This window comes from Ranitomeya imitator, chromosome 1 (assembly GCF_032444005.1).
Source record: "Ranitomeya imitator isolate aRanImi1 chromosome 1, aRanImi1.pri, whole genome shotgun sequence".
Lineage (NCBI taxonomy): Eukaryota > Metazoa > Chordata > Amphibia > Anura > Dendrobatidae > Ranitomeya > Ranitomeya imitator.
Genome location: NC_091282.1, coordinates 513,421,485 through 513,493,573, shown reverse-complemented (window position 1 = coordinate 513,493,573; position 72,089 = coordinate 513,421,485).

Sequence of the window (72,089 nt, the reverse complement as noted above, 5' to 3'; positions counted from 1 at the left end):
GAGGAGGTGATAGATGACCCAGTTGTTGACCCAGATTGGCAGCCATTGGGGAAAGAGGGTGCCGCAGCCTGGAGCTCAGAAGCGGAGGAGGATAATCTGCAGCAGCCATCTACATTGCAAAAGTTGTCATCTGGCAGGCCCGCATCAGGCCCAAAACGTGTGTCAAAAATCACAACAGGTGTAGGACAGCGTTGCAATCCGGTGACAGTAGCACGGCGTGCAAAGCCTGAAAAGGTATTCCATAGTAGGATGAGTGCAGTGTTTAACCAAGATCCGAATGATCAGTCCAAAGATATATGTAAGAAATGCTCCAAGACCTTTAGCAGAGGGAAGAATGTTCAAAATTTAAATACAACGTGCATGCGTATACATCTAACCAGCAAGCACTTGGAAGCATTGACTAACTATCAAACGTCCCGTACCGTTGGTGCACCTGCTCATATTGAAGCTAGTCAGCAACGCAACATTGCTTCCCTAACTGGAAGCCCACCGGTTATGACACCACCAGTAGCAAATGTGGAGGTATTGTCGCAAGGCCAAAGCAGTCAGGGAATCGCAAGGTTCTTGGTTGGAAACACTGTAGGTAGGCCCACATCAAGAATACCATCACCAAGCCTCTCTAAATCTGCCATGTCCATAACCACCCCCGCTAGTTCCACTATATGCAGCTCTCCAGTCCAGCTCAGCCTAAAAGAGACTCTCGATAGGAAAAGACAGTACTCTTCCTCTCATCCGCGTACACAGGGTTTGAACGGCTACATTGCTCGACTAATCTTGTTAGAGATGATGCCCTACCGTTTGGTTGAAAGCGAGGCTTTCAAAGCCATGATGGCCTATGCAGTACCACGCTATGACCTACCCAGTCGACACTTCTTTGTGAGAAAAGTCATCCCAGCACTCCACCAACATGTCAAAGAACGCATTGTCCATGCATTCAGGCAATAAGTCAGTAGAAAGTCGCACCTCACAACAGAGGCATGGACCAGTAGGCATTGCCAGGGACGTTATGTGTCCATTACCACACACTGGGTTGATGTGGTGGATGCAGGGTCCACAGGGGACAGCCATAGTGGCACAGTTCTGCCTAGCCCACGGTCTAGGGAACAGTTGGCTGTAGGCGTTTGCTCCTCCTCCTCCAGAAGCGATAGCTCGTCCACAGAGTGCAGTCGCACGACCACTCCATCCACAGCTGTCATTGTTGCACCCGTGGTGTCCCATTATGGAACAGCTAGTAGGAAGAGTCAGCAGGCTGTGCTGCAAATGAAGTGTTTGGGCGACAACCGACACACCGCGGAAGTACTACCCGAGTACTTGCAGCAAGAAACTCAGTCATGACTAGGCAGTGTACATCTTGAGGCAGGCAAGGTAGTCAGTGATAACGGAAGGAATTTTATGGCTGCCATAGCCCTTTCAGAACTGAAACACATACCTTGTCTGGCTCACACATTGAACCTGGTGGTGCAGTGCTTCCTCAAGAATTACCCTGATTTACCAGCGCTGCTCCTGAAGGTGCGCAGACTTTGCTCGCACATCCGCCGGTCGCCCGTACACTCCAGCCGTATGCTTAACCATCAGCGATCGCTGAATCTTCCCCAGCACCGCCTAATAATCGACGTGGCAACAAGGTGGAACTCCACACTGCACATGCTTCAGAGGCTGTGGGAACAGAGGCATGCTGTCATGTATTTGTGGGAGGATACACATATACAGGCAGGCAGTTGGATGGCAGACGTGGAGTTGTCTGGTGTCCAGTGGTCGAAGCTCCAAGACCTCTGTCAAGTCCTTCAGTGTTTTGAGGAATGCACACGGCTGGTCAGTGCGGACAATGCCATCATAAGCATGAGCATCCCACTAATGTGTCTGCTGATGCAAAGTTTGACGCACATCAAGGAGCAGGCGTCTGCGGCCGAGGAGGAGGGAAGCCTTGATGACAGTCAGCCATTGTCTGCTCAGGGAACTTTCCTGGACGAGGTGGCAGATGAAGAGGAGAAGGATGATGGGGCTGAATATTTAAGGAGGAGGATGCTTCACAAGGATCAATAGAAACTGGTGGCATTGCAAGGTCAGGCACAGGGTTTTTGCGGGCCACAAGTGATGTAGATTTTCAAGAAAGTGCTCCTCAACCCAGCACAATCAGTGAATTGACACCTGGAACTTTGGCCCACATGGCAGAATATGCCTTGCGTATCCTAAAATGGGACCCCGGCATTATCAAAATGATGACTGATGATGATTACTGGTTAGCAAGCCTCCTGGATCCATGATACAAAGGCAAGTTACAAAGTATCATGCCACATGAGTACCTTGAGCAAATATTGGCTACCAAACAAGCAACTCTTGTAGACCGTTTGGTTCTGGCATTCCCAGCACACAGCGGCGCTGATGGTTCTCACACGAGCTGTGGGGGGCAACATGGCAGAGGTGTTAGAGGTGCACAAAGCCGAAGTGGCATTAGACAGAGGGGATTTATGACCAGGTTGTGGAGTGATTTCGCAATGACCGCAGACACGACAGGTACTGCTGCATCGATTCAAAGTGACAGGAGACAGCATTTGTCCAGTATGGTTACCAACTATTTTTCCGCCATTATCGATGTTCTCCCTCACAGGTCATTCCCCTTTGATTACTGGCTGGGCATCTAAACTAGACACCTGGCCTAAATTGGCAGAATATGCATTACAGGAGCTCACTTGCCCAGCTGCTAGTGTGCTCTCAGAAAGAGACTTCAGTGCTGCTGGTTCAATACTGACCGAAAAAAGGACACGTCTGGCTCACCCATGAGAAATTGTCCCCCCCCCCAGCTCGAACAGTGCTCTACCACTTGCAATACTTACCTCTCCCTGCTCCACCACTGTGTAGTCTGTGCTGTTAAATACTTAAATGGCACTGCCATTTCAAATTTGTTGCAATGATAGATGATAGTAAAAATATACAGGGGCCCTGGCCTCCATTTAGACCCCTTAATACTTTTTGCCAAATACCACTGTCTGCAACTCTGCAAAGGAGCCCACCCCTGTACCTTGCTATGCCACCATTTTTTTTATGAACAATTGCTTGGCAGACTTTTAGCCCAATTTAGTTTTTTGGCCTACTAACTGTGTCAGCCACTTAAAACAGTTGTCCTCTGCTGAACAAAGCTATGCCACCTGAGTAATCCTGTTACCAATTGTGAACTGCATGTAGCCTACTTACTTAATTTTGCCTAGTTAAAGTGTCAGCCTCTCATAACAGTTGTCCTCCCACGCAGAACCAAGCTAGGCCGCCTGGTTATTCCTGGTAGCAGTTTTGAACTGCATTTAGCCACCTTTTTTTATTTTAGGCCTCTGTCTGTCTGTCTGTCTTTGCCACACATTACAACTCTCCCCCCCTGAAACAAGCTAGGCCGCCTGGTTAGTCCTGGCAGCAGTTTTGAACTGCATTTAGCCACCTTTTTTATTTTAGGCCTCTGTCTGTCTGTCTGCACCACACATTACAACGGTCCCCCTCTGAAACAAGCTAGGCCGCCTGGTTAGTCCTGGTAGCAGTTTTGAACTGCATTTTGCCACCTTTTTTATTTTAGGTCTCTGTCTGTCTGTCTGCACCACACATTACAACTCTCCCCCCCTGAAACAAGCTAGGCCGCCTGGTTAGTCCGGGTAGCAGTTTTGAACTGCATTTAGCCACCTTTTTTTATTTTAGGCCTCTGTCTGTCTGTCTGTGCCACACATTAAAACTGTCCTCCGCTTAACAAAGCTATGCCGCCTGTGTACTACTGAAACTAATTTTGAACAGACATTAGCCTACGTTTTTTTATTTTAGGCCTACTCTGTCTGTCTGAGCCACTTACTACAGTTGTCCTCCGCTGAACCAAGCTATGCCACCTGTATACTCCTCTGACCAATTTAGAACAGTATTTAGCCTACTTACTTATTTGGGTCTAGTAACTGAGTCAGACTCTCACAACAGTTGTCCTCCACTGCTGAACCCAGCAATGCCGCCTCTGTAGTCCTTTAGCAATTGTGAACAGAATATAGCCTTATTTTTTATTTTAGGCCTACTCAGTGTGTCAAAGCCACTAATTACACTTGTCCTCCTCTTAACCACGCTATGCCGCCTGTGTACTCCTCATACCAACTCTGAACTGCAATTAGCCACCTTTTTTAATTGTGGGCCTACTCTGTCTCTCTGAGCCACTTATTACAGTTGTCCTCCGCTGAACAAAGCTAAGCCGCCTGTGTACTCCACTTACCAATTTTGAACTGCATTTTGCCTACTTACTTATTAAGGCCTACTAACTGTGTCTGCCTCCCATTACTGTTGTCCTCCACTGAACAAAGCTGAGCCTCAATTTTCATCTAGTGTCAGATATTAAACTGCATTTGGCCTACTTCTTTGGTTGGGCCTACAAATGGTGTGTGCCGCAGCTTGGTGTTCTCCACTGAATAAATCTGAGCTTAAATTTACAGGCTTTCAGCCTATATCAAATATTAAACTGCATTTGGCCTAATTGTTTGGTTGGGCCTACTAACGGTGTCTGCCGTTGCTTGGTGTTCTCCTCCACTTTACAAAGCAGAGCTTCAATCTTCAGGCTTTCGGCTTATATCAGATATTACACTGCATTTGGGCTACTGATTTGGTTGGACGAACTAATGGTGTCTGTGGCTGCTTGGTATTCTCAACTGTACAAAGCTGAGCTTCAATCTTCAGGATTTCGGCCTACATCAGATATTACACTGCATTTGGGCTACTGGTTTGGTTGGGCGTACTAACGGTGTCTGCTGCTGCTTGGTGTTCTCCTCCACTTTACAAAACTGAGCTTCAATCTTCAGGCTTTCGGCCTACATCACATATTACACTGCATTTGGGCTACTGGATTGGTTGGGCGTACTAATGGTGTCTGCGGCTGCTTGCTTTTCTTAACTGTACAAAGCTGAGCTTCAATCTTCAGGCTTTCGGCCTACAACAGATATTACACTGCATTATGGCTACTGGTTTGGTTGGGCGTACTAATGGTGTCTGCGGCTGCTTGGTGTTCTCCTCCACTTTACAAAGCTGAGCTTCAATCTTCAGGCTTTCGGCCTATATCAGATATTACACTGCATTTGGGCTACTAGTTTGGTCGGGCGTACTAATTGTGTCTGCGGCTGCTTGGTGTTCTCCACTTTACAAAGCTGAGCTTCAATCTTCAGTCTTTCGGCCTACATCACATATTACACTGCATTTGGGCTACTGGTTTGGTTGGGTGTACTAACGGTGTCTGCCGCTGCTTGTTGTTTTCCTCCAGTTTACAAAGCTGAGCTTCAATCCTCAGGCTATCGGCCTACATCACATATTACACTGCATTTGGGCTACTGGTTTGGTTGGGCGCACTAACGGTGTCTGCCGCTGCTTGGTGTTCTCCTCCACTTTACAAAGCTGAGCTTCAGTCTTCAGGCTTTCGGCCTATATCAGATATTACACTGCATTTGGGCTACTGGTTTGGTTGGACGTACAAATGGTGTCTGCGGCTGCTTTGTGTTCTCCTCCACTTTACAAAGCTGAGCTTAAATCTTCAGGCTTTCGGCCTACATCACATATTACACTGCATTTGGGCTACTGGTTTGGTTAGGCGTACTAAAGGTGTCTGCCGCTGCTTGGTGTTCTCCTCCACTTTGCAAAGCTGAGCTTCAATCTTCAGGCTTTCGGCCTATATCAGATATTACACTGCATTTGTGCAACTGGTTTGGTTGGGCGTACTAATGTTGCCTGCGGCTGCTTGCTTTTCTCAACTGTACAAAGATGAGCTTCCATCTTCAGGCTTTCGGCCTACATCAGATATTACACTACATTTGGGCTGCTGGTTTGGTTGGGCGTACTTATGGTGTCTGCGGCTGCTCGGTGTTCTCCTCCACTTTACAAAGCTGAGCTTCAATCTTCAGGCTTTCTGCCTATATCAGATATTACACTGCATTTGGGCTACTGGTTTGGTTGGGCGTACTAACGTTGTCTGCCGCTGCTTGGTGTTCTCCATTTTACAAAGCTGAGCTTCAATCTTCAGGCTTTCGGCCTACATCACATATTACACTGCATTTGGGCTACTGGTTTGGTTGGGCGTACTAACGGTGTCTGCCGCTGCTTGGTGTTCTCCTCCACTTTACAAAGCTGAACTTCAATCTTCAGGCTTTCGGCCTATATCAGATATTACACTGCATTTGGGCTGCTGGTTTGGTTGGGCGTACTAATGGTGTCTGCGGCTGCTCGGTGTTCTCCTCCACTTTACAAAGCTGAGCTTCAATCTTCAGGCTTTCTGCCTATATCAGATATTACTCTGCATTTGGGCTACTGGTTTGGTTGGGCGTACTAACGTTGTCTGCCGCTGCTTGGTGTTCTCCTCCATTTTACAAAGCTGAGCTTCAATCTTCAGGCTTTCGGCCTACATCACATATTACACTGCATTTGGGCTACTGGTTTGGTTGGGCGTACTAACGGTGTCTGCCGCTGCTTGGTGTTCTCCTCCACTTTACAAAGCTGAACTTCAATCTTCAGGCTTTCGGCCTATATCAGATATTACACTGCATTTGGGCTACTGGTTTGGTTGGGGCGTACTAATGGTGTCTGCGGCTGCTTGGTGTTCTCCTCCACTTTACAAAGCTGAACTTCATTCTTCAGGCTTTCGGCCTACATCACATATTACACTGCATTTGGGAAACTGGTTTGGTTGGGCATACTAATGTTGTCTGAGGCTGGTTGCTTTTCTCAACTGTACAAAGCTGAGCTTCAATCTTCAGGCTTTCGGCATACATCAGATATTACACTACATTTGGGCTGCTGGTTTGGTTGGGCGTACTTATGGTGTCTGCGGCTGCTCGGTGTTCTCCTCCACTTTACAAAGCTGAGCTTCAATCTTCAGGCTTTCTGCCTATATCAGATATTACACTGCATTTGGGCTACTGGTTTGGTTGGGCGTACTAACGTTGTCTGCCGCTGCTTGTTGCTCTCCTCCACTGAACAAAGCTGTGCCGCCTGTTTACTCCTGTTACCAATTTTGAACTTCATTTGGCCCACTTTATTACTTGGGCCTACTAACTGTGTCTGCCACTCATTACAGTTTTTCGCCACTGAACAAAGCTATGCCGCCTGTTTAGTCCTGTTACCAATTTTTAACTGCATTTAGTCTACTTTATTCTTTGGGACTATATCTGTGTTTCCTCTTCATCCTGCCCATTGGCCAGCCACTGCTACATGAGTCAGTTGGTACATTGACCCAGACCACCCTACACAGCCAGAATCTGACCCTGCTGAAAGTCAGGTTCCCTTTCCCGCATACTATACCACCTTACACGGGGACAAAGAGGAAAGTGCAGGTGAAAGTGCAGGTTCCTTCATCAGGTGGGGGGGCATACTCGTTGGTGGCGTCACTGGCACAGGGCCCCTCATAGTACGCAAAAGTGTCTCTGCCAGTGGGAGGTGCCTCCACCGTCAAACACATCGCTGTATTTTGAGGGGCCCTGTGCCAGTGCCAATGAAAATGAGTGGGCCCCCGCTTGCTCGGGATCACAGCACTTGCAAAGTTTAAATACTTACCTCTCCCTGCTCCACCGCCGTGACGTAGTCTGCGTTTCCTGGGCCCACGAAAATCTTGAGCCAGCCCTACCTCCCACAACTTTAGCGAAATGACCCCCGGTTTTCAATGCCTAACTATTATTATAAAGTAAATTAAGATTGACAAGCATAAGAAATAAGAAGTGATGTATTTGGCATAAAAATGGGCAATGTAGGTGTTTTCCTGTCCTCCACTCACTGCCAACTTTGATTCCCCATTGACTTGCATTGGGTTTCGTGTTGCGGTCGGCCCCCTGACTTTTTGCAATAATCGGCCGATTTCACCTGACCCGACTTATGACAAAGTCGGGTTTCGCGAAACCTGACTCGATCCTAAAAAAGTAAAAGTCGCTCAACGCTAGTCTCCACAATATGACTACTAAATTGATAAAGAGGGGTTATCCTCCTACCGTCCTTGAGAAATCTAAGGACCCTCCACCTAATACCCGGAAAAGGGACACTAATAAACGTATTCCCTTTGTCCATCTCTGTCACCCCTTTATTTTACATAAAACAATAAGGAAACATTGGCATTTACTGTCCACTGCACACCCTAATGTACCGGAATTCAGGGAACCCTTTTTACCCTGCTTTAAAAGACCACCCAATCTGAGGGATAGTCTAGGTAGAGCTGATATAGGTTCTATGAGCTCACACAAACAACGCTTCCTATCCAGACCTAAAACCGACACATTCCCATGCCTACATTGTGCCCAATGTAATAATGTACAGAAAGGAAGTACCTTTCAACACCCAAGGTCAGGCAAAACTTTTCACATTAAAGATTTTTTTACTTGCGAATCCTCTGATTCAATGCCTGTGTGTGTTACTTTATATTGGCGTAACCACTTAGTCAGTTAGAGATAAAATCTCTAAACATAAGTCCACTATTCACTGTAAAAATCTGCTCTTGCCCATCTCTAACCATTTTCATTCCCAGGGTCATTCAGTGTCTCAATTCAGATTCCAGGTGACTGATTTCGTGCCGCTACACAAACGGTGTTTTCACAGAATTACTCTATTGAAAAAAAAAAGAGTCATTCTGGATCCATACATTGGAGACACTTTCTCCTAAAGGACTTAATACAGATTATGATTATATGGCATTTACATGAATTTACATGTATATTGGCATCTACTGTTACAAGTATCATCTTCTCTATTTCTCTAGAGTCGCCTCTATTGACCAACGGATACTGCTGAGCACAAGCACCTATAGATCCTCACGTTAAGTACACCTTCACCCTGCCTTGGATAGTTCTGCTTGCCGATGCATACTATTTTTGCACCACTATCATATTTGCTATACCTACCGCCTTCTCCTATATACAATGTGCCTTAGAACTAGCTTGCATATAGTCTATTCCATAAGCATTATTTTTTAGTCATTATCATCTTTATCATCACAGTAAACCAACATATATAGGTTGTTAGCAAGCCATATCATCTAAGTCACCCCTTATTCTTAGCGGTGGGGCATATAGGTTACTTAGAATCTCGGGTAGCATATATGCCTCCATCCAATAGTGACTCCCGCACTCCATCTAAGAGGTGGAGCGCATAAATGCTGGATGGAACGCACATCCATGCTTCCTGCATCACTTCCGCTTTAGCGGTGGAACGCATAAACTACAAGTGGAACGCACATCCATATTTACTGCGTCACTTCTGCTCCAGCGGTGGAACGCTATGCACAGCCTTTCACGCAGGTGACCGGATTCACCTGCTGGCTTGATTATCCAGCATCCACCCATATTAGCAATATATACAGAAACTCCCACACACTGTCCCAGTACAGAGGTGGACGCCATGGTAGCAGCAACAACTCAGGTAATATCCCTTCTCTCCTGCCCGTGCATGTACAGCTGCTCACACAATATTTGGCCTATTACCCACTATATATTTTCCATCTAGGCTAAATCCACCCCACAAAGATGATATCTATCTGACTGCAATACTTACTATTGGTAGGTTTTTACTTATTTGATCCAGCCAGCTCATTTGCTATGTTCACTCAGTAACCTCCAGCACACTATTCTTCCTGTAGGCAATTTCTGCCACCCAATCCTACATTCTTGATATAACCTTAATGATACCACATCCCTCTGTTCAGTATGTCATCTCTATTTATTCTTTTTCACTGTGCCTTGATAAGTAAATTAATTTCTTCCACACAGTACCATTTCAATATAAATATATATATCCACGACTTTGAAAATGTGAGAATATTTTGTATATTTTCTGGTATATACTTTGTTTTCTTTTTGTCTTAATTTTAGTATTTGTTTTCTCCAGCCTACATGCTTGATATGTTTTTTATCTATATATATCTTTACAGTAACTGATGAAGGTCTCATGTTGGGACCGAAACGTTTTGATATACATTGGGATTGAATAAAATCACTTTCACCTTACCGCAAAGTTGAGTGCCAGTTCTGCTTTATAGATGGCACTACAAGCACAACTGTTATACCGTCTGTTCAGCATGGATGGCTTGAGGACAGGGAGGAGGACAACATCATGGTCAGTCATCCTGTGGGTGAAAACACGATAGACTTGCCCATTAGCAGTCTGGCACGCGTGGCTGACTTTATGTTGCCTTTCCCATGACGCTTGCATTATTAAAATTTTTTGTGATACTCATTACAGGTTGGTGACACTTCTAAAACCACACTACCTGGAGAACTTTAATCTCTTATTTCAGAGGCAGACAGGTGTGCTAAAATGGTGCAGTACCAGAGGGCCTTTTTTGTGGAATTATTAAAAAAATTCCTATCTGAGAACGTTGGCAGCAGACGTCATAGTTTGTTGGACAACCAAGAAGTTCAGGCAAGAGAGACACAACTCCCATCCTGCAGAGGCAGGTGAACACTGACAAAGTTATGGGACAGTTTGTTAGGAGTCGAGTTTCCTCTGCTGCACAGGGGGAATCTCGATCCGTGTCTGCTGCGGTCTCCCATTCGGTATCGGCCGCAGTGGGCTCTGCTCAGCGGAGACGTCGCTCCCAGCGTCTCGCTGGGGCTGATTCGGTGCATAGGGTCACTACTGCCTTTTCTGGCTTTCCTATGGTACCCTGCACTGATCTGCGGCGAGCGAGCCTCTCTGGGACTAAGTCCTTGTTTATTCACACTGAGCATGCCCAGGGCAGGTTCTCCCATTGGAGGTCGAGGGCCACATGTTCGGTCACATGCTCAGGTGCTGCAGTACATTCCATTGGTCCTTCTGGAAGGTCCTGAAAGGGCAAAACATGCTCAGGTACTGCAGAACTTTCCATTGGTCCTTCTGGAAGGTCCTGAAAGGGTAAAAACTTCAGTAGCAGCTTCCTGTGCTGCAACTATATAAACTGCGCATGACCGCACGGCCATGCGCTAGTATTGTCTTATGTTATGTGCTTTGCGCCAGTGTGGTCACATGTATGTGTGTTCAGGGACCCGGCTGAAATAAGCCCCTAGAATGCTGGCTCCTCCGGTGAGGAGTTTTGTGTGTTTGTGTGACCACTGACTGCTCTCTGTTTGGGCAGTTAGCCTGTGCCTCTGTGGAGTCTAACAGGGCACAGTGCTTTCCTTTCACGGCTACTCAGTGAATTAACTGAGTTAGTCTATACCACCATATAGCTCCGCCGTTTTCTAGCAGCAGGTACTCCTGCACGCTGGACCCCGGGCTGCGAACGCACCAATATCAATAAACATCTCTATTTACTCAGTGCGTTCCGCTAGCCCTAACACAGTTTTCTCAGACTCTCCCATCACCCTGGCCCAGAGGCATGGGGCACTGTCACAAGGAGTGCTATGTTTGGGAAGATGCTGAGGGAGTACTTGGCTGACAGTACCAACGTCCTCTGTGATTCCTCTGTGCCTTTTAGTTATTGGGTATCCAAGCTGGACACATGGCATGAACTGGCTCTCTACACTTTGGAGGTCCTGGCCTGCCCTGCTGCTAGCCTTTCGTCAGAGCTGGTTTTTATTACCGCTGGTGGAATTATAATTGATAAGCGCATCCGCCTGTCAACTGAAAATGCTGACTCTTATAAAAATGAACGAGGGCTGGATTGGGCCAGACTTCTGTACACCATCAACTGACAGCAAAACATAACCTCCAATACAGCGTCTTTTTATGAGGTGTATTCCCAGGCACCTCCTCACATCCATACCTGGGTATACGCTTCCTGATTTTTGCTATTTGGTGTTATCCTCCTCCTTCTCCTCATCCTCATCCTCATCATCCACCACCACTAGAACACCAGGGTGAACGTGTTCCGTGATGCAACAGCACTCAATATTTTTTGCAAGGGTGTTTATGATGCCCGTAACTTTTTTTTTTTAATAAACATTTCCCCCTGGGGGTACACATTTATCAGCCCTTACACTTAGTGTCTGGGCATTCCAAATATAGGAGACCTGTTCTTTTATATTTGGAATAGATTCTTAGGAAGACATCCTCATCGTCTCTTCAGACACCACCTCTAGAACACGAAGGTGAAAGTATTCCATGATGCAACAGCCACTCTAATTTTTAGCAAATGTGTTTATGATGCCTGTAAAAAAATGTTTATTGGGGTGCATGTAACTTGGCGGCAGGGCATCCTTGCATTCAATGCCTAAGCAAACAGTATGGTAGAACCCAATGAATAATGTGAACTAGGTTTTCCTGTGGCCATCCAGTACATGGGCTCAAAGGCTTACTGGGGTGCGTGTAACTTTGGGGCAGGGCAAGCCTTGCATTCAATTCCTAAGCAAACAGTGTGTCAGTACCAAATGAATAATGTGAACTAGGTTTTCCTCTGGCCATCCAGTACATGGGATCAAAGGCTTATTGGGGTGCGTGTAACTTTGGGGCAGGGCAGGCCTTCCAGTCAATGCCTAAGCAAACAATATGGCAGTACCAAATGAATAATGTGAACTAGGTTTTCCTCTGGCATTCCAGTACGTGGGCTCAAAGGCTTATTGGGGTGCATGTGACTTTAGGGCAGGACAGGCCTTGCATTCAATGCACATGCAAACACTATGGGAGACCCACTTTCTTATAATGGGAACATTTTTTTCAGGAGGCCCTCCTGTACATCTGGTGAAAGGGGTATTGTGGTGCATCCTAATTCTTGGCAGGCCAGCCACTTACTGCATAGGCAATAACAGTATAGGAGACCCACTGTTTAATAATGCCGCCTGATGCCACTATAAAAATAGGCTTTGTGACATACAAATTATTACCCGGGAAAGGATGTTCCTTAACATATTTCCCAAGAAAATCCATTTTGGTTTTGTTTTTGTATGTTTTAGTGTGCGCCTGTAAAAGTGGCATCACACTCTGACAACATTGGTCACAGCTGTGACATAGGAGTCAGAAATGCTTCCAGGGGTCTTCCCCATGATGTTTCCGTGGCATTTGAGCACTGTTCCTATCGATTTCCGACATTTTTAGACCCTAAAAGAACTCCCGGGGTAGATTGAGGCAAAAATGTTTGGGTTTCCCATAGACTTACATTGGGCTTGTTGCTCGGGTTGAGTACCCGAGCATTCCAATTTGCTCGACCCGAGCAACGAGGACCTGAGCATTTTAGTACTCACCCTACATCTAGATAAGTTCCTTAAGGAGTCTAGATTACAAAAGGGTGTCACTTGTGGGGTGTTTCCACTGTTTAGGCACATCAGGGGCTCTCCAAACATGACATGACATCGGATTTTAATTCCAGCCAATTTTGCGTTGAAAAAGTCAAACGGCACTCCTTCTCTTCCAAGCTCTGCCATGCAAACAAACAGTGGTTTAGCCCCTCATATTGGCTATCAGCATACTCAGGACAAATTGCACAGCAACTTTCGGAATCCAGTTTCTCCAGATACCCTTGTAAAAATGAAAAATTGGGGTGAAAAGGTCATTTTTCTGAGAAAAAAATATTTTTTTTTTACCGCTCTACTTTATTAACTTCTGTGAAGCACTTGGGGATCCAAAGTGCTCACCACACATCTTGATAAGTTTCTTGTGGTCTAGTTTCTAAAATGGTGTCACTTGTGGGAGGGTTTCCACAGTTTAGGCACATCAGGGGCACTCCAAACGCGACATAATGTCCAATCTTAATTCCAGCCAATTTTATATTGAAAAGGCAAATGGCGTGCTTCTTCCTTTCAGAGCTCAGCCATGTGCCCAAACAGTTGTTTACCTCTATGTATGGGGTATCAGCGTACTCAAGAAAAATTGCACAATAACATTTGGGGTTCAATTTCTCCTGTTAACCTTGGTAAAATAAAAAACTTGGGGGCAAAATATCACTTTTGTGGAAAAACTATGATTTTTTATTTTTACTGCTTTACATTATAAACTTCTGTGAATCACTTGGAAGTTCAACGTGCTCACCACACATCTAGGTAAGTTCCTTGGGTGGTCTAGTTTCCAAAATGATTTCAATTGTGGGGGTTTCCACTGTTTAGGCACATTAGCGGCTCTCCAAATGCGACATGGCGTCCGATCTCAATTCTAGCCAATTTTGCATTGAAAAGTCAAACGGTGCTCATTCTCTTCCGAGCTCTGCAATGCACACAAACAGTAGTTTACCTGCACATATTGGGTATCAGCGTACTCAGGACAAATTGATAACAACTTTTTGGGTCCAATTTTTCCTGTTACCCTTGGCAAAATAAAAAAAAAATTGGTCTGAATTAAAAGTTTTTGTGACGAGGCCAAATTGGAGCCAGTTTATTATCTGTTGAAGTGTCAGTGTGGCGGTCGCAGGACACGTTGCCGGATACACAACAGGGGAGAAGCTGGCATTACTGAACCAAACTGACGCAGGAGCGAGTGTTTTTCTCTGTGCAGCCTGCACTTCCGGGCACCAACTGGCGGTATTGGTGCCCAGGAAATCCAGGAGGAGCAGAGTGCAGGCCAAGGTCTGCACTGGAGGCAGTTTAATGTCTATTGTTCTGCCAGTGTGGCAGTCGCAGGACACGTTGCCAGAAACACAGCAGGGGAACAGCTGGCGTTACTGAACCCCACTGACACAGGAGCGAGTATTTTTCTCTGTGCAGCCAGCACTTCCATGCACCAACTGGCGGTGTTTGTGCCCAGGGAATCCTGGAGGAGCAGAGTGTAGGCCGAGGCCTGCATGGGAGGCAGTTTAATGTCTGTTGTTGTGCCTGTGTGGCAGTCGCAGGACACGTTGCCGGATACACAGCAGGGGAGCAGCTGACGTTACTGAACCCCAATAACATAGGAGCGACTGTTGACTGTGCAGACAGCACCTCCGAGCAACAACTGGCGGTGTTGAAGCCCAGGTAAAGCAGAAGGAGCAGACTTTAGTTATTCCTGCACACACAGCACAGGAGCAGCTGACATTACTGAACCCCAATAACAGAGGAGCGACTGTTGACTGTGCAGACAGCACTTTCGGGCAACAACTGGCGGTGTTGAAGCCCAGGGAAAGCAGGAGGAGCAGACTTTAGTTATTGCAGCACACACTGCAGGGAGCAGCTGACACTACTGAACCCCAATAACAGAGGAGCGACTGATGACTGTGCAGACAGCACTTCCGGGCAACAACTGGCAGTGTTAAAGCCCAGCGAAAGCAGGAGGAGCAGACTTTAGTTATTGCTGCACACACAGCAGGGGAGCAGCTGACGTTACTGAACTGCAATAACAGAGGAGCAACTGTTGACTCTGCAGACAGCACTTCCGGGCAACAACTGGCGGTGTTGAAGCCCTGGGAAAGCAGGAGGAGCAGACTTTAGTTATTGCTGCACACACAGCAGGGTTACAGCTGATGTTTCTGAACCCCAATAACAGAGGAGCGACTGTTGACTGTGCAGACAGCACTTCCGGGCAACAACTGGCGGTGTTGAAGTCCAGGGAAAGCAGGAGGAGCAGACTTTAGTTATTGCTGCACACACAGCAGGGGAACAGCTGACGTTACTGAAACCCAATAACACTGGGTCATGTGTTGACTGTGCAGACGGCACTTCTGAGCAGCAACTGGCGGTGTTGGAGCCCAGGGATTACAGTTCAGGTGGTAGAAACATCAACAGGAGACCAATTATTTAATATGGAAGAGGAGTGGCAAATTCCTGAGAGATCCAGGCCTTGCTCTTTTTCAGAAAAGTAAGCCGGTCAACATTATCGGAGGATATAAATCACAAAGGGGAGGGCACCACCTTTAATATGACCAATAACCCAAATGTCCTGAATCTACCTCAACATGAAAGATTATCGCTGAACCATATAGAAAAAAGACAAGTTGAATTGGAGATCAATGGGACTGAAGAGAATTACAAAAGATGTATGTTTATTACAAAGAAGAAAAAGCAAACAACAATGTTTAAAACCAATTAAAACAGCACAAGAAAATGCCCACAATGATGATAGTAAAGAACATATTCCACAGACTAAAGTAAGTTTTGGCACCTGAGAGAGTTAAGACATATGGTAACAAACCTCCAAAAAACGGCAATAGGTACATGAACAATAATTCAATAACTACACAAAGGAGGGAAGATGTACATATGTCAGTGGAGGGTAACCATACCTACTAATGCCTACAGGACATGGTAAACAAGGTGGATAGGGTAGACTGATTTGTAGATAAATACACAAAGCTATATATATATACATACCTATGATATAAATGACAACACCATATCCCTAAATTGCCATGTTATCGCATAAGCTATGATAAGCTGCGTGTGGAGCCAAGTCAGACTTGGATATTAGTCAATGTCAGTCAGATAGGCATTCATATAAGGGAAAATGTCATACTTATGTCTGTCCATAGGATGTGTAATGCCCAAGGCTAGATAAAGGAATAGGCAGAAAGGCAAGAAGTCCAGTCCAGTCGAGTCCGTCCTTTCCGTCCAGGTGCCAGAGAGTTCGTGGGGCTATGTTGCCCTACGCGTGTCGCCGCATAAAAGCAGCTTCATCAGGGGCAGGCAATCCGTTATCAGAGGATAGTCGCATGCGAAGGTCTGTTAGTACACCACCTGCGGCACTAAAGACGCGTTCTGATAATACACTTGCAGCAGGGCAAGCCAGCACCTCCAATGCATACTGGCTAAGCTCTGGCCATGTATCCAGCTTAGAGACCCAAAACTTGAAGGGGGAAAAGCCATCTGGGAGTAAACTGAAAGGGCAAGCCATGTAGTCTGTCACCATCTGACGGAAACGCTGCCTCCTGCTGACTGGAGCCATCTGTGATGGTGTAGACATTTGTGGCGGGCACACAAAACTTTGCCACTGTTGGGCCATACTGGTCTTGCCTTGTGCTGAGGCACTGCTTCTGCTCACTCTTTGTGCAGAGCTTCCTCCACTGCCTCGATGCACAGAGCTGCTTCGTAAAGCACTAGAAGCACTGCTCTCGCTTGGACTGGAGAAGACGATGGACTGCACCAGTGTGTCTTGGTACTCCCACATTTTATGCTACCAGTTCAACGGTGTTATGAGGCTTTGAAAGTTGTCCCGGTAGCGAGGATCTAGGAGGGTGTACACCCAATAATCAGCCGTGTTGAGAATGTGGGTTATGCGGCAGTCGTTTCTCAGGCACTGCAGCATGAAATCAACCATGTGCTGCAGACTGCCAACTGGCCAAGAAACGCTGTCCCCTGCTTGAGGCGTGACCTCTGCCTGCTCAGCATCACACCACCCTCACTCTACACACTGACTATTGGAGAATTGTGTAACTCCCTCCTCTGTAAAGAAGTCTTCCTCCTCCATTGACTCCTCCTCATCCCCCTCACAAAGTGTATCCTGCCTAGGCCTTTGTGAGGAACCACATCGCGCAGACTGTCCAGAAGCAGATGGCATTTGTGACTCTCATCCTCCACCTTTTCCACAACATCATCCCTTGGAGCTTGCAGTGTTCTTTCAAGCAGGTAGATAAGGGGGACAGTCATGCTGACTAGTGCATAATCTGCACTCGCCATCTGCGTGGAATCATCAAAGGCACGAACAACCTGGCAGATGTCCTTCATAGTGGCTCACTCATTGGTTGTGAAGTCTGAACGGCGCGCAGTGTGACTTCTTTGCACCTGATGCAGCTGGTACTCCATTACTGCTGGCTGCTGCTCACACAACCGCTCCAACATATGTAATGTTGAATTCCACCTGGTGGGTAGGTCACATATGATGCGATGTTCCGGAAGGCGGAATCGGCACTGCAGAGCTGCAATGCGCGATCTTGCCATGCTGGAAAGCCGCAAGTGAGCACACTCTAGGGGGATCTTGTGCAGAAGTGCATCAAGATCTGGATAGTCCCTCAAAAAACTTTGCATGACCACGTTGAGCACATGTGCCAGACATGGGATGTGAGTGAGGTTGCCTAGGGCTAGAGCTGCCACCTGATGTTGGCCATTGTCACACACTATCATGCCTGGCTGGAGATTCGCTGGCACAAACCACACGTCGTTCTCCTGCTTGATGGCATTCCAGAGCTCCTGAGCTGTGTGGCTTCGATTCCCCAAAGAAATTAATGTCAGTACGGCCTGTTGACGTTTGGCCACGTCTGTGCTCATATCGGTCGTAACAGGTAAGCGTTCACGGGTCAAGGTGGAAGTAGACCGTGACGGCTCCTGCAGCGATGATTCTGAGGAACTGGAGTATGAGGAGGAGGCAGACTGGATTCCTGCAATCCTTGGAGTTGGCAGAACACGTACAGCGCCACTCGTAAGATCTGTACCCGGCTCCACAACATTGACCCAATGGGCAGTGAGGGAAAGGTATCGTCCCTGACCATGGTGACTGGTCCACGCATCGGTGGTGAGGTGGACCTTGCTACTGATGGCATTTATTAGCGCATGTTTAATGTTTGCCTCCACATGCTTTTGCAGGGCAGGGATGGCTTGCCTGCTGAAATAAAAGCGGCCAGGCACGTTTTATTGTGGGACTGCCAATGCCATTGAGTTACGGAAGGTGTCAGTCTCCACCAGCCTGAATGACAGCATTTCAAGGGACAGTAGTTTTGCAATGCCCGCATTCAGAGCCTGTGCTTGAGGGTGGTTTGCCAAGAATGGCTGCCTTTTCTCCCATGCCTGTGCTACCGATGGCTGTAGAGTGGGCTGGGAGTGTGAGGATGACTGGGAACATGGTGCTGTGGGAGGAATTACACTGGGTCTCTGGACAACAGTGCCAGAGGTTCTTCCATGGCGATCCTGGGAGGAAACCGAACCAGCTGTGTGTGAGCTGGGGGAGGAGGCAACAGCAGGAGCTGAAGAGGTGGTAGGTGCCACTGTAGGTTGGCCTAGGTCTTCAGTGTGTTTTTGTAACTCCACCACGTGCTTGGTCCGCACATGTTTCCACATATTTGTGGAATTGAGGTTGCTGACACTTTTCCCTCTTTTGACTTTCTGATGACACACCTTGCATTTGACTAAGCAAACGTCATCTGCAACTGAGTCAAAAAAGTACCAGGCATTGTAAGTCTTGGAAGTGCCCGTTTTGGCTTTTGGAAGAGGCATGCTCCTAATGGGTGCCGAAGTGGAGGCTACAGGCACCGCAATCTTTTCCCCCCCACTCCCTCTTTGGGCCATTCAGGGAATCTCTTCCTCAGAGCTGCTCCCACCACCTTCCTGTACCTCACGCCATGATGGGTCAAGGACCTCATCATCTACACTACTCTCTTCCACCAACTGCTTCTCCTGGGTAGTCTTGGTAGCACAGTACGCACCTGAATGTGGCACCTGAGTCTCATCATCAGATGCGTACTGAGGTGTGCTGACCGGAGGCACTGGCCCACCCGCCTCTTCAGAATCAGAGAGACAAAGCTGTCCACCACGTCTAATTCCTGTCATCACTGCATACTGCCTCTTCTTCCATTTCTCCAATGCTGCTTGACTGGTTGACTGGCCCCCTCTTTCCAAGCCAAGAGATTCCAAGAACAAAAGTAGAGATGGCTCCTGTCCTGGGCTCTCTGATTGCCTGGGCAATTTGGCAGGTGGTGAAGAGGCAGATGGGTGCTCTCCAGTGCTCTGTGCCTGAGAGGATGTGGCACTAATTGAAGTCGATGCATTAGCTGCCATCCATCCTGCAACGGCTTCAATTTGTTCTTCCCGCAGCCGCGGGGTACGGCGATCTCCTACAAAGCTGCGCATGAAGGACTGTTCACTGCTGAATCTGGGGGATGATGAGTCACCGGTGCCTGCAGCACTCACAGAATCCCCATGTCCTCGCCCTGCTCCATGCCCATGCCCACGTCCACGTGCCTTACTCCCTGCCTTCTTCATCTTGGTAGACTGATAAAGATAGGCAGAAAAGTACTAAGGGCTTAGTGTGCTTATTCCTGAACAGCTCCTAACAGGTATAAGAAACACTAATTTTCAAAAGTGTGGAATAGAATTTATATGAGCTAATGTGGCGTACACAACTGTAAAGTGGTGTGTTTGGTGAACTGTATTATTTTTTTTTTTTTGCAGAACAGACTACAGAGTGAGCTGCACTCACACACAGACCATGCAGACAGCCGTGAACGGCACTGCAAGGCCAAGGAAAGCTCCTCTATGTACTCCTATATAGTGAATTTCCACAATCTAGCAGGATACGGATGGAAAGCCACTAATAGGATAAATTTGAACAAATGTGCAGCAGGCTGCATTAATTGAGAAATGGACAATGGAACGGTATGAGGCAGTGATGCACCCTGAGATGACTACAACCAGCTGTGTTGGTAGAACAGACTACAGAGTGAGCTGCACTCACACAGAGACTGCTCAGACCGCTGTGAACGGCGCTGCAAGGCCAAAAAAAGCTCCACTATGAAATCCTATAGTGTTTTCCCACAATCTAGCTGTATACGGTTGGGAAGCCACTAATAAGATAAATTTGAACAAATGTGCAGCAGGCTGCACTAATTGAAAAACGGACAATGGAACGGTATGAGGCAGTGATGCACCCTGAGCTGACTACAACCAGCGGTGGCTGCAGACCAGACTACAGAGTGAGATGCACTCACACAAACACCTTGCAGACACCTATGAACAGCGCTGCAAGGCAAAAACAAGGTTCTCACACAGCGGTTGCTAAATTAGCCTGGGTAAAGCACAATGAAGCAAATCGCTATCTCTAAACTGGCCCTCAGTGAGAACACAGCGTCCTGTCCCTAACTGAATTCACAGCAGAGTGAACCCAAAATGGCAGCAGCAACTTTTATAGTGCATCATGACATCATTTCAGCAGCCAATCACAGCCATGCCAGTAGTTACATGCCTACCATGCAGAACAGGATGAGCCCACACTTCTAATCATTCCTGAATTCTGGCTATTTGAATTATGGGAACTTCCGATTCCGGTATCCGATATACTGAAAGTATCGGAACTTGGTATCGGAATTCCGATACCGCATATATCGGCCAATACCCGATACTTGCGGCATTGGAATGCTCAACACTACTCAGGAGTCCATACCATTATTTTCAGAAAAATAATTTTTAATAGTTAAATACAGGTACAGAAAGCTGCATACCAACTATACTATATGCAGATGTCATTGACATCTAAATATCTACAATGAAGGAAATAATTATTTGATCCCTTGCTGATTTTGTAAGTTTGCCCACTGACAAAGACATGAACAGTCTATAATTTTAAGGGTAGGATAATTTTAACATTGAGAGACAGAATATCATAAATAAAATCCAGAAAATCACATTGTGCAAATTATATACATTTGTTTGCATTTTGCAGTGAGAAATAAGTATTTAATCCCCTAACAACCACTAAGAGCTCTGAATCCTATAGACCAGCTGGATGCTCCTAATCAACTCACGATGCTTCGCTTGAATTGGGCAGGTTGTTCTTTCCGAAGGACGTATGAATCAAGCCACATACAAGGTTATCCTGGAAAAATAGTTGATTTCTTCTGCTCAGGCAATGTTCCCCAACTCTGATGACTGTTTTTTTTAGCAGCACAATGTGCCATGCCACACAGCTAGGTCAATCAAGGTGTGGATGAAGGACCACCACATCAAATTCCTGTCAGGCCGGTTTCACACGTCAGTGGCTCCAGTACGTGAGGTGACAGTTTCCTCATGTACCGGAGACACTGACTCACATAGACACATTAAAATCAATGTGTCTCTGCACATGTCAGCGTATTTTCACGGACCGTGTGTCCGTTTGGAAAACACGGAGACATGTCAGTGTTCGTGGGAGCGCACGGATCACATGGACCCATTAAAGTCAATGGGTCCGTGTAAAACACGTACCGCACACGGATGTTGTCCGTGTGCAGTCCGTGTGCCGTGCAGGAGACAGCGCTACTGTAAGCGCTGTCCCCCCCGCATGTGGTGCTGAAGGCCCATTCATTTCTTCTCTCCAGCAGCGTTTGCTGGAAAGAAGGAATGAATAATCTTTTTTTTAATTTATTTTTGTTTTTAAAATAAAGTTGCGGGTAATCTGCCCCCTCCCACCCCCTGTGCGCCCCCTGTTATGATGCGGTGGTTTAGGAGCAACATGGAACGAGCTCTGAAGGAAGTGGTAACTGTACTGACCGCAGTCCCTAAGCTCAACACAACACTAGAAGTAGCCGTGGGGTGCTCCTAACTCTCCCTAGGCACCTCGTCACCGCCTAAGAGCTAACTACCCCTTAAGATAGAAGCAGGAAAACTATCTTGCCTCAGAGAAAATCCCCAAAGGATAGATTAGCCCCCCACAAATAATGACTGTGAGTGGAGAGGGAAAAGACATACACAGAATGAAACCAGGATGAGCACAGGAGGCCAGTCTAACTTGATAGATAGGACAGGATGGAATACTGTGCGGTCAGTATAAAACACTACAAAAATCCACGCAGAGTTTACTAAAAATCTCCACACCTGACTAAAGGTGTGGAGGGTAAATCTACTTCCCAGAGCTTCCAGCAAGACAGAATTAATTCATACTGATAACGCTGGACAAACATAGACGCACAGAACGGATAAGTCCACAAACTGTGAACAGAAAAGAGCAAGCAAAAACTTAGCTTTGCTGAACTGGTCAGGATAACAGGGAACTCCAAAGAGATGTGAATCCAACCAGGAACCATTTACAAGTGGCACTGGCTGAAGGACAGAGCCAGGCATAAATAGCCGAGCAGAAAAGACGATCAGTGAAAGCAGCTGAAGACAGCTAACTCCAAGGAGCAGCCATACCACTAGAAACCACAAGACGGAGCCAAAGAGCAGAACTCACAAAAGTGCCACTTACAACCACCGGAGGGAGCCCAAGAGCGGAATTCACAACAGTACCCCCCCTTGAGGAGGGGTCACTGAACCCTCACCAGAGCCCCCAGGCCGATCAGGATGAGCCAAGTGAAAAGCACGAACCAAATTGGTGGCATGGACATCGGAGGCAACAACCCTAGAATTATCCTCCTGACCATAACCCTTCCACTTGACAAGATACTGAAGCCTCCGCCTCGAAAAATGAGAATCCAAAATCTTCTCAACCTCATATTCCAACTCTCCCTCAACCAACACCGGGGCAGGAGGGTCAACCGAGGGAACAACGGGGACCACATATCTCCGCAACAAAGATCTATGGAAAACATTATGAATGGCAAAAGAGGCTGGAAGAGCCAAACGAAAAGACACCGGATTAATAATTTCAGAAATTTTATAAGGACCAATAAACCGAGGCTTAAACTTAGGGGACGAAACCTTCATAGGAACATGACGAGAAGACAACCAAACCAAATCCCCCACACGAAGCCGGGGACCAACACACCGACGGCGGTTAGCAAAACGTTGAGCCCTTTCCTGAGACAACGTCAAATTGTCCACCACATGAGTCCAAATCTGCTGCAGCCTGTCCACCACAGAGTCAACACCAGGACAATCAGAAGGCTCAACCTGCCCAGAAGAAAAGTGAGGATGAAAACCAAAATTACAAAAGAAAGGTGAAACCAAAGTAGCCGAACTAGCCCGATTATTAAGGGCAAACTCAGCCAATGGCAAGAAAGACACCCAATCATCCTGATCAGCAGACACAAAGCATCTCAAATAGATCTCCAAGGTCTGATTAGTTCGCTCAGTTTGGCCATTAAGGCCTCGTCACACATAGCGACGCTACAGCGATACCGACAACGATCCGGATCGCTGCAGCGTTGCAGTTTGGTCGCTGGAGAGCTGTCACACAGACAGCTCTCCAGTGACCAACGATCCCGAGGTCCCCGGTAACCAAGGTAAACATCGGGTAACTAAGCGCAGGGCCGCGCTTAGTAACCCGATGTTTACCCTGGTTACCATCGTTAAAGTAAAAAAAAAAAAACGCTACATACTTACCTATCGCTCTGTCCTCGGTGCTCTGCTTCTCTGGTCTGGCTGTGAGCGGCAGGCAGCCGGAAAGCAGAGAGGTGACGTCACCGCTCTGCTTTCCGGCTGACCGGCGCTCACAGCCAGACCAGAGAAGCAGAGCGCCGAGGACAGACAGCGATAGGTAAGTATGTAGCGTTTGTTTTTTTACTTTTAGGATGGTAACCAGGGTAAACATCGGGTTACTAAGCGCGGCCCTGCGCTTAGTTACCCGATGTTTACCCTGGTTACCAGCGAAGACATCGCTGAATCGGCGTCACACACGCCGATTCAGCGATGTCAGCGGGACCTCAACGATCAAAAAATGGCCCAGGCCATTCCGACACGACCAGCGATCTCACAGCAGGGGCCTGATCGCTGGTACGTGTCACACATAGCGAGATCGCTACTGAGATCGCTGTTGCGTCACAAAACTTGTGACTCAGCAGCGATCTCGCTAGCAATCTCGCTATGTGTGACGGGGCCTTTAGTCTGAGGATGAAACGCCGAAGAAAAAGACAAATCAATGCCCATCCTAGCACAAAAGGCCCGCCAAAATCTAGAAACAAACTGAGAACCTCTGTCAGACACAATATTCTCCGGAATGCCATGCAAACGAACCACATGCTGAAAAAACAATGGAACCAGATCTGAGGAGGAAGGCAACTTAGGCAAAGGTACCAGATGGACCATTTTAGAGAAACGGTCACAAACAACCCAGATAACAGACATCTTTTGGGAAACAAGAAGATCCGAAATAAAATCCATGGAAATATGCGTCCAGGGCCTCTCAGGGACCGGCAGAGGCAAAAGCAACCCACTAGCGCGGGAACAGCAAGGCTTGGCCCGGGCGCAAGTCCCACAGGACTGCACAAAAGCATGCACATCACGTGACAAGGAAGGCCACCAAAAGGACCTAGCAACCAAATCTCTGGTACCAAAAATCCCAGGATGACCAGCCAACACTGAACAATGAACCTCAGAAATCACCTTACTCGTCCATCTATCAGGAACAAACAGCTTCCCCAAAGGACAGCGGTCAGGCCAATCAGCCTGAAATTCCTGAAGCACCCGCCGCTAATCAGGGGAGATGGCAGAAAGAATCACCCCTTCCTTAAGAATGCCAACCAGCTCAAGGACTCCAGGAGAATCAGGCGTAAAACTCCTAGAGAGGGCATCAGCCTTAACATTCTTAGATCCCGGAAGATATGAAACCACAAAATCAAAACGGGAGAAAAACAGAGACCATCGAGCCTGTCTAGGATTCAGCCGCTTGGCCAACTCGAGGTAAACCAGATTCTTATGATCAGTCAAGACCACAACGCGGTGCTTAGCTCCCTCAAGCCAATGTCGCCACTCCTCAAACGCCCACTTCATAGCCAACAACTCCCGATTGCCGACATCATAATTGCGTTCCGCAGGCTAAAACTTTCTGGAAAAAAAAGCACACGGTTTCATCAAAGAACCATCAGACTCCCACTGAGACAAAACGGCCCCTGCCCCAATCTCTGAAGCGTCGACCTCAACCTGAAAAGGAAGAGAAACATCCGGCTGACGCAACACAGGGGCAGAAGTAAATCGGCGTTTAAGCTCCTGAAAGGCCTCAACAGCCGCAGAGGACCAATTGGTCACATCAGTGCCTTTCTTCGTCAAATCAGTAAGGGGCTTAACCACACTGGAAAAGTTGGCAATGAAACGGCGATAGAAATTAGCAAAGCCCAAAAATTTTTGAAGGCCCTTCACAGATGTGGGTTGAATCCAGTCATGAATAGCTTGAACCTTAACAGGATCCATTTCTATAGACGAGGGAGAAAAAATAAAACCCAAAAAAGAGACCTTCTGAACTCCGAATAGGCACTTAGACCCCTTCACAAACAAAGCATTATCACGAAGGATCTAGAACACCATCCTGACCTGCTTCACATGAGACTCCCAATCATCGGAAAAAATCAAAATATCATCCAAATATACGACCATGAATTTATCAAGATAATTGCGGAAAATATCATGCATGAAAGACTGGAACACAGATGGAGCATTAGAGAGCCCAAATGGCATCACAAGGTATTCAAAATGGCCTTCGGGCGTATTAAATGCAGTTTTCCATTCGTCACCCTGTTTAATACGAACAAGATTATATGCCCCTCGGAGGTCAATCTTAGTAAACCAACTAGCCCCCTTAATCTGAGCAAACAAATCAGTAAGCAGAGGCAAGGGGTATTGGAATTTAACCGTGATCTTATTAAGAAGATGATAATCAATACAGGGTCTCAAGGAGCCATCCTTCTTAGCAACAAAAAAGAAACCCGCTCCCAATGGTGACGAAGAAGGCCGAATATGCCCCTTCTCCAAAGACTCCTTAACATAACTCCGCATGGCGGCATGCTCTGGCACAGACAGATTGAAAAGCCGGCCCTTAGGGAACTTACAACCAGGAATCAAGTTAATAGCACAATCACAGTGCCTGTGTGGTGGAAGGGAACTGGACTTGGGCTCATCAAATACATCCTGGAAATCAGACAAAAACTCAGGGACCTCAGAAGAGGGGGAAGAGGAAATTGACATCAAAGGAATGTCACTATGTACCCCTTGACAACCCCAACTAGTCACAGTCATAGTTTTCCAATCCAGCACCGGATTATGTTCCTGTAACCATGGAAAACCCAGTACAACAACATCATGCAGATTATGCAACACCAGAAAACGGCAATCTTCCTGATGTGCTGGGGCCATGTACATAGTCATCTGTGTCCAGTACTGAGGTTTATCCTTGGCCAAGGGTGTAGCATCAATACCCCTCAAAGGAATAGGGTTCTGCAAAGGCTGCAAGGAAAAACCACAGCGCCTGGCAAATTCTAAGTCCATTAAGTTCAGGGCAGCGCCTGAATCCACAAATGCCATGACAGAAAAGGATGACAATGAGCAAATCAGGGTCACAGATAAGAGAAATTTAGGCTGTATAGTACTAATGGTAACAGACCTAGCGACTCTCTTAGTACGCTTAGGCAATGAGAGATAATATGAGTAGAATCACCACAATAAAAACACAGCCTATTCTGACGTCTGAATTCCTGCCGTTCTGTTCTAGTCAAAATCCTATCACATTGCATAGGTTCAGGACTCTGTTCCGAGGACACTGCCATATGGTGCACAGCTTTGCGCTCGCGCAGACGCCGATCAATCTGAATAGCTAGAGACATAGATTCGCTCAAACCGGCAGGTGTAGGAAAGCCCACCATAACATCTTTAAGGGCTTCAGAAAGACCTTTTCTGAAAATAGCAGCCAGAGCCTCCTCATTCCATTTAGTGAGCACAGACCATTTTCTAAATTTCTGGCAGTATAATTCTGCCGCTTCCTGACCTTGACACAAGGCCAACAGGGTTTTTTCTGCATGATCCACAGAATTAGGTTCGTCATACAATAATCCGAGCACTTGAAAAAATGCGTCTACATTCAAACATGGAATGAGCTCTGAAGGAAGTGGTAACTGTACTGACCGCAGTCCCTAAGCTCAACACAACACTAGAAGTAGCCGTGGGGTGCTCCTAACTCTCCCTAGGCACCTCATCACCGCCTAAGAGCTAACTACCCCTAAAGATAGAAGCAGGAAAACTATCTTGCCTCAGAGAAAATCCCCAAAGGATAGATTAGCCCCCCACAAATAATGACTGTGAGTGGAGAGGGAAAAGACATACACAAAATGAAACCAGGATGAGCACAGGAGGCCAGTCAAACTTGATAGATAGGACAGGATGGAATACTATGCGGTCAGTATAAAGCACTACAAAAATCCACGCAGAGTTTACAAAAAATTTCCACACCTGACTAAAGGTGTGGAGGGTAAATCTACTTCCCAGAGCTTCCAGCAAGACAGAATTAATTCATACTGATAACGCTGGACAAACATAGAAGCACAGAACGGATAAGTCCACAAACTGTGAACAGAAAGGAGCAAGCAAAAACTTAGCTTTGCTGAACTGGTCAGGATAACAGGGAACTCCAAAGAGATGTGAATCCAACCAGGAACCATTTACAAGTGGCACTGGCTGAAGGACAGAGCCAGGCATAAATAGCCGAGCAGAAAAGACGATCAGTGAAAGCAGCTGAAGACAGCCAACTCCAAGGAGCAGCCATACCACTAGAAACCACAAGAGGGAGCCCAAGAGCAGAACTCACAAAAGTGCCACTTACAACCACTGGAGGGAGACCAAGAGCGGAATTCACAACAGCCCCCCAGCTGACATTAAAATACTTACCCAGCTCCCTCGGCGCTTACATCCTCTCAGCATCGCTGCTTGTCCGGTATGAGCGGTCACGTGGTGCGCACATTACAGTGATTAATATGCGGCTCCACCTCCCATAGGGGTGGAGCAGCATATTCATTACTGTAATAAGCGGCACCACGTGACCGCTCATACAGGAAGAGCTGCGACGCTCTCTCCTGCTGTCTCCTGCACGGTCCATGTGGTCCTCAGTCGGCACACGGGGGCACATTGCTGCCACACGTGTGCCACACTGATGTTCAACGTAAGCACATGGACACACGGACACAGATAATTCCGGTACCGATTTTTCCGGTACCGGAATTATCTGGACGTGTGAGACTGGCCTCATCGCCAGCCCAATCTCCTGACCTTAATAGCATTGAAAACCTCTGGAATGTAATCAAGAGGGAAATTGGATAGTCACAAGCTATCAAACAAAGAAGAACTGCTTACATTTTTGTACCAGGAGTGGCATAAGATCCACCAAAAGCAGTGTGAAAGACTGGTGAAAAGCATGCAAAGACGCATGAAAGCTGTGATTAAAAATCATTTTTATTCCACAAAGTATTGATTTCTGAGCTTTTTATGAGTTAAAACATTAGTATTGTTGTTTCTAAATGATTATAAACTTGTTTTTTTTTGCATTATTTGAGGTCTGCAAGCAATGTATTTTTTTTGTTATTTTGACCATTTCTCATTTTCAGAAAATAAATACATAATTTATTTCTTGGAACTTCAGACACATGTTGTCAGCAGTTTATAGAATAAAGAACAATTTAAATTTTACTCACAAATATGCCTATAAAGAGAAAAATAAAAAAAACTGAACATTTTGCGGTGGCCTCTTAAAGGGACACTGTCACCTGGATTTGGAGGGAACAATCTTCAGCCATGGAGGCGGGGTTTTTGGGTTTTTGATTCACCCTTTCCTTACCCGCTGGCTGCATGCTGGCTGCAATATTGGATTGAAGTTCATTCTCTGTCCTCCGTAGTACATACCTGCACAAGGCAATCTTGCACAGCGCAGGTGTGTACTATGGAGGACAGATAATGAACTTCAATCCAATATTGCAGCCAGCATGCAGCCAGCGGGTAAGGAAAGGGTGAATCAAAAACCCAAAAACCCCGCCTCCATGGCTGAAGATTGTTCCCTCCAAATCCAGGTGACAGTGTCCCTTTAACTTTTGTGTCACTGACATCTACAGGGTGGGCCATTAATATAAATACACCTAAATAAAATGGGAATGGTTGGTGATATCAACTTCTTGTTTGTGGTACATTAGTATATGGTAGGGGGAAAACTTTTCAAGGTGGGTAGTGACCATGGTGGCCATTTTGAAGTCAGCCATTTTGGATCCAACTTTATTTTTTTTAATGGGAAGAGGATCATGTGACACATAAATCTTATTGAGAATTTCACAAGAAAAACAATGGTGTACTTGGTTTTAACATAACTTTATTCTTTCATGAGTTATTTACGTTTCAGTTTATGACCACTTATAAAATGTGTTGAAAGTTCTGCCCATTGTGTTGGATTGTTAATGCAACCCTCTTTTCCCACTCTTTACACACTGATAGCAACACAGCAGAAGAAATGCTAGCACAGCCTTCCAGATGGTGCACATCTCGTATCTTCACAGCATTGACTTCAGATGACCCCGAATATAAAAGTCTAAGGGGGTTAGATCGGGAGATTTTGGTGGCCATTCAATTGGCCCATGAACACCAATCCACTTTCCCGTAAACTGTTCCTGTAGGAATGCTAAGACCTGACACCTGTAATTGATGGTATGGTGTGGTATATGGGGTGCACATAGTGGGGCCATTCTTCATTAAAGGAAACCTCAATGCCACTGGATATCTGAAATTGCTACATGATGATGTGTTGCCCTCTTTATGCACTGAAGATGGCATGTTCCCTGAGCTTTACCAGCAAGATGGCGTACCACCACATTGTGGGTGTCAGGTCTTAGCATTCCTATAAGGTATTTGACCCCCTTAAACTAGCATTTCTTCTGCGGTGTTGCTATCAGTGTGTCAATAATGGGAGAAAAGGGTTGCATAGACAATCCAACACAATGGGCAGCACTTTGAACACATTATATAAGTAGTCAGCAACTTGTAAATAACTGTAAGGTTCTTAGTCTCTGCTATATCTGCTGTTATTTTCTCTTATTGAAACCCAGTTTTTCCGTCGGCCATTTTGCTTTGTCCTGCTGCAGCTACCTTGCCCTGAGTCAGTATGGGTTTCTAGCTTCTATGTTTCCACCCTGTTCTCTGCCTCTTGCCTGCAGCCTCAATCAGTGCTTCTGAATCTGTCTGCAGTTAGTCTGTGACCTGGCTCCTGAAAGTCTTGGATGTACTATTTCAGCCATCTCCTACTGTGCATCACTGGGACACTTGTGGACACTGGAACCCTGTTGCGTGCTAATCAACATTTGCAAGTGTATTAACAGAGAGAGAGACTCTGAACCTGTTTTGTGCTTAATGCTGAACGTAAGGTTTACTATGACCTGCCGTGTCACCTGTCTCTGTACCTGCAATTGTGTAAAACCATTTTCTCTGTGGCATACTTGTATGAAGTAATGAAGTAATACAAGCAAGTCATAACGAAACCTGTGTCTCCTGTATTTTCCTCGCACCCAAGCCCAAGCATTTATTCTATCTTTTCTATCTTTTCTTTTCTAACCTGTCACGCTGTGATTTCACTGTACATGGCAGATGAATTGCTGGCTTTTTAACTATCTATCTATCTATTTATCTATCTATCATCTTCTTTAAAATATTTTTGTGGCAACACAATTATTTTCCTGCACTTCTACCGAATTTTACCGACTTTCTCCGATTTTAAGAAAAAATGCTGTTGTTACCAATCACGAATCCAAATGTGCCATATTTGTGCTGAATTTATGTTTGGCCATCGTTTTCCGAACATATTCGGTCATCACTATTCCTGACCACTCTCTTCCAGCCTGCTCCATTAACTAGCAGGTATGCTGTCGACTCAACATAAGGTCTCCTATGGAAATCCAGGTCACATTATAGTGGTTAAAAGATGGACTGAGTGGGAAGTTGAAGTCCTATTAAGATCTGCCAGGCTAACATGCTTAGTGTTGAAGTGATACCTCCACTGATCATACAGCTCATTGTCGAGCAGAGTAAGAGTGTACAGTACGGTAGTCATAGGTAGAATTATTAAGTAATGAACAAATGATCACTCATAAAGCTTTATAATTAGCGTTTTCATTGCACAATAAAGAAGTTATCAGATGCACCCCTAACCACAGGTTATAATATGTAGGGACTTTTTAAGCAAGATTATATCTGGATAAGAAATACATCTTATATTCTGAAAAATAACATTTCTTGTATAAATATATGTGCATAATCAACTGCTAACAACACGGATTAAATCTGTTACAATAGACATTGGAATACTAATATACTGTAATATTGTTTTAATGATTTATATAAATAGTAAGAAATTCAATTTTCTATCATGGATCAGTACAGTTACTATGAATGATGCCAAATTTTATAGGTTGCTTATGTTTTACTACTTTTGCAAAAAAAAAAAAAAAAAGAATTTAAGAATATACTTTTTATTTTAAGATCTTTTTTTTTATTTATAGAAAATTTAAATGTTTCACTCAGGTTACATGTTGTCATTGGCTAATTGTATTAATGTTTTAACCATTTATAGCCTCCTGGGAAGCTCTCAAATTCACGATGATTTAAAACTCAGCTGTAAATAACAGGCATGAAAAGGCTTTAAATAGATCACAATGAAATGAAGATTTAAAAGACAAAATTATTATTTAGAAGCTGCATTTATCTCTATTATTAAGCCATATTTATAAGAAGACAAAGAAAGGTTATTTTGCATATAATAGCTGAAGGAGATTTCTTGATAAATTTTAAAAAGGAAAAGAAAATAATTATGAAGCTCAATTAGTCACTCTAAGTATATTACAGTTTTCTCATCCTGCTGAGTTTGCTTTATTTCATTCATAAATATATCCTGGTTTTCCCACTAAAAACTTTTATTGTCAGCTAACACATTACCTCAGCTAATGCTTTTATCTTTCATGCTAAAAAAAAATACTAAATTATTTAAATGTTATTTAATGGTATTCACTTTACTTCGGATCAACCAGAAATTAGTGTTATTGTTGTCATTAATAATCACATGAGTATAATTGAATATAATATTTCTTATGAACATTACTAACAATTCAGCAATTTCATGCTTACTTTTATTGTTATACTCTATTTCACAAGAGACCAAATGGTGTCCCAGTAACTGTTAGTGGCCTTCATATGCCCGCTGTGTAGTACTAGGTTTCTTGGTTCCTAGGACTTCATATGAGGCCAGTCTCACACGTCCCGATAATTCCGGTACCGGAAAAATCGGTACCGGAATTATCCGTGTCCGTGTGTCCGTGCATTTACGCTGAACATCAGTGTGGCACACGAGCGGCAGCCGTGTGCCGCCCGTGTGCCCACTGAAGACCACACGGACCATGCAGGAGACAGCGCTACAGTTAAGCGCTTTCCCCTGCATCTGGTGCTGAAGCCGCTAATCATTTCTTCTCTCCAGCATCGTTCGCTGGAGAGAAGATATGAAAACTCTTTTTTTTTTTTGTGTGTTTAGAAAAAAGACAGCGGGGGGTTCACAGGGGGTAGGAGGGGGTTGGGGACAGGAATCTTTTTTTTAAACACAAAAAAAAAGAGTTTTCATATCTTCTCTCCAGCGAACGATGCTGGAGAGAAGAAATAATTAGCGGCTTCAGCACCACGCGGGGGGGGGCAGCGCTTACAGTAGCGCTGTCTCCTGCACGGCACATGGACTGCACACGGACAACATCCATGTGCGGTATGTGTTTTACATGAACCCATTGACTTTAATGGGTCCGTGTAATACGTGCGCTCCCGCGAACACTGACATGTCTCCGTGTTTTCAAAACGGACACACGGTCCGTGAAAACATGCTGACATGTGCAGAGACACATTGATTTTAATGTGTCTACGTGAGTCAGTGTCTCCGATACGTGAGGAAACTGTCACCTCACATACCGGAGCCACTGACATGTGAAACCGGCCTGAGATAGCTTCTTTGCTCAGGATAATCATTCATGAATGCTTTTATATGCTAATCAATCCTCTTAGTCAAAAATGCAAGTCACCCAAAGAATGGAACCAAAACATATGCCAAAAATGCGCAGAGAGAAAAAATTGAATGGTTCTTCAGAAAAAAGCAAGCTACAGTTTACACATTTTTTTTAAAGAAGGCATTTTCATTACTCTATCATTTTTAGAAGGGATGATTAACAAAACACAGTAACTCTAGTGTAGTTTTTTGCATGTTTTTAACAGAATTCATAGTATAGATGAATAATGATAGAATTTTCTAGGAAAGTTTGGTACAGTTACAATGAATGATACCTAAGTAATATAGGTTGCTTATATTTTACTTTTATTGTAAAAAAAAAATAGCTTTTTTTTAAAAATGTATTTTTTATTGTCAGATAACTTTTTCATTTTTTGTTTGCAGAACTGTGTGAGGATTTGATATTTTGCATAATGAGTAGTGATGAGCGAACGTTGCTCACCACTACTCGGCACTCGCCCGATTATCACTATGCTCGGTGTACTCGGCGAGCATTGCGTATTTCCGAGATTATTTGGCTGGAGATCGGGACTCCTACTTTTAATATTGGCGCTTTTGAGAGCACCAATCAGCATGCAGGGATTGTCTGCCATGCACTGTTATACTGCAGCCATCTTTGTTGTGGTATTACAGTGATTGGTTGGCCGACAGCATCATCAGGTCTGTAAGAGACCTGGCGCCGCCCTGCTTGGTACATTCTGCTCCGGACTCAGCTTGTGTAGGGAGAGCTGCTGCTGAGATAGGGTCAGATTTGTTCTTTTAATAGTGTGGATCTGCTAGTATTCAGTCCACAAATCCTGATAAACCAACAGTCCTTTTTAGGGCTAATTCGGGGGTCCTGAGATTGCAGTGCTAGGTGGGCAGAGGAGTCTCTGTGCACATATCCACATCAGTGCAAGGCCTGCAGGCACTGTATGTGAAAACATAGATTGCACTGCATACATACAAAGGGTCAATTGCTGTCTGATGCTCCGTGTTTTATATATACCTAGCTGCAGTTATCCATGGCAATTTTTTTTTTGCAGCTTATACCTGCTCATTTTATTAGAAAGCAATCCATAGCCCCCTTTTTTCTACATTTATTTGCTTGGTCACGCTGCAGACTACAGCCAGGTCATGGCAATACAAGAGCATGAAAACCTAACAATTTTTAAAAAAAATGTCCCAGGCATCAGATGTAAGTGCGCCTAAAAATCTGGCCTTTTTTTTGGTACTATATCATTTTTTTGTAGAGTCTTACAATATTTTTAGACACCATTTTGCTGCCCAAAAAATCTGTAGCTGTCCCAAAAATATTAATTTAGCTTCAGTTCTTATATTTATCACTGTGATTTGTACGCCACACACATCGCATATCATTGTGCTAAATATCTTACAATTTTAGTACTCTAATTTTTTTAGTGTCATAGCCAGCTTATTGACACAATTATGGTGGGCCCAAAAAAATCAAGGCCACATTTTGCTCTGGCTGACACCTGGTGTATCTGTGGTGTCAAAATCTTCACTTTGCAGGCATACATTGCATTGTTTTGTCTGCTAGCCTTGATCTACTCATTATTTTGTGGTTAATTTTTTTTTTTTTAAAGACAACATATTTTAAGTGTCTTTTATCTCCATCAGAAGCTCAGTGTATCTGTGGTCTCCAAATAGTTGCTTTTCAGGCATGCTGATCACATATAGGTTTTCTCCAAATTAATCTATTTGTATTGAGCTTTTGAAATGTTTCATTAGTCCATTTAAAATGGGCAAGGCAAGGGACGGAAAAATGGACGTGATGTTGATGGTGCTTGCAGAAGACGAGGCCGTGGCCAAGCTGAAAGTGGGCCACAACAAAGACCCACATTTTCCCGCTGGACCTTCCTGTCCCAGTTTCTAGGGGTCCGCAGCACACCACTATTGAAGCCAGAGCAGTGTGAAATGGTTGATCATAGGATAGCAGATAATGCTTCCTGTCACTTAGCCACCACCACCACATCTTCCACACAGTCAAGTCTGAGTAGCCATGAGTATGGACCAGATATTACTCACCCTGATCATCCTGCCTCCAACCACACCGAGTGCCCTGAGACAACTGATACCACACTTACACCCTCCAAAGAGCTGTTCAGTTTTCCTTTTAAAGATTTTGGACACTTGGCAGGTAAACTTAAAGTGGGGCCAGATGAGATTGCATGTAGCGATGCCCAAAGAACCAAGGTCACATGAAGGTGATGTTGGGAAAGTGTTACCAGAGGTGGATGATGGTGAGGTACAATTGCCAGAAAGTCAGGAGGAGGAGCAGGGTGCAGATGTGGAAGACGAGGTGGTGGATGACATAGTGGCTAACCCAATCTGGCAGGAGGACATGCAGAGCAAGGACAGCAGCACACATGGGGAAGGAGGCATATCACTCCAACAGGCAGGAAGAAGCAGTGTGGTGGCCACAGACAGAAGGCATTCATCTGTTCCCCGTAACACCAACATGACAGAAGTTGCCATTCCAACTGTTAGATCTTCCCAAGTCTGGTTATTTTTAAAGACTTTGCCGATAATCCCAAACAGGCCATTTGCAGCACCTGCCATGCCCGCATCAGCAGGGGTAGCAAAACTACCAACCTGACCACCACCAGCATGATTAGGCACATGGCAGCAAAGCACCCTAATTTGTGGGCCAAATCCCAGGCTCCTGGAACACTGTCTGTAGGTGACACCACTGGTTCTTTCACTGTTCTGCATAGAAGCCAATCCCTAGTTTACCGTGCACCTGAAGATGACTCATGCCCTGCACCTGTTGTTGCCCACAGTCAACCAGCACCATCATCAAGCCCTTCAACATCCTTGTCAAAGCGCAGCCTTCAGTTGTCTATACTCCAGTCATTGGAAGGCAAGCGTAAATACCCAGCCAACGCCCCACAGGCCACAGTACTAAATTCTAACATTTCTCATCTGCTTGCGCTCAAAATGTTGGTTTTTAGGCTCATTGAGATGGAAGCTTCCCGCAACCTGATGGTGGCAGCCACCCCAAGGTACTCGGTCCCCAGTCGCCACTATTCCTCCCAGTGTGCCATATTGGCATTACACCAGCACGTGTCCCACAACATTACCCTGCCCTCAACAATGCTGTTACTGGAAATGTCCACCTAACCACGTACACATGGACAAGTGCTTGTGGGCAAGGACAGTACATCTCACTGACGGAAAACTGGGTTAACATAGTGGAAGCCGGAACCCAGTCGAACCTTGGGATGGAACACATCCTCCCCACGCTGAGGAATGTGGGCCCCCATCAATCAGGGTTGCCCCCACAGTCTACAGTACCTGCTCCTCCTCCTCTTCAGCCTCCATCTCTGAAATGAACACATCAGTCAGAAAGCTGGAAGCACTGCAGCACTGCCTCAGCCAAGATGCTAATCTACTTAGGTGACAAACCGCAGAAAGCTGAAGAGTTGTGAACAGTGCTAAAAGAGCAGTCAGATATTTAGATGACACCACTTAACCAACAGCCGGGCATGGTTGTGTGTGACAATGGCCAGAACCTGGTGGTGACTTCGAGGAAACATGTGCTCACACGTACCTTGCCTGGCCCATGTGCTCAACCGCATCGTTCAACATTTTCTCAAAAGCTACCATGAGCTGCTGGATCTGCTAGTGAAAGTACGCTGTCTGTCTGCCCATTTTAGAAAGTAAGCTTCAGCTTCAGGCGCCCTTTCCGTGCTTCAGCAGCAGTTGCATCTTCTGGCTCACCGACTGGTGTGTGATGTCCACACACGCTGGAACTCTACACTGCATATGTTAGAAAGGATTTGTGAGCAGAAAATGGCAGTTGGTGACTACCAGCATCAACAAGGCCATCGATATTCAGTTCATACTACACACATAAGACCTCAGGTGTGGACATGGATGTCAGACATGTGTACTATACTCCAGAACTTTGAGGACCACAGGAAGATGGTGAGCGGTGATGATGCCATAATTAGCGTCACCATCCCGCTTCTCAGCATTCTGAAAAACTCTCTGCTCACAATTAAAGAGGATGCATTGCAGGCAGAGCACGAGGACATGGAGCCAAGAACTATACAGGGTTATTACAATCAGCCCAGCCTCATGTTATCCCACTGTGGATTGGTAGACACTGAGGAGGAGAAAAAACAGGAGCTACATTCATGCTCTATATAACCAAGAGAATAAATGGAGTACTCAGTCCAAACAAATTTTCCTTTTTACAAAAACATGTATAGTACTTTATTAAATAATTCATTATTACAATAATAGCATAATACCACAGAGTATTACACAAAAACAAGGTAAGGGTAGTCACAGGTAACCCGGCTAGCAATGATTAACCATAAAGTGCATAGTGCCCATAGTTTTACTGAGAAGCTCACCCCCAACACATATCACATGGAGCGTCACAGGTTTTCACAAAGTTGCGGCATACCAGTATGCAATTGAGTAAAAAATACTTATTCAGGGAGCTTACCCATAATAACGTGGAGAGCCGGGCCCGTGTCACGCCGCCACCGACACGCGTTTCGCTGATCTTTCTCAAGGCACCTTCCTCAGGGGGCGTGAGGAAGGAAGTCTCGTACTTCCGAAACGCGCGTCGGGGAGGGCGGCAGCCCACACTTGCCGGGTTCACATACCATTTGGTAGGTCACACTATATCTTAATGTTTCCATATTACTTTGCTGCGCACTTGCGCTTGTGACCAAACTTTACCCGTAAGTGTGGGCTTTTGCTAGGTATGTGGTGATGTGCTTTTGCTGCCTGTTTCAGTCCCGTCCATGTCTGATACCTTGTATGTATCTTTTATTAATAAAGTTGTTTCTACTCTTAGTAACTGTGGACATTTTCCACCTTATTTCTGTGGTTGTATTAATGCTCTATAGATGGTACTACAAGTACAGCTTTCATACTGTCTGTTCAGCGTGGATGGCCTGAGGACAGGGAAGAGGAGGAGGAAGACAGGAAAGAGGAGGAGGAGGAGGACAGCATGGTCAGTCATCCTGTTGGTGAGGACACGGACGTTTTGCCTGTTAGCAGTTTTGCACACATGGTTGACTTTATGTTGTGCTGCGTTTCCTGTGACCCTAGCATTATTAAAGTTCTCAGTGACATTCATTACTGTTTGGTGAAACTTCTAGGCCCACGCTACAAGGAGAACTTTCAATCTCTTCTTAAAGAGGCAGAAAGGTGAACTAAAATTTTGCAGTACCAGAGGATCCTTGTAGTGGAATTACATAATAAATTCTCATCTGAGAACGCTGGCAGCAGACGTCAGAGTTTGTTGTACAAACAAGGAGTCCAAGCGAGAGAGACAGAAGTACAACACAGCTCAGGCAGGGGAACAATGGCAAAGTTCTGGGACAGTTTTCTCAGACCCTCCCATAGTGCTGGTACAGAGGCAAGGGGTGCTATCACTAGAAGTGCAATGTTTGGGAAGATGCTGAGGAAGTACCTTGCAGATCGTACAAACATCCTCCGGGATTCCTCTGTGCCTTTTAATTATTGGGTATCCAAGCTGGACACATGGCATGAACTAGTTCTCTACGCATTGGAGGTCCTGGCCTGCCCAGCTGCTAACGTTCTGTCAGAGCGGGTTTATAGTGCCGCTGGTGGAATTATAACAGATAAGTGCATCCACCTGTCAACTGAAAATGCTGACAGGCTGACTCTTATAAAAATGAACATGGGCTGGATTGAACAAGACTTCTGTACACCACCAAGTGAAAACTGCGAAACATAACTTCAAATTCATTGCCTTTTTTGTGGAGGTGTATTCTCATGCACCTCTTCACAGCCACACATGGGTTTACGCTTCCTAATTTGCTCTGTTTGGTGTTATCCTCCTCCTTATCCTCATCCTCATCATCAACAAACATACAAACACCACGGTTAATGTATTCTATGATGCAAAAGTCTCTCATTTTTTGTGCAAGGGTGTCTATGATGCCCATAAAATATTTTTTTTAAATGTACCCCCATGGGGAAATGTTTATCAGCCCATGCACTTCATGTGTGGGCATCACAAGTCTTGGAGACATGCTCCTTTTCATTGGACCTAGTTTTTAATGAGGCCTTCATCAATGTCTCATCGTTTTCCGCCACTAGATCACCAGGTTTAACATGTTCTTTGCTGCTACGGCCAGTCCAATTTTTGGCAAGGCTGTCTATGATGCCCATAAAATATTTTTTTAAAAATGTACTCCCCATGGGGAAATGTTTGTCAGCCCATGCACTTAGTGTATGGGCATTACAATTCTAGGAGACACACTCCTTAACATTTTGTCTAGTTTTTAATAATGCCTTCTTCCACATATCATCATTCTTCGCCACTAGAACACCATGGTGAACATGTTGTATGCTGCTACAGCCATTCAATTTTTGGGCAAGGGTGTCTATGATCCCCATAAATATTTTTTTTTTAAATGTACCGCCCAAGTGGAAATGTTTGTCAGCCCATGCACTTAGTGTATGTGCATTAAAAGTTTAGGAGACACACTCCATTACATTGGACCTAGTTTTTAATAAGGTCTTCCTCCACCTTTCAGCATCCACCGCTAGTGATCACTGATGAGCGAACATGCTCACCACTACTCGGTACTTGTCCAAGTATCACTGTGCTCGGAATTTTGCTTCTGGAATTATTAGGCAGGAGCTTATGTCTCTGCCCTGCAGTTTTGGCGCTCTTTACAGCACCAATGAACATGCAGGGATTGTCTGCCAATGCACTGTAATACCGCAGCCATCTTTGTTGTGGTATTACACTGATTGGCTGGACGCACAGCGGCATAAGGTCTGAAAGATACCTGATGCCTCCCTGCTCGGTGCATTCTGCTCCTGATTCAGCTAGTGTAGGGAGAGCTACCGCTGAGATAGGGTCAGATTTGTTCTTTTTTTAGTTAGTGAGAGTGTACTGTATGTGAGTCTATAGATCTCCCTGCATACATCAAAAAGCTCCATTTCTGTCTGTTGGTGCGTATTTTATATACGCCTAGCTGCAGGTGTCTGTGGCCAGGATTTTTTGGGGGGGGCACCTTTTACCTGCTAATTTTAGTACAAAGCAATCCAGAGCCCAATTTTTTTCAACATTTATTTGCTTGCTCACACTGCAGACTACAGCCAGGTAATTTTAATACAACAGCGTTAAAATCTAACAATTTAAAATGGTTGTTTTTGTCCCAGGCATCAGATGTGAGTGCGCACAAAATTCTGGCCTTTTTGCGGGGGGTACTGTAGTTTCTTTGGAGTGTCTTACAACTTTTTGGGACAACATTTTGGTGACTAAAAAATCTTTAGCTGGCAAAAAAATATTTAACTACAGTTCCTAGTGCTTATTTAGCACTGTGATTTGTACGCCACATGCATCGCATATAATTGCGCTAAATATTGTACAATTTTCGTACTCCAAATTTTTTATTTTAGTGTCATAGCCTACTTATTGACACAATTTTGGTGGACCCAAAAAAAACAAGGAAACATTTTGATCTGTCTGTTATCTCCATCAGACGCAAGGTGTATCTGTGGTGTCCAAATCCTCACTTTGCAGTCATACATTGCATATTTTTGTCAGCTACCCTTGCTGTATACAGAATTTTGTGGTTTAAAAATTTTACAAAATACAGGCCACATATCAAAAGTCTATTATCTCAGTCAGAGGCCTGGTCTATCTGTGGTCTTCAAATCTTTGATTTTCAGGCATATTTGGTCTGCTACCCTTGGTGTATCCAGTATTTTGTTTTAAATTTCTAAAAAATACAGCCCACATATTGAAACAGTCTGTTATCTCAGTCACATGTCCGTTCTATCTGCAGTCTTCAAATCTTGGCTTTTCAGGCATACATTCAATTTTTTGGTCTGCTACCATTGGTGTATACAGTATTTTGTTGTTTTTAAAATTGTGAAAAATACAGGCCAGTGGCCACACATTGAAATAGTCTGTTATCTCAGTCAGATGCCTGGTCTATCTGTGGTCTCCAAATCCTTGCATTTCAGGCATACATTCCAGTTTTTGATCAGCTACCCTTGCTGTATACAGAATTTTGTTGATTTAAAAATTATAAAAAATACAGGCCACATATTGAAACAGTCTGTTATCTCTGTCCGACGCCTGTTTTTTATGTGGTCTAAAAATAGTTGTTTTTCATGCATAGATTGCAATTTTTGGTCTGTCTAATACCCTAGGTGTATACACTATTTTGGTAAAAAAAACAACATATATTACAGTGTTGTAGTTCCGTGACACGCCTCATCTATCTGTGGGCAGCAAAGTGTGCTTTTGAGGTTTCCATTCACCTTTTTTGCTGTGTGTTACTCTAGCTCTAAAGACTATTTAGTAGTAAAAAATAAATATACAGGGAACTTATTGAAGTCTGGTATCTCAGTCAAATGCCAGATGTATCTGTGGCCTACAAATTGTGGCATTTCAGGGCTACATTCCACTGTATTTGCTGTCTTTGACCTGATTTCTATACACTATTTTTGCAGCCAAAATTAAAACACAGGTCACATATTTTACAGTGTGGTATCTCTGTGACACACCTCATGTATCTTTCATCTACAAAGTGTGTTTTTCAGGCTACCATTCAACTTTTTTGCTTTGTGTTACCCTAGCTCTAAACAGGCTAGGCTGAATTTTTTTTAAATGTACCCCCATGGGGAAATATTTGTCAGTTCATACACTTAATGTATGGGCATTTCAAGTCTAGGAGACCTGCTCCTTTAAATTGTGACTTTTTTAATGAGGCCTTCTTCCACATCTCATCATCCACTGCCACTAGAACACTAGGGTGAACGTGTTCTATGCTGCTACAGCCAGTCAATTGTTTGGCAAGGGTGTCCATGATCCCCATAAAAAATTGTTTAAAAAATGTAACCCCCATAGGAAAATATTTGTCAGCCCATATACTTAGTGTATGTGCATTACAAGTCTAGGAGACCGGCTCCTTTGTAATGTGATTTTTTTTATGAGGCCTTCCTCCATGTTTCTTCCAAGGGGGGATTGGGGTGCATGAAAATTTGGGTCAAGGAGGCCCTTGCATTCAATTCATAAGGAAACTGTATGGCAGGACCAACTGAAGACTGTGAAGTGGGCTTTCCTGTGGCCATCCACTACCTGGGTTCAAATACTTATTGGGGTGCATATGACTTGATAGCAGGGCAAGCCTTGCATTCAATGCAACATTTTTCAGGAAGCCCTCATTTACCTCTCGTCAAAGGGGTATTGGGGTGCGTTGTAATTCTTGGCAGCCCAGCGACTCACTGCATAGGCAATAACAGCATAGGAGAGCTACTGTTTAATAATGGCCCTTTAAGAATATTAATGCCGCCTGATGCCGCTCTAAAAATAAGCTTTGTTAATTTTAAGAGTCCCTCCTTCATAAATGAAGCAAGATGGGTCTCCTTTTGTGTCACACACCACATGGCCAGCTAGGGTTGTTAAATGTTACAATGACATTTCAAAGTGAATGCATTTGTATTGGTTTAAAGCAATGTAAAAGTTGAAAAACACATCAAAAACACTGCGTGTGAACATAGCCCAAGTTTTGGAGGAACATTTTTGTCTGGGGTAAATTATTTTGCCTTATATTCAAGTCATTAGCCTGGAAAGAATGTTCCTTAACATATTTCCCAGCAAAATCTATTTTGGTTACGTTTTTGTATGTTTGATGGTACACCTGTAAAAATGGCGTGAAACTCTGAAAACATTGCTTACAGCTGTGACCTAGAAGTCAGAAATGCTTCCAGGGGCAATCCCCGTTTCGTTACTGTGTCATCTTAGCTGTGTTTGCATAATTTTCTGATGTTTTTAGACCTTAAAAAGGCCCCTGGGTGATCGCGGTAAAAATACTTTGGTTTCCCATAGACTTACATTGGGCTCGTTGCTCGGGTCGAGTACCCGAGTATTCCAATTTGCTCGACCCTAGCAACGAGCACCCGAGCATTTTAGTGCTCGCTCATCACTAATAACGAGCTATAATTTTTATTGGTAACATTGTTGAATTTATTGGGCTTTTAGATCAGATTTACTTTTTTGATGGAGGACAAAACCATGCTTTCATTTCCTAAGGGAAAGTGACACATTCTACTAGGACATGAAAATACTGTTACAGGAGAGAAGAAAGAGTCCAAAAATTGCCAATAAATTGCAAAATAAAAATACTTAATTGAAAGATCAAACACTAGCTTCCACATAGAAAATTCATGCATCAACACAATAATTAGTTAATCACTATATGCCTACATGCAAATAATCCAAAAAAGTGTAATTAAATAAACGGGATAATTACCCATAAGTGTTAGAGTCTCATCTGGATCATGGTCACTTTACCCCAAAATCATTTCCGCTCCCTGAGGCCATCTGTCTCCTGACCTCAATATCATTGATCCACTGTGGGGAGATCTCAAGCATGCAGTTCATGCTAAACAGCCCAGGAATTTTCCGGAATTGGTGGCTTTTTGCCGGGAAGAGTGGACAGCTTTACCATCTGAGAAAATAAAGAACCTCATCTACAACTACCACACAATACTTCAAGCTGTCATTAATGCTAGAGGGGGCAATACATGATATTAAGAAATGCGATAGGTGAACTTTTGGTCAGGGTCATTTGGATGATTTGGGATATCATTATGATTTAAAAAGAGAAAAACAGTAGTTTGTCAATAAATCCCTTCACCCAACGGCTAAGCATAAGTGGAGAAAAAGTTTTGGTGTTATCATTCATATTCTCTAAAAAAAAGGCCAAGAAAGCAAAAGATCTACCAGGGAATGTAAACTTTTGAGCTGTAAGTATCTGGTTTAAGTTTGAAAAATTGCTAAATTTTCACCAAAATTCAGAACAAACATAAAAAATATTGACCTACATTTAACACTAACATAAAGTAGATTGCCTCTATAAAAATACTGTCAGATTCACTTGAGTTGCAATGGAGCATTGCAGAGTTATTGCCTTATAAATTGACATTGGGTAGAATTGGAAAATATTTCCTGGTCAAGAAAGTGAAAACAGGGCGAAGTGGTTAAATTCTCACCATGGGAAACAAGAATCATCCTATAAATATAATAATATAAATGATTTGACCTGGTGGTCTCCCGACTTGAGCTATCTGCTCTTATATGCCTATCTATGAAACATAGCTTAAAGGGACACTGTCACCTGAATTTGGAGGGAACAATCTTCAGCCATGGAGGCGGGGTTTTGGGGTGTTTGATTCACCCTTTCCTTACCCGCTGGCTGCATGCTGGCTGCAATATTGGATTGAAGTTCATTCTCTGTCATCCATAGTACACACCTGCGCAAGGCAAGATTGCTTTGTGCAGGCATGTACTACGGAGGACAGAGAATGAACTTCAATCCAATATTGCAGCCAGCATGCAGCCAGCGGGTAAGGAAAGGGTGAATCAAACAACCGAAAACCCCGCCTCCATGGCTGAAGATTGTTCCCTCCAAATTCAGGTGACAGTGTCCCTTTAAGTCACGAGAACAGACAGTGGGGTAAGAAATTGTGATCCATATAATATCAGCATTTGATGTGAAATCAAATTAATGAATGTACAATGAGAAAAACATCTAAAATATTTTAATACTTTGAAAAGCAGAATTGTTTACAGAAAATATATTTAAATGATATCAACTATAGATGCTTGTAACATAATCATCTCTATTTGATAGAGTAAAAATACACTGCATCTACTTATTAAAACTATTTTTTCTTTGATGATAGTTTAAAGAAAATATGGTACAGAGATATTTTCCAGCTTATTATTGGAAAAGGTCAGCAGCCAAAAAGATACATGGGATTATCTAAATACATTACCTATGCAGAATAAAATGACTCACAGAAAACGAATACCTCAGATTTATGATGCAGCGCCATTTTTTCTTGCTGTTCATTTTAATAGACTTTACCAAATAATTGCTCTTTCAAAATAGCCCTGAGCAACAAAACAACTTTGTCCTTTAAAAAGCCAATGGAATCCCTAAGTACCTGCCTTAAAACTGAAGTACAAGCTACACGATATTTAACCTAAGGGTTGAGACTATCCATTAGTAAAACCTGTGGAGATAGAAAATCACTTTGCCACATTTATTCACGGTCTCCTTTCAAATTTATTGTCATAAAGACCCATACGAGTCTTAAAATAGATATAGTAATGACAGCTCCTTACATTTTTGAGAAAAAAAGTAAGAGAATGCAAGATATATTAATTTATGAACAGCACATTTCATAAGGTGACATTAACTCAATTGTAAAACTAAAATATATATTTTTTATTTTTTTAGCAGTTACAAGTTATTGTATTTTCACTAGAACACTTACTTGTATTGATGACTCATGTTTTCACAAATAAGTAGTGTTGAGCGATACCTTCCGATTAGGGTTGAGCAAAACGGATCGGCCATGAAGTCAGCAATCTGCACGCCAAAGTCGCATTTCGTATGACGCTTTAAGCACCATTTCTCAGCCAATGAAGGTGCACGCAGAGTGTGGGCAGCGTGATGACTTAGGTCTCGGTCCCCACCATCTTAGAGAAGGGCATGGCAGTGATTGGCTTGCTTTCTGCGGCGTCACAGGGGCTATAAAGGGGCATGCACGCCGACCACCATCTTACTTCTGCCGATCTTAGCATAGGGAGAGGTTGCTGCAGCTTCGTCAGAAGCAGGGATATAGTTAGGGAGGGAAGATTAACCCCCAAACCGCTTGTGCTGTAGCGATTTCCACTGTCCAACACCACCTTTTCTTTGCAGGGACAGTGGATTTTTTTTGGGTGATATCAGCTCTGTAGCTTCTTAGGCTGCATTATAAGGCTCCCTGATAGCTGCATTGCTGTGTGCACGCCGCTGGGCAAACCAACTGCTATTTTCAAAGCAAAAATCCTGTTGCTTCTTTCTGCACAGTTATCTTGTTTATTTGTCCACACTCTTTTGTGTGCAGCAGTCCTTTTTATTGCTGTCATACTTGTCCTTTGATCATTGTAGGGAGATTGAAATTGTACTACAGCCCTTGTATTTTTTTATATATCTGCCAGCCACGTTCTGCCTTGTACATTGTGTGGTGTAATACACAGGGCCTGTTTTTTTCCTGCAGTCTACCCCCCAAAAAAGGGAGCTTTAAATTGCCACAAAGTGGATCTACGTGAGATCTGTTTGGCGTATATCTGCCAGCCACCTTCTGCCTTGTACCTTGTGTGGTGTAATACACAGGGCCTGTTTTTTCCTGCAGTCTCCCCCCGCCCAAAAAAGGGAGCTTTAAATTGCCACTTAGTGGATCTACATGGGTTCTGTTTGGCGTGTATCTGCCAGCCACGTTCTGCCTTGTACATTGTGTGGTGTAATACACAGGGCCTGTTTTTTCCTGCAGTCTTCCCGCCAAAAAAAGGAGATATAAATTCTCCAAAAGTAAATATACACCTTCTACCTTGTTTAACTGTAGCATATAATGGTTGTTATTTTGGTAATATTTCTGCAAAAATGAAGAAGTCAGGTGGAAGAGGCCGTGGGCAATTGTTGCCGTTGTGGTACTGGGAAAAGCAAGATAGCACCAAGGGCTCGAGGTGTTGAGGCAGCGTCATCGTATGGCTACACAAGGCCTCGAAGGCTCCCTTATCTGGGAGTTGGAAAACAGCTTTTAAAGCCGGAGCAGCAGGAACAAGTTTTGCCTTTACTTGCTGACTCAGCCTCTAGCTCTTTCACCTCCTCTTCAGAAGCTTCGAAATCTAAAACAAGTGAGTCGTCAGTGGCTGCTCCAGGTCCAGAAAAAGTTGCTTCCTTGTGTCCTTCACCCAAAACAAAAGTGAAGGATGCGGCAGGCAACACTACACTTTACTCCATGGAGCTCTTTACACATACTGTGCCTGGGTTAGAGAGGGAAATTGTTAAGAGCCCATTACAGGATGAATCGGACATGGAGTGCACAGATGCACAGCCACAGCTTGATTATTATGCTGTTTTATCGACTCAGATCACTACTTTGCCCTCGCAGTGTACTGAGCCCGAATCTGACCCTGAAGAGACTATGGTGCCTGGTCCTGAACGCTATAGCACCTTACATGGTGAAACAGAGGACGGTTCACATGACATTGAAGAGGAGGTGATAGATGACCCAGATGTTGACCCTGATTGGCAGCCTTTGGGGGAGGAGGGTGCCGCTGCCTGTAGCTTAGAAGCGGAGGAGGATGATCTTCAGCAGCCATATACATCGCAAAAGCTGTCATCTGGCAGGCCCGCATCAGGCCCAAAACGTGTGTCAAAAACCACAACAGGTGTAGGACAGCATTGCAATCCGGTGACAGTAGCATGGAGTGCAAAGCCTGAAAAGGTATTCCATTGTAGGACGAGTGCAGTGTGGCAATTTTTTAACCAAGATCCGAATGATCAGTCCAAAGTTATATGTAAGAAATGCTCCAAGACCTTTAGCAGAGTAAAGAATGTTCAAAATTGAAATACAACGTGCATGCGTAGACATCTAACCAGCAGGCACTTGGAAGCATGGACTAACTACCAAACCTCCGGTACCGTTGGTGCACCTGCTCATATTGAAGCTAGTCAGCAACGCAACATTGCTTCCCTCACTGGAAGCCCACCGGTTAGGACACCACCAGTATCAAATGTGGAGGTATTGTCGCAAGGCCAAAGCAGTCAGGGAATCACAAGGTTCTTGGTTGGAAACACTGTAGGTAGGCCCACATCAAGAATACCATCGCCAAGCCTATCTCAGTCTGCCATTTCCACCACCACCACCGCTAGTTTCACCATATGCAGCTCTCCAGTCCAGCTCAGCCTAAAAGAGGCTCTCGATAGGAAAAGAAAGTACTCTTCCTCTCATCCGCCTACACAGGGTTTGAACGGCTACAATGCTCGACTAATGAGATTAGTTGAGCAATGTAGCCGTTCAAACCCTGTGTAGGCAGATGAGAGGAAGAGTACTTTCTTTTCCTATGGAGAGTGATGCCCTACTGGTTGGTTGAAAGCGAAGCTTTCAAAGCCCTGATGGCCTACGCAGTACCACGCTATGACCTACCCAGTCGACACTTCTTTGCGAGAAAAGCCATCCCAGCACTCCACCAACATGTCAAAGAACGCATTGTCCATGCACTGAGGCAATCGGTCAGTAGAAAGGCACACCTCACAACAGATGCATGGACCAGTAGGCATGGTGAGGGACGTTACGTGTCCATCACGGCACACTGGGTTAATGTGGTGGATGCAGGGTCCACAGGGGACAGCCATAGTGGCACAGTTCTGCCTAGCCCACGGTCTAGGAAACAGTTGGCTGTAGGCGTTTGCCCCTCCTCCTCCTCCTCCTCCCAAAGCGAAAGCTCATCCACAGAGCGCAGTCGCACGACCACTCCATCCACAGCTGCCAGTGTTGCACCCATGGTGTCCGACTCTGGAACAGCTAGTGGTAAGCGTCAGCAGGCTGTGATGCAAATGAAGTGTTTGGGTGGCAACAGACACACCGCGGAAGTAGTGGCCGAGCACTTGCAGCAAGAAACTCAGTCATGGCTGGGCAGTGTACATGTTGAGGCAGGCAAGGTAGTCACTGTTAATGGAAGGAATGTTATGGCTGCCATTGCCCTTTCCAAAATGAAACACATACCTTGCCTGGCTCACACCTTGAACATGGTGGTGCATTGCTTCCTCAAGAATTACCCTGATTTACCAGCCCTGCTCCTGAAGGTGTGCAGATTTTGCTCGCACATCCGCCGGTCACCCGTACACTCCAGCCGTGTGCTTAACCCTTAGCGATCGCTGAATCTTCCTCAGCACCGCCTAATAATCGACGTTGCAACAAGGTGGAACTCTGCACTGCACATGCTTCAGAGGCTGTGCGAACAGAGGTGTGCTGTCATGTATTTGTGGGAGGATACACATACGCGGGCAGGCAGTTGGATGGCAGACATGGAGTTGTCTGGTGTGCAGTGTTCAAAGCTCCAAGACCTCTGTCAAGTCCTTCATTGTTTTGAGGAATGCACACGGCTGGTCAGTGCGGACGACGCCATCATAAGCATGAGCATCCCACTAATGCGTCTGCTGATGCAAAGTTTGACGCACATCAAGGAGCAGGCGTCTGCGGCTGAGGAGGAGGGAAGCCTTGATGACAGTCAGGCATTGTCTGGTCAGGGAAGTCTCCAGGACGAGGTGGCGGATGAAGAGGAGGAGGATGAGGATGATGGGGCTGAATATTTATAGGAGGAGGATGCTTCTCAGGGGGCAATAGAAACTGGTGACATTGCAAAGTCAGGTACAGGGTTTTTGCGGTTCACAAGTGATGTAGATTTTCAAGAAAGTGCTCCTCAACCCAGCACATGCAGTGAATTGATACCTGGAACTTTGGCCCACATGGCAGAGTATGCTGTGCGTATCCTAAAATGGGACCCCCGCATTATCAAAATGATGACAGATGATGATTACTGGTTGGCCTGCCTCCTGGATCCACGATACAAAGGGAAATTACAAAATATCATGCCACATGAGAACCTTGAGCAAATTATGGCTACCAAACAAGCAACTCTTGTAGATTTTTTGGTTCAAGCTTTCCCAGCAGACAGCGGCGGTGATGGTTCACACACAAGCTGTAGGGGGCAACATGGCAGAGGTGTTAGAGGTGCACAAAGCCGAAGTGGCATTGGACAGAGGGGATTTATGACCAGGTTGTGGAGTGATTTCGCAATGACCGCAGACACGACAGGTACTGCTGCATCGATTCAAAGTGACAGGAGACAGCATTTGTCCAGTATGGTTACCAACTATTTTTCCGCCATTATCGATGTTCTCCCTCACAGGTCATTCCCCTTTGATTACTGGGCATCTAAACTAGACACCTGGCCTGAATTGGCAGAATATGCATTACAGGAGCTCACTTGCCCAGCTGCTAGTGTACCCTCAGGAAGAGACTTCAGTGCTGCTGGTTCAATACTGACCGAAAAAAGGACACGTCTGGCTCCCCGAATTGTTGATGATCTAACCTTCATGGTTATTCATCCATGAACCAATCATGGATTTCAAATTATTTTGCCCCACCTTCACCTGCTGACATGTAGCTTGCCAGAAAAATTTCTTGGTTTTGGCCTCCTCTTACTGACTGCTCCAATTCCGCCAATTGCAGGTGCCGAATGTCCACCATAGGCCATTTATAAACCTTCCTAAATGGGCTGACTCCCCCCACAGGTCCGTGGTCACAACTTGCCGCAAGCACCCGTGCGAGTGCCATTTGCCTGGACAGATGTGTGTGCCCACTCTTGGGTGACGGCACTGGCTCAGGGTCCCACATAGTACAATGAAGTGTCTCTGAGAGTGGTGGTGCACAACCAATGTCAGACACACCATCGTAATATGAGGGGCCCTGTGCCAGTACCGCCCCCCTCGAGAGAGTGTTCCCTCCCAGCTCAAACAGTGCTCTACCACTTGCAATACTTACCTCTTCCTGCTCCACCACTGTGTAATGTGTGCTGTTAAATCCTTAAATGGCACTGCCATTACAAATTTGTTGCAATGATAGATGATAGTAAAAATATACAGGGGCCCTGGCCTCCATTTAGACCCTCTAATACTTTGCGCCAAATACCACTGTCTGCATCTCTGCAGAGGAGCCCACCCCTGTACCTCGCTATGCCACCAGTTTATTTATGAACAATTCCATGGCAGACATTTAGCCCAATTTAGTATTTTGGCCTACTAACTGTGTCAGCCACTCATAACAGTTGTCCTCTGCTGAACAAAGCTATGCCACCTGTGTACTCCTGTTACCAATTGTGAACTGCATGTAGCCTACTTACTTATTTGTGCCTAGTAACTGTGTCAGCCTCTCATAACAGTTGTCCTCCCACGCAGAACCAAGCTAGTGCACCTGGTTAGTCCTGCTAGCAGCTTTGAACTGCATGAAACCACCTTTTTTATTTTAGGCGTCTGTCTGTCTGTCTGTCTGTGCCACACATTACAACTGTTCCCCCCTGAAACAAGTTAGGCCGCCTGGTTGGGCCTGCTAGCAGTTTTGAACTGCATGAAGCCATCTTTTTTTATTTTAGGCCTCTGTCTGTCTGTCTGTCTGCACCACACATTTCAACTGTCCCCCCTTGAAACAAGCTAGGCCGCCTGGTTAGTCCTGCTAGCAGTTATGAACTGCATGAAGCCACTTTTCTTATTTTAGGCCTCTGTCTGTCTGTCTGTCTGCGCGACACATTACAACTGCCCCCCCATGAAACAAGCTAGGCCACCTGGTTAGTCCTGCTAGCAGTTTTGAACTGCATGAAGCCACCTTTTTTATTTTAAGCCTCTGTCTGTCTGTATGTTTGTCTGTCTGTGCCACACATTACAACTGTCCCCCTTGAAAAAAGTTAGGACGCCTGGTTATTCCTGCTAGCAGTTTTGAACTGCATGAAGCCACCTTTTTTATGTTAGACCTCTGTCTGTCTGTCTGTCTGCGCTACATATTACAACTGTCCCCCGCTGAAACAAGATAGGCCGCCTGGTTAGTCCTGCTAGCAGTTTTGAACTGCATTTAGCCACCTTTTTTATGTTAGGCCTCTGTCTGTCTGTCTGTCTGTGCAAGTTTGGTCTCCTTCATGTGTGTTGCCTGATTTTAGCAAACCTCTCAGAACAGCAGGCCTACATCTGTCACTTATTCACCTGTTACTGTTCAATGTTTCAGCTAGAAATGCTGGTTCAGTCCCTGTCCCATTCATCCATCCTGAGCAATCAGGTACAGACTGGGGCTGAAATTCAGTCCTAGCATTTGAAATCACACAGGCCCGTGTTGTCCCTGTCCCCATGAACCAGATGGGATATATTACTAATACTAATCTGAATGGAAAAAGGAAGATTTTCTAAAAAAAAACAATATTTCTAATGCTATCTGTGGTGTTATGAAAGGTAATTCAGTATCACAATGGACATAGAGGTCAGCGCACATACAGTGACCTGGCAATAACAAAAAAAACAAGAACGAGCTCTGAGACGTGGGAACCGCAATCCCTAATCCTCTCCAACAACACTAAAGGCAGCCGTGGATTGCGCCTAACGCTCCCTATGCAACTCGGCACGGCCTGAGAAACTAGCTAGCCTGAAGATAGAAAATAAGCCTACCTTGCCTCAGAGAAATACCCCAAAGGAAAAGGCAGCCCCACATATAATGACTGTGAGTTAAGATGAAAAGACAAACGCAGAGATGAAATAGATTTAGCAAAATGAGGCCCAACTTTCTGAACAGAGCGAGGATAGGAAAGGTAACTTTGTGTTCAACACAAAACCCTACAAAAACCACGCAAAGGGGGCAAAAAGACCCTCCGTACCGAACTAACGGCACGGAGGTACACCCTCTGCGTCCCAGAGCTTCCAGCAAGCAGGAAAAAACAAATAGACAAGCTGGACAGAAAAAACAGCAAACAAAATAGCAAAAGTGGAACTTAGCTATGCAGAGCAGCAGGCCACAGGAACGATCCAGGAGGAAACAGGTCCAATACTAGAACATTGACTGGAGGCCAGGATCAAAGCACTAGGTGGAGTTAAATAGAGCAGCATCTAACGACCTCCCCACATCACCTGAGGAAGGAAACTCAGAAGCCGCAGTACCACTTTCCTCCACCAACGGAAGCTCACAGAGAGAATCAGCTGAAGTACCACTTGTGACCACAGGAGGGAGCTCTGCCACAGAATTCACAACAGTACCCCCCCTTGAGGAGGGGTCACCGAACCCTCACCAGAGCTCCCAGCACGACCAGGATGAGCCATATGAAAGGCACAAACAAGATCGGGAGCATGGACATCAGAGGCAAAGACCCAGGAATTATCTTCCTGAGCATAACCCTTCCACTTAACCAGATACTGGAGTTTCCGCCTTGAAACACGAGAATCCAAAATCTTCTCCACAATATACTCCAACTCCCCCTCCACCAAAACCGGGGCAGGAGGATCAACAGATGGAACCATAGGTGCCACGTATCTCCGCAACAATGACCTATGGAATACCTTATGTATGGAAAAAGAATCTGGAAGGGTCAGACGAAAAGACACAGTATTAAGAACCTCAGAAATCCTATACGGACCAATAAAACGAGGTTTAAACTTAGGAGAGGAAACCTTCATAGGAATATGACGAGAAGATAACCAAACCAAGTCCCCAACCCGAAGTCGGGGACCCACACAGCGTCTGCGATTAGCGAAACGTTGAGCCTTCTCCTGGGACAAAGTTAAATTGTCCACTACATGAGTCCAAATCTGCTGCAACCTGTCCACCACAGTATCCACACCAGGGCAGTCCGAAGACTCAACCTGCCCTGAAGAGAAACGAGGATGGAACCCAGAGTTGCAGAAAAACGGTGAAACCAATGTAGCCGAGCTGGCCCGATTATTAATAGCGAACTCAGCCAAAGGCAAAAAGGACACCCAGTCATCCTGATCAGCAGAAACAAAGCATCTCAAATATGTTTCCAAGGTCTGATTGGTTCGTTCGGTCTGGCCATTAGTCTGAGGATGGAAAGCCGAGGAAAAAGACAAGTCAATGCCCATCCTACCACAAAAGGCTCGCCAAAACCTCGAAACAAACTGAGAACCTCTGTCAGAAACGATATTCTCTGGAATGCCATTTAAACGAACCACATGCTGGAAAAACAATGGCACCAAATCAGAGGAGGAAGGCAATTTAGACAAGGGTACCAAATGGACCATCTTAGAGAAGCGATCACAGACCACCCAAATGACTGACATCTTTTGAGAGACGGGAAGATCTGTAATAAAATCCATAGAGATATGTGTCCAAGACCTCTTCGGAACCGGCAAGGGCAAAAGCAACCCACTGGCACGAGAACAGCAGGGCTTAGCCCGAGCACAAATCCCACAGGACTGCACAAAAGAACGCACATCCCGCGACAGAGATGGCCACCAAAAGGATCTAGCCACTAACTCTCTGGTACCAAAGATTCCAGGATGACCAGCCAACACCAAACAATGAACCTCAGAGATGACTTTATTCGTCCACCTATCAGGGACAAACAGTTTCTCCGCTGGGCAATGATCAGGTTTATTAGCCTGAAATTTCTGCAGCACCCGCCGCAAATCAGGGGAGATGGCAGACACAATTACTCCCTCTTTGAGGATACCCGCCAGCTCAGATACACCCGGAGAGTCGGGCACAAAACTCCTAGACAGAGCATCCGCCTTCACATTTTTAGAGCCCGGAAGGTACGAAACCACAAAATCAAAATGGGAGAAAAATAGCGACCAACGAGCCTGTCTAGGATTCAACCGCTTGGCGGACTCGAGATCAAGTCAAGTTCTTATGATCAGTCAAGACCACCACGCGATGCTTAGCTCCTTCAAGCCAATGACGCCACTCCTCGAATGCCCACTTCATGGCCAGCAATTCTCGATTGCCCACATCATAATTTCGCTCAGCAGGCGAAAACTTCCTGGAAAAGAAGGCGCATGGTTTCATCACCGAGCAATCAGAACTTCTCTGCGACAAAACAGCCGCTGCTCCAATCTCAGAAGCATCAACCTCGACCTGGAACGGAAGCGAAACATCTGGTTGACACAACACAGGGGCAGAAGAAAAACGACGCTTCAACTCTTGAAAAGCTTCCACAGCAGCAGAAGACCAATTGACCACATCAGCACCTTTCTTGGTCAAATCGGTCAATGGTTTAGCAATACTAGAAAAATTGCAGATGAAGCGACGATAAAAATTAGCAAAGCCCAGGAACTTTTGCAGACTTTTCAGAGATGTCGGCTGAGTCCAATTATGGATGGCTTGGACCTTAACAGGGTCCATCTTGATAGTAGAAGGGGAAAAGATGAACCCCAAAAATGAAACCTTCTGAACACCAAAGAGACACTTTGATCCCTTCACAAACAAAGAATTAGCACAAAGGACCTGAAACACCGTTCTGACCAGCTTCACATGAGACTCCCAATCATCCGAGAAGATCAAAATGTCATCCAAGTACACAATCAGGAATTTATCCAGATACTCTCGGAAGATGTCATGCATAAAGGACTGAAACACTGATGGAGCATTGGCAAGTCCGAATGGCATTACTAGATACTCAAAATGGCCCTCGGGCGTATTAAATGCAGTTTTCCACTCATCGCCTCGCTTAATACGCACAAGATTGTACGCACCACGAAGATCTATCTTGGTGAACCAACTAGCCCCCTTAATCCGAGCAAACAAATCAGATAACAATGGCAAGGGGTACTGAAATTTAACCGTGATCTTATTTAGAAAGCGGTAATCTATACAAGGTCTCAGTGAACCATCCTTCTTGGCTACAAAAAAGAACCCTGCTCCTAATGGCGACGATGACGGGCGAATGTGCCCCTTCTCCAAAGACTCCTGTTGTGAATTCTGTGGCAGAGCTCCCTCCTGTGGTCACAAGTGGTACTTCGGCTGATTCTCTCTGTGAGCTTCTGTTGGTGGAGGGAAGTGGTACTGCGGCTTCTGAGTTTCCTCCCTCAGGTGATCTGGTGAGGTCGTTAGGTGCTTCTCTACTTAACTCCACCTAATGCTTTGATCCTGGCTTCCTGTCAATGTTCCAGTGTTGGACTTGCTTTTCCCTGGATCATTCTTGTGGCCTGCTGCTCTGCATAGCTAAGTTCTTCTTTGCTATTTGTTTGCTATTTTTTCTGTCCAGCTTGTCTAATTTGTAGCTGGAAGCTCTGGGACGCATGGGACGCAAAGGGTGTACCTCCGTGCCGTTAGTTCAGTACGGAGGGTCTTTTTCCCCCTTTGCGTGGTTTTCTTTAGGGTTTTGTGTAGACCGCAAAGTTACCTTTTCTATCCTCGATCTGTTAAGAAAGTCGGGCCTCACTTTGCTGAATCTATTTCATCTCTACGTTTGTCTTTTCATCTTAACTCACAGTCATTATATGTGGGGGGCTGCCTTTTCCTTTGGGGTATTTCTCTGAGGCAAGGTAGGCTTATTTTCTATCTTCAGGCTAGTTAGTTTCTCAGGCTGTGCCGAGTTGCACAGGCAGAGTTAGGCGCAATCCACGGCTGCCTCTAGTGTTGTTTGGAGAGGATTAGGGATTGCGGTCTGCAGAGTTCCCACGTCTCAGAGCTCGTTCTATGATTTTGGGTTATTGTCAGATCACTGTATGTGCTCTGACCGCTATGTCCATTGTAGTACTGAATTGCCTTTCATAACAGTACAGGAAGCCAAAAGTACTAATGATTCTCAATAGAGGGAAAAAAGAAGTTCTGAGACCATTTTTTTTTTCTTTGCACTGTGTTTTGCCTTTATTTTCCCCTAGACATTTGGGTGGTTCAGTACACAGGTGTAGCGATGGACATTAGAAGTCTGCCTTCATTTGTGGATCAGCTCTCGGCAAGAGTACAAAAGATTCAAAACACTATTGATCAGAAAGCTATGTTGGAACCAAGAATTCCTATTCCTGATTTGTTTTTTGGAGATAGAACTAAGTTTCTGAGTTTCAAAAATAATTGTAAATTATTTCTGGCCTTGAAACCTCGCTCCTCTGGTGATCCAGTTCAACAGGTTTTGATTGTTATTTCTTTTTTGCGCGGCGACCCTCAGGACTGGGCATTTTCTCTTGCGCCAGGAGATCCTGCATTGAGTAATATCGATGCGTTTTTCCTGGCGCTCGGATTGCTGTACGATGAACCTAATTCAGTGGATCAGGCAGAGAAAAATTTGCTGGCTCTTTGTCAGGGTCAGGATGAGATAGAGGTATGTTGTCAGAAATTTAGAAAGTGGTCCGTGCTCACCCAATGGAATGAATCTGCGCTGGCAGCTATGTTCAGAAAGGGTCTCTCTGAAGCCCTTAAGGATGTCATGGTGGGATTTCCTATGCCTGCTGGTTTGAATGAGTCTATGTCTTTGGCCATTCAGATCGGTCGACGCTTGCGTGAGCGTAAATCTGTGCACCATTTGGCGGTATTACCTGAGCTTAAACCTGAGCCTATGCAGTGCGATAGGACTTTGACCAGAGTTAAACGGCAAGAACACAGACGTCTGAATGGGCTGTGTTTCTACTGTGGTGATTCCACTCATGCTATCTCTGATTGTCCTAAGCGCACTAAGCGGTTCGCTAGGTCTGCCACCATTGGTACGGTACAGTCAAAATTTCTTCTGTCCGTTACCTTGATCTGCTCTTTGTCATCGTATTCTGTCATGGCATTTGTGGATTCAGGCGCTGCCCTGAATTTGATGGACTTGGAGTATGCTAAGCGTTGTGGGTTTCTCTTAGAGCCCTTGCAGTGTCCTATTCCATTGAGAGGAATTGATGCCACACCTTTGGCCAAAAATAAGCCTCAATACTGGACCCAGCTGACCACGTGCATGGCTCCTGCACATCAGGAGGTTATTCGCTTTCTGGTGTTGCATAATCTGCATGATGTGGTCGTGTTGGGGTTGCCATGGCTACAAGCCCATAATCCAGTATTAGATTGGAAATCCATGTCGGTGTCCAGCTGGGGTTGTCAGGGGGTACATGGTGATGTTCCATTTCTGTCAATTTCGTCATCCACCCCTTCTGAGGTTCCAGAGTTCTTGTCTGATTACCGGGATGTATTTGATGAGCCCAAGTCCGATGCCCTACCTCCGCATAGGGATTGTGATTGTGCTATCAATTTGATTCCTGGTAGTAAATTCCCAAAAGGTCGACTGTTTAATTTATCCGTGCCTGAGCACGCCGCTATGCGCAGTTATGTGAAGGAATCCCTGGAGAAGGGGCATATTCGCCCGTCATCGTCACCATTAGGAGCAGGGTTCTTTTTTGTAGCCAAGAAGGATGGTTCGCTGAGACCTTGTATAGATTATCGCCTTCTAAATAAGATCACGGTTAAATTTCAGTACCCCTTGCCATTGTTATCTGATTTGTTTGCTCGGATTAAGGGGGCTAGTTGGTTCACCAAGATAGATCTTCGTGGTGCGTATAATCTTGTGCGAATCAGGCGAGGAGATGAATGGAAAACTGCATTTAATACGCCCGAGGGTCATTTTGAGTATCTAATGATGCCATTCGGACTTGCCAATGCTCCATCAGTGTTTCAGTCCTTTATGCATGACATCTTCCGAGAGTACCTGGATAAATTCCTGATTGTGTACTTGGATGACATTTTGATCTTCTCGGATGATTGGGAGTCTCATGTGAAGCAGGTCAGAACAGTTTTTCAGGTCCTGCGTGCCAATTCTTTGTTTGTGAAGGGATCAAAGTGTCTCTTTGGTGTGCAGAAGGTTTCATTTTTGGGGTTCATCTTTTCCCCTTCTACTATCGAGATGGATCCTGTTAAGGTCCAAGCCATCCATGATTGGACTCAGCCGACATCTCTGAAAAGTCTGCAAAAGTTCCTGGGCTTTGCTAATTTTTATCGTCGCTTCATCTGCAATTTTTCTAGTATTGCCAAACCATTGACCGATTTGACCAAGAAGGGTGCTGATTTGGTCAATTGGTCTTCTGCTGCTGTGGAAGCTTTTCAAGAGTTGAAGCGTCGTTTTTCTTCTGCCCCTGTGTTGTGTCAACCAGATGTTTCTCTTCTGTTCCAGGTCGAGGTTGATGCTTCTGAGATTGGAGCAGGGGCTGTTTTGTCGCAGAGAGGTTCTGATTGCTCAGTGATGAAACCATGCGCTTTTTTTTCCAGGAAGTTTTCGCCTGCTGAGCGAAATTATGATGTGAGCAACCGAGAGTTGCTGGCCATGAAGTGGGCATTCGAGGAGTGGCGTCATTGGCTTGAAGGAGCTAAGCATCGCGTGGTGGTATTGACTGATCATAAGAACTTGACTTATCTTGAGTCTGCTAAGCGGTTGAATCCTAGACAGGCTCGTTGGTCGCTGTTTTTTGCCCGATTTGTCTTTGTGATTTCGTACCTTCCGGGCTCTAAAAATGTGAAGGCGGATGCTCTGTCTAGGAGTTTTGTGCCCGACTCTCCGGGTTTGTCTGAGCCGGCGGGTATCCTCAAGGAAGGAGTAATTGTGTCTGCCATCTCCCCTGATTTGCGGCGGGTGCTGCAAAAATTTCAGGCTAATAAACCTGATCGTTGTCCAGCGGAGAGACTGTTTGTCCCTGATAGGTGGACCAATAAAGTTATCTCTGAGGTTCATTGTTCGGTGTTGGCTGGTCATCCTGGAATCTTTGGTACCAGAGATTTGGTGGCTAGATCCTTTTGGTGGCCGTCTCTGTCGCGGGATGTGTGTGTTTTTGTGCAGTCCTGTGGGATTTGTGCTCGGGCTAAGCCCTGCTGTTCTCGTGCCAGTGGGTTGCTTTTGCCCTTGCCGGTCCCGAAGAGGCCTTGGACACATATCTCTATGGATTTTATTTCTGATCTTCCCGTTTCTCAAAAGATGTCAGTCATTTGGGTGGTCTGTGATCGCTTTTCTAAGATGGTCCATCTGGTACCCTTGTCTAAATTGCCTTCCTCCTCTGATTTGGTGCCATTGTTTTTCCAGCATGTGGTTCGTTTACATGGCATTCCAGAGAATATCGTTTCTGACAGAGGTTCCCAGTTTGTTTCAAGGTTTTGGCGAGCCTTTTGTGGTAGGATGGGCATTGACTTGTCTTTTTCCTCGGCTTTCCATCCTCAGACTAATGGCCAGACCGAACGAACCAATCAGACCTTGGAAACATATCTGAGATGCTTTGTTTCTGCCGATCAGGATGACTGGGTGTCCTTTTTGCCTTTGGCTGAGTTCGCTCTTAATAATCGGGCCAGCTCGGCTACATTGGTTTCGCCATTTTTCTGCAATTCTGGGTTCCATCCTCGTTTCTCTTCAGGACAGGTTGAGTCTTCGTACTGTCCTGGTGTGGATACTGTGGTGGACAGGTTGCAGCAGATTTGGACTCATGTAGTGGACAATTTGACCTTGTCCCAGGAGAAGGCTCAACGTTTCGCTAATCGCAGACGCCGTGTGGGTCCCCGACTTCGTGTTGGGGATCTGGTTTGGTTATCTTCTCGTCATATTCCTATGAAGGTTTCCTCTCCTAAGTTTAAACCTTGTTTCATTGGTCCGTATAGGATTTCTGAGGTTCTTAATCCTGTGTCTTTTCGTCTGACCCTTCCAGATTCTTTTTCCATACATAACGTATTCCATAGGTCATTGTTGCAGAGATACGTGGCACCTATGGTTCCATCTGTTGATCCTCCTGCCCCGGTTTTGGTGGAGGGGGAATTGGAGTATATTGTGGAGAAGATTTTGGATTCTCGTGTTTCTAGACGGAAACTCCAGTACCTGGTTAAATGGAAGGGTTATGCTCAGGAAGATAATTCCTGGGTTTTTGCCTCTGATGTCCATGCTCCCGATCTTGTTCGTGCCTTTCATGTGGCTCATCCTGGTCGGCCTGGGGGCTCTGGTGAGGGTTCGGTGACCCCTCCTCAAGGGGGGGGTACTGTTGTGAATTCTGTGGCAGAGCTCCCTCCTGTGGTCACAAGTGGTACTTCGGCTGATTCTCTCTGTGAGCTTCTGTTGGTGGAGGGAAGTGGTACTGAGGCTTCTGAGTTTCCTCCCTTAGGTGATCTGGTGAGGTCGTTAGGTGCTTCTCTACTTAACTCCACCTAATGCTTTGATCCTGGCTTCCTGTCAATGTTCCAGTGTTGGACTTGCTTTTCCCTGGATCATTCCTGTGGCCTGCTGCTCTGCATAGCTAAGTTCTTCTTTGCTATTTGTTTGCTATTTTTTCTGTCCAGCTTGTCTAATTTGTTGCTGGAAGCTCTGGGACGCAAAGGGTGTACCTCCGTGCCGTTAGTTCGGTACGGAGGGTCTTTTTCCCCCTTTGCGTGGTTTTCTTTAGGGTTTTGTGTAGACCGCAAAGTTACCTTTTCTATCCTCGATCTGTTAAGAAAGTCGGGCCTCACTTTGCTGAATCTATTTCATCTCTACGTTTGTCTTTTCATCTTAACTCACAGTCATTATATGTGGGGGGCTGCCTTTTCCTTTGGGTTATTTCTCTGAGCAAGGTAGGCTTATTTTCTATCTTCAGGCTAGTTAGTTTCTCAGGCTGTGCCGAGTTGCATAGGCAGAGTTAGGCGCAATCCACGGCTGCCTCTAGTGTTGTTTGGAGAGGATTAGGGATTGCGGTCTGCAGAGTTCCCACGTCTCAGAGCTCGTTCTATGATTTTGGGTTATTGTCAGATCACTGTATGTGCTCTGACCGCTATGTCCATTGTAGTACTGAATTGCCTTTCATAACAGACTCCTTCACATAACTCCGCATAGCGGCGTGCTCAGGCACAGATAAATTAAACAGTCGACCTTTTGGGAATTTACTACCAGGAATCAAATCGATAGCACAATCACAATCCCTATGCAGAGGTAGGGTATCGGACTTGGGCTCATCAAATAAATCCCGGTAATCAGACAAGAACTCAGGATCCTCAGAAGGGGTGGATGACGAAATAGTCATAAATGGGACATCACCATGTACCCCCTGACAACCCCAGCTGGACACAGACATGGATTTCCAATCTAATACTGGATTATGGACTTGTAGCCATGGCAACCCCAACAATACCACATCATGCAGATTATGCAACACCAGAAAGCGAATAACCTCCTGATGTGCAGGAGCCATGCACATGGTCAGCTGGGTCCAGTACTGAGGCTTATTCTTGGCCAAAGGCGTAGCATCAATTCCTCTCAATGGAATAGGACACTGCAAGGGCTCCAAGAAAAACCCACAACGCCTAGCATACTCCAAGTCCATCAAATTCAGAGCAGCGCCTGAGTCCACAAATGCCATGACAGAATACGATGACAAAGAGCAGATCAAGGTAACGGACAGAAGAAATTTTGACTGTACCGTACCAATGGTGGCAGACCTAGCGAACCGCTTAGTGCGCTTAGGACAATCAGAGATAGCATGAGTGGAATCACCACAGTAGAAACACAGCCCATTCAGACGTCTGTGTTCTTGTCGTTCAACTCTGGTCAAAGTCTTATCGCACTGCATAGGCTCAGGTTTAAGCTCAGGTAATACCGCCAAATGGTGCACAGATTTACGCTCGCGCAAGCGTCGACCGATCTGAATGGCCAAAGACATAGACTCATTCAGACCAGCAGGCATAGGAAATCCCACCATGACATCCTTAAGGGCTTCAGAGAGACCTTTTCTGAAAATAGCTACGAGCGCACCTTCATTCCACTGAGTGAGTACGGACCACTTTCTAAATTTCTGACAATATACCTCTATTTCATCCTGACCCTGACACAGAGCCAGCAAATTCTTCTCTGCCTGATCCACAGAATTAGGCTCACCGTACAGCAATCCGAGCGCCAGGAAAAACGCATCGATATTACTTAATGCAGGATCTCCTGACGCAAGAGAAAATGCCCAGTCCTGAGGGTCGCCACGCAAAAAAGAAATAACGATCCTAACTTGTTGAACTGAGTCACCAGAGGAGTGAGGTTTCAAAGCCAGGAATAGTTTACAATTATTTTTGAAACTCAGAAATTTAGTTCTATCTCCAAAAAACAAATCAGGAATAGGAATTCTCGGTTCTAACATAGAATTCTGAATCACAAAGTCTTGAATACTTTGTACTCTTGCCGTGAGCTGATCCACACATGAAGACAGACCTTTAATGTTCATTGCTACACCTGTGTCCTGAACCACCCAAATGTCTAGGGGAAAAAAAAGGCAAAACACAGTGCAGAGAAAAAAAAATGGTCTCAGAACTTCTTTTTTCCCTCTATTGAGAATCATTAGTACTTTGGGCCTCCAGTACTGTTATGAAAGATAATTCAGTACCACAATGGACATAGAGGTCAGCGCACATACAGTGACCTGGCAATAACCCAAAAAACATGAGCGAGCTCTGAGACGTGGGAACTCTGTTGACCGCAATCCCTAATCCTCTCCAACAACACTAAAGGCAGCCGTGGATTGCGCCTAACACTCCCTATGCAACTCGGCACGGCCTGAGAAACTAGCTAGCCTGAAGATAGAAAATAAGCCTACCTTGCCTCAGAGAAATACCCCAAAGGAAAAGGCAGCCCCCACATATAATGACTGTGAGTTAGGATGAAAAGACAAACGCAGAGATGAAATAGATTTAGCAAAGTGAGGCCCAACTTTCTGAACAGAGCGAGGATAGGAAAGGTAACTTTGTGTTCAACACAAAACCCTACAAAAACCACGCAAAGGGGGCAAAAAGACCCTCCGTACCGAACTAACGGCACGGAGGTACACCCTCTGCGTCCCAGAGCTTCCAGCAAGCAGGAAAAAACAAATAGACAAGCTGGACAGAAAAAACAGCAAACAAAATAGCAAAAGTGGAACTTAGCTATGCAGAGCAGCAGGCCACAGGAACGATCCAGGAGGAAACAGGTCCAATACTAGAACATTGACTGGAGGCCAGGATCAAAGCACTAGGTGGAGTTAAATAGAGCAGCACCTAACGACCTCCCCACATCACCTGAGGAAGGAAACTCAGAAGCCACAGTACCACTTTCCTCCACCAACGGAAGCTCACAGAGAGAATCAGCCGAAGTACCACTTGTGACCACAGGAGGGAGCTCTGCCACAGAATTCACAACACTGTGGCCTGCTGGGGTAAGTGACGGAGTCATCAACTTTGTGCGCTATCATATCTCTTAACAGTATGAGTGTCTTGAGAACACAAATTCTGTTAACAACGTAGCAGACAAGGCAGCCCATGACTAGACAGGCACTTCTGGCATTTGCCAGAATTGCCAGATGGCCAGTCTGGCCCTGTGAACAATTATATTTTATTGTACTTTGGGTCAATTGGTGACACTTTTCCTGAGGTCTACCCCTAATTTAAACTGTTTTAGCAAGTTTTTGGCCCCCCCTGGAGGTGTTGTTTTTGCATTTGATTTTGCCTTACATTGAATTAAATGGTGTTTCGATATATTTGATAAACCGTTCAGCGAATATAGGGCCGTTCGCCAAATCCAAACCAACCAAACCTTGAAAGGTTCGCCCATCTCTAATTGGTACCACTCCAGTGCTGAAATTAAAAAAAAACAGTTGCAGTGGTGTTCTAAGATATAAAGTCCAGTAAAGCTATTTTTTAGCAAAATTATGAGAACTGTATGTGCCTTCTGGCAAGTTTCAAAAGGTCTTTCAAAACCTTATTAAACTTAGCTGGTCTCTGGGAACACTTTGGTGTTCACCTCTTCATCCATGTAAAGGTTTTGGCCAGCAAAAAAACAAGGTTTATGGTTACTGAGTAACTGCTGGTCAGTAGAGTAAGTTAACATTAGAATAATGGGCTGATTGAGCCAAAAGAAGATGGCTAGTACAAAATCAGCAGACAAGGAAGAAGCTAAAAGAATAACTTTTGTTAAAACCAAAGGGACAGAATAAGAAACAAAATCAACAGGAAATAGAAAGGTTCAATCAGTCAAGAGCAAGTATCAATCTAAGGCAGAGGTCCCCAACTCCAGTCCTCAAGGCCCACCAACAGGTCTTGTTTTCAGGATTTCCTTTGCATTGCACAGGTGATGCAATTATTACCTGGGCAAGACTAAGGAAATCCTGAAAACATGACATGTTGGTGGGCCTTGAGGACTGGAGTTGGGGACCCCTGATCTAAGGGATAAACAGCAGAGTGGTTGTATTCAAATATCAGAATTAAAAATAAGGCACATCTAACCTGGAGAAGAATAAAAATGTATGATAGCAAAGGCTGGATATCAATAGGAAATGTAAATAGTGCACTGTAAACCCTCCTCTGCAATTGGTCTGCTGACTGGCCCCAGATATTGGCTGGTAAAAAAGACCTAATTTTGATATAAAAATCCTAAACAAATCCTATACAGTGCCTTCGAAAGCATTCGGCCCCCTTGAACTTTTCAAATTTTTCCATCATATCATGCTTCAAACATAAAGATACCAAACGTAAATTTTTGGTGAAGAATCAACAACAAGTGGAACACAATTGTGAAGTTGAATGAAATTTATTGGTTATTTTAAATTATTTTGGAAATTCAAAAACTGAAAAGTGGGGCGTGCAATATTATTCGGCCCCTTTACTTTCAGTGCACAAACTCACTCCAGATGTTCATTGTGGATCTCTGAATGATCCAATGTTGTCCTAAATGCCTAATGATGATAAATATAATCAACCTGTGTGTAATCAAGTCTCCGTATAAATGCACCTGCTCTGTGATAGTCTCAGGGTTCTGTTTGAAGCACAGTCAGAGAGCATCATGAAGACCAAGGAACACAACAGGCAGGTCCGTGATACAGTTTAAAGCTGGATTTGGATACAAAATGATTTCCAAAACTTTAAATGTCTCAAGGAGCACTGCTGTGCAAGCGATCATATTGAAATGGAAGGAGTATCATACCACTGCAAATCTACCAAGACCCGGCCGGCGTCCCTCAAAACTTTAATCTCAAACAAGGAGAAGACTGATCAGAGATGCAGCCAAGAGGCCCATGATCACTCTGGATGAACTGCAGAGATCTACAGCTGAGGTGGGACAGTCTGTCCATAGGACAACAATCAGTCGTACACTGCACAAATCTGGCCTTTATGGAAGAGTGGCAAGAAGAAAGCCATTTTTCAATGACATCCATAAAAAGTGGCATTTAAAGTTTGCAACAAGCCAAGTGGAGGACACACCAAACATGTGGAAGAAGGTGTTCTGGTCAAATGAAACCAAAATCGAATCTTTTGGCAACAATGCCAAACAATATGTTTGGCGTAAAGGCAACACAGCTCATTACCCTGAATACACCATCCCCACTGTCAAACATGGTGGTGGTAGCATCATGGTTTGGGCCTGCTTTTCTGCAGCAGGAACATGGAAGATGGTGAAAATTGATGGGAAGATGGATGGAGCCCAAAATAGTACTATTCTTGAAGAAAACCTGTTAGAGCCTGCAAAAAACCTGAGACTGGGACGGAGATTTTTCTTCCAACAAGACAATGATCCCAAACATAAAGCAAAATCTACAATGGAATGGTTCACAAATAAACGTATCCAGGTGTTAGAATGGCCAAGTCAAAGTCCAGACCTCAATCCAATCGAGAATCTGTGGAAAGAGCTGAAAACTGCTGTTCACAAACGATCTCCATCAAATCTCACTGAGCTCGAGCTGTTTGCCAAGGAAGAATGGGCAAGAATTTCAGTCTCTCGATGTACAAAACTGATAGAGACATACCCCAAGTGACTTGCAGCTGTAATCGCAGAAAAAGGTGGCACAACAAAGTATTAAGCTAAAGGGGCTGAATAATATTGCACACCCCACTTTTCAGTCAAAATATTAAAATAACCAATAAATTTCATTCAACTTCACAATTGTGTTCCACTTGTTGTTGATTCTTCACCAAAAATTTACATTCGGTATCTTTATGATGGAAGCATGATATGTGGGAAAAGGTTGAAAAGTTCTTAGGGGGCCGAATACTTTTGCAAGGCACTGTATAAATCCCATTACAGCTGGACAATCATACCACCCAGAAGGATGCTAAGAAGGTTTGGCTATGTGGACATTAGCGCAGATTACTACGCATATTTCTAAACTGTGAAAACATATGTGCAAGGAACTGAACTAATCTTTAAATATTTGTTTTTTTATTAATGAACTTGATGTAAATTCCCAGTAACAAATGACACTTCAGTAACATAAATCTATTTTCCAATACTTAATTGCTTGTTAATGTAAAAATCATTGGCATGTTGGCAAGTGCAAAGTCTTTCAAGTATTGATAGCGTCGCTGTTAGGTACATATTCAATTGCTCTGGCAAAGGTCAAAAAAATATTTTCAGTAATTAATAAATTTCACAATATCTTAAAGCACTGCTGCTTAAAGGAGCATTCACATGATCATGATTTCTGAACCAGCTGTGGGTGTCCTGACCTGAACTCAGCAGCTTCATAGGCGTAATGAGGGTGTCAAGTTCAGGTCAAGAGAGCCATGGCCAGTCCATATGTTCGGACCACAACCCAAGGATATGTGAATCCGGCCTGCGTCATACATAACCCTTTCCTAAACTTTGACATATAGAAGGCCATGTTACGTAAACCATGACAACTGGCTGATAACTTACAGCTCATGTGTTTCTATGGAAGCTTGAAAATTACGCATATTACATTTTATGAAACGGCTGGAAAAATCTTTGTTTTTTCTGTAAAGCTGGAGGACAGAAGAGAAACAAAGAATTCTTTAAAAATGTCAAAGGCTCAAGAGGGAAATGTTTCAAATAATTCAAATAAGAGACTAAGCTGATCAAATTTGTTGGGTTATTATATGATCCTTTAATATTTGACCATTTAATATACTATAATTATTACTACTTAAAGTTGTTGACATTTCTTCTTGTAGCAGCAGAAAAGATTTATATCTCCAATATGCCTCTAGAGACATTTTACTAATGTACGACTTTGCAGGAAAATCACTGAGTATGACCTTTTCAGACAAATATGAATATAGTATTATAACCTATGTATTTTAATAAAATTTGAAGCCACACATACAACATCTTAGGGGCTTTAAGACAAGTTATACTCCCAGTACCATTATTATTTTTGTTTTATAAAGACATCCATTTCATAAAACATCCTTTTAAAATGATTTACTGTTAGAAACAATATTTATAACTATGACAGCGTTTGGAAGGTCAAAATCTAAGGAAAACCAAGAAGTACTGTGTAAAACATTATTTTGGAGAATGCTTATTTACAACCACTGCAATATGAAAAGATGCTCTGCAAATGCATTTTGCTTGTGTGCATTATGGAGAAACTTTTATGAATTTGAAAATACATACTGTTTTATGGCTACGTTTTACATTATTTTTGTAAATAAAAATGTGTGAACCACTATTTTGTCTTAGTAACGCATTCATAATTTAATTGTTTGCTGTACACATTGATGGATTGATGCCAAAACCTAAATATGGCTTTATAAGTTTTTTTCTTTAAGATTTAATGCAGATATAAGTCCATGGATATCAACCTTCCATCAGGAGGAAGGCAAAATCCACATAAGGCAGAAAATAATTGCCCCATGTTAGGGGAAAAATTCCTTCCAGACAATACATATGACAATCGGACTAGTTCCTTGGATCAATGTGCCATTAAGGAATTTAGTACCCATAACTGGTAATATTATATTTTTTAAGAAAGGCAACCAGGAATTCATTGAACTCTTGTAGTGAATCAACCAGTGGCAGGAAGATCCATAGTTTCATTGCTCCTACAATAAAGAATTTGCATCTGTGATTATGATTAACCTTTCTTTCCTCTAGACATAGAGGATGCCCCTTGTCATCATTGCTGGCCTAGGTGTAAAAATGAAAATTGCTTATGACTAATTATACTTTCCAGAACCCATCATAGCACCATGGAGAGAGAGGATCTGCCCCCAAGGACAAACCTATAGTTTTAAATGTCAGAGTCTCTCTATTCACTTCAGTGGTTTACAAAGCTTGAGAGGTACTCTGTTTAATTAGTTTAATAGGCACATAAATATATACAAGTTTGACCAAATAGATATACTCTTGTACATTAATCACCATCTCCCCCATATTTACAGTATATCTACACATCCTTTTTTTATCCTTTGCAACATCATGCAAGTCAAACATGTAACACGCCACTACAAAAAGGAGGACAAAGAAGGGACGGAATAAGAAAGAATACCGTTGTGGGTTATGGAAAATCCAATTACCATTAATTAATTATAATGTTTTCCCTTTCCCACAACAGCACTATGGAGAGAGATTTCAGAGGAATCCCTTAAGGAGGGAGCACCACTTTCAGGACTTAAAGGTCAACAGAGCCCAAGTCTAACCCATAATGCCTAAATAAGTTGATAGGTGAGGACCACATAGCTGTCCTACAAATCTGCTCTAAAGAGGCATTGGCACAAGATGTGAATACAACCCTGGTGGAGTGTGCTTTCAAGTTTTCCAGAGGGTCTAGACCACTTGACGTGTATGCCAGGGAAATTCCTGTTTTGATCCATTTGGCTAGAAATCCTTTTGATGCTGCCTGGCCTTTGCCATGGCTATGAAAGAGAATAAAAGGAAACTAAACTTCCTGAAACCCCCATTGATTCTATACATTGTAGAAGGCACATTCTATCATCTAGCATGTGAAACTACCTTCCTTTTGCAATCTTAGGTTTATTACAGAATGAAGAAAGTACTATTTCTTGGGACCTATGAAAAACTGTGGCAACTTTTGGGAGGAAGGCTGGGTTTGTCTAAGTATATGACTCTATCTGGAAGGAAACTCATAAAAGATTGGTTTGCTGATAGGGTCTGCAACTCTCCATCCTTTCTGGCCAATGTAAGGGCTACTAAAAGGATAATTGTAATGGTTAGTATTCTGATTTTGACATTTAAGTAATGTTCGAATGGGGCATAGGTAAAGGCTTTCAGGACTAAGTTAAGGTTTTAAGGTGGGGTTTGTGACTGAGGCAGTATACTTGACTGAACCAATACTTTAATAACTCTTATTATTAAATGGTGATCTCAGGACCAGGGTCAGCACCTGGCATACCCGGGCAAGTGCCGGGGCCCTGGAGAGACAGGGGGGCCCATTCAGGGCAGGCGTTAGGGGCAGGCAGCTGCCTAGGGCCCCCGCTCCCCCAGGGGCCCTCAGCTAGCGGCAGATTAGCAGCCACTATGAGGCCTCTGTGAGGCAGGGGGGCCCGCCTGTCACCAGCGCCAACTCCCCTGCCGCCACATTGAACTATACCGGCATCTGCCGGTAAAGTTCAAAGCAAATGATGGAGGAGAGAGCGTCACCTGATGCTCCCTCTCCCATCATTCCCCACTCTGACACTGCTGCTGCGGGTGCGCGATGATGTCATCGCGCACTCGCTTTGTGTCAGGCAGTGCAGCGGCAGCCGCCGAGACCGTAGCAAGGAGCAGCGCGGGCACGTTGAGAGGTGAGGCATGTTTTTTTGTAACTGTAACAGTGAATACTGGACTATGGGGCCATTCTTGGGGGGAGAGGGGCTGTGCTGTATACTACATGTCTGTGCTATATATGTGACGCCCAAGAGACCGGGGTACCCAGCACCGGACCAATGGGGTCTGTCTCTTGAGGGGGGTGTCACGGGTGGCTTGACCCGGTGCTGTGGCCTCAGGCAATGCACAGTGTAAAGGGTATCGTGAGGGAACAGGCACTTACTTGATCAGCAGCAGGTTCTCTCAGCGGTGATGATCCCAATCCTGGATAGATGGCTATTGTCCAAATGAAAGGCTGAGGCACTGAAACGTATAACCAGTTTACTTTACCAAAAAAGGATTTACAACCAGTCCTGTCACCGGAGTCTGTATGGGAACTCTGAGTTACTTTGACCCTGCCGGGGTCTTCGCCTCTTATTGTACGCAATATCTGTGTGGCCCTGCTGCTGTATGTGAACTGGCTGCCGGCCCAATCTGTCCCCTCCGGGTCCTGGTTCGACGGGCAACCCGAGTCCTCTTATCGGCTTACCCCCTCCAGGAGTACCGCTGAACTCTGTGTCTGTTGCTGCGTCCGACCCTAGTGAAGCTGATATCACCTCACGTTTTTCCGGTTGCTGTATTATATGTAATGAATACAGCCACGGATCCGGTATCCGTCTTTACGCCTGTTCTGGGTAGTGATTAATGCTACCCGGTTCTCACAATGTCCTTTATCTCTATCCCTCTTCTCCTCAGGCCGGTGATTTAGGCCTGGTAACAGTCACAGGGCTGTTAGAGATTCAACTGTATGACCTCTCACTTTCAGCTCCTTAGCCCAACTGCCAGTTCTTCTCTCAGACCAGAATGGATCAAGGAGAGTCTCTGGAGCTCCCCCTTCTGGCCGGAGGTGGTAGTGCAGTCTTGCTATTTTAGTATTTGCATTTACTGTCAGTAACTATTTTTGTGGCAAATACCCCTAGGGGTGCCACATTCCCCCTTAGTTAAGAACAGTACTCCGGGACTGTGGGACAATAACATTTTGAAATAACAATTAATATGTACAGAGTCTTAAAAATGAAAAGTTACAAAAACCACTCGAGGAAACAAAAATATAGTTCTGTACAAAGTCACTTCAAATAGCGTCCATTAATACAGTTCTATCCTTGAAGGTACTAGGAAAGGCACTGCACTTTGTGTCCAGGAATTTAGTTCCATTTTTCCAACGGAGTTATCAATATAAAGTCTAAAGAAAGTTCAAAAAGAGCGAGGAGCAAAGTTCAAAAAGCAGTCTTTCCAGAGCTTTGATTTAGTGCCTCCGGGCTGATAAAAAGTTCAAGAATATGCAAGAAGTTCATACAGACAAGTCTCTGTAGGCACTGGGCTTAAACGTTGCAGACTGATAACAATGACTATACTACATTTTCTGTTTAACTATATACGGCATAACATATATACAATTCACATTATGAGCTTTATAGTTGGTAATCTGCATACCTGGCCGGTAATTGACCCTGGGTACTACGCTGTGATCTACGTAATAGCGGTGTCTCTTCATGTGGTGTACTACTGTCTACTGCGGATGTAGTATCTGCCCGCTCTGCTAAAGATATTTCCACGACTATGGAGTTGGCAAGTCCACCGTGAATGGGATTACTCTGACCAGGAATCTGTTCTTCCTGGCCTGGAACCTTCTGTAGTACGGGGTCAGCCTCTTCCTGTCTTGGGACTTCTGGTATTGGGTTTGGTGTTGGGTAAAAGGCCACCATGGGAACCACTACTGCACCATGGTATGTTAGTAGGGTTTTAGGAAAGTCTCCTATACAGGTGTGATACACTTCCTCTTCTTTTTCCTTTACTGGTTGAACCTGTATGGATTGAATAACTTCTGGTTCTGGCTGGACAACGTCTGGCTCTTTCAATGCTTCCGGACATAATTTAAGATTGTCTCTTGACACTAGTACAGATGTTAAGCCTCCGTTTTTGCTAATGAGACACATTTTAGGATTATCCACTCTTGTTGGTAAAACTGTGTAGGGTACGGCTTCCCACTGATTGT